The sequence below is a fragment of the Callospermophilus lateralis genome, unplaced genomic scaffold, assembly GCF_048772815.1.
Source record: "Callospermophilus lateralis isolate mCalLat2 unplaced genomic scaffold, mCalLat2.hap1 Scaffold_51, whole genome shotgun sequence".
NCBI lineage: Eukaryota > Metazoa > Chordata > Mammalia > Rodentia > Sciuridae > Callospermophilus > Callospermophilus lateralis.
In genome coordinates, this window is record NW_027514446.1 from 439891 (window position 1) to 511979 (window position 72089).

Consider the following 72089-nt stretch of genomic DNA (forward strand, 5'->3'; position numbering starts at 1 on the left):
GTAAAAGGGGATTGTTATTTTTCCATTTATATAGGTCTGAAGAGGAGAAGGCCAATACTGGTAGGCTTGCATTTTTCCCCTATGGCCATCGTCAATCATTGGTCCTTAGGGATGGAGGGAAGCAACACGGGAGTTCCAGGGTTTTCAATCATTTGCCACTGGTGAGTTCCTTAGCAACTCCAGCTTCCTCCAGGGGAGGAGGGGCTGTGTGTGACGCAGGGGAGTTATCTGGAGGGCCTGGGCTGGCTTAGCTTCCTCCAATTGCGGAGAGGCTGAGTCAGCAGCTGGAGAATCACTTAGAGGGTGTTGGGGTTGTGGGACAAGGGTAGAAGATAAGGAGGGGGGACGAGAGTCCAGTAGAGTCAAATCTTGTGACTCAGGGAGAACAGAGGGTGGAGGAGGAGGAGGAGCAGAGGGGTTGAGAGATCGTGGGGGAAGGAGTAGGAACGGGGACACAGCAAGGAAAGGCTTCACCCACGGAGGAGGAGATTTGCAGAGGTCCTGCCAAGTTAAGGTATATTCCTGTTTATCAGTATGGCTATGTGGCCCTGGCTGTAAGACAATATCTCTGTCTTTTAAATTAGTGGGAAGTAGAAAGATCCTTCTAGGGGCCATCCGAATCCAAAGGTGGGCCATTCTGTGGCACACAGAGTCTGCCAGGTCCAGCGTTTTACTGAAAAAGAAACATTCTGAGCCCTTAAGCGGACTTTGGTCCATAGATCAAGGGTCAGGGACAGAGGCATTGAAGTGATCTGTCCCATAATGAAAGATACACAACAGTAAAAGCAACGACACAGGACACAGACAAGAGAAAACAATAAAGACAGGCAATGGACGTCCAACACTGAGACCAAGACTGAGCAGGTGGCAAACCCGATGGGCTGGCAATACCGAATCTGAAACAAAGTATCACTGAGTCGAGGAGACTATTATTCCTCGATTCCCGAGTCCTCTGTGGCGTCCCCCAGGGACTTGGCTTGTGGCTCTGTGACACGTCTGCCAGCCACCATCAAAGAGAGCTCACACACTTCATCGACAGCCATTTTGCCAAGCCCTAACCTGAAACCTGAAACCAGAAAGAGGTGCCTTACTTACCCTGAGAGTAGCCCATTGGGGTCTCTCGTTCACCACTGCTGGATTTCGGTGGAACCTCCATATATAAATATCGGAAGAGCATTGGGGGAAGAGACCACCAAGAGACTCTCTCATGCAAAAACAAAGGTTTATTGGGGGTCCAGCATGCTGGGGCTCAGAGCTCATTTGAATAGAGCAGAGAACCCTGAGAACAGCTTAAGCAGAGCTTATATACTTTCCTTGAAGAGGGCAGGGAGGAAAGTTTATTGATGGGCCTGGGCGGGTGAGCAGTTTGCGTGCAACTGGGTGAGGGAGTACATTCTGAAGTTTGGCAGTTGGGGACAGCACATTCTGGGAAAAAGATTAGAAATCACTTCTCAAGATTTCAACAGTGTTTTATTAAGCCTACAGAAAAACAGGAAGTGACAAGAATCTATTTTATTAACATTTCACTACCGACTATACTTTGCCAGATTTCCTAAAGTCTCTATTGATATCTGCATTCCTACATATTTTCCCAGTTCATCATTGTGATTAATTCTTCACATGTGCTGACATTTACATTCACTCAATACCCGAAACCCTATAGCTAAAGAACTTTTGGTCCAAATCCTATACTCACTCTCCTTTATAAACATACCGACTATCTTCCTAATACTACTGACTATCCATTTTGACTGGAAGTTCTCTTTGAAAATCAATCATCCAAGTTACAAGGTCCTATGCTTAATACCCAATCAAGGGCCCAATGCCCTTCTGGGCTTCAAATCTTACCTAGATTTTTGTTTTCAGATTCATATATTTTACCTATATATTCTTGAAAATATCGCAGGTTCCCAATACCATTATTCATCCAGCAGAATGATTTATATTCCAAATCAAACCTGTTATTAACCCTAACCATACACTGTTCCCTCAATCTAACTTTAGAGAAGAGCAAGGACAGAGTTGGTCTTAAAATACAGGAATTTAGGGGATCTTTCAACTGCTGAGAAACTCAAAGGTCTATGCGCAAATGATCCCTAGAGAAGTTGTAGGCACCTATGAAGGAACTGAGAGAGCAAAAGTCATCTTTCATTGCAAACAACCTGGTCAGCATGAAGGGATGTGTCTGAATCAGCCTCTCTCTTCTTTATGTAGAGAAGAAGGACCAACCGAGGCCTCTGTGGAGAGCTGTTCCCGGTTACCAATGTTTGATATACCATTCTAACTTGTGAAAGTGTCAAAGGAATTAGGGACAGCCTCCATTTCATGGCACCTTTGGAAGCAAATGTTAGGACAACGTGCTGGCCAAGGCATTGACCTCATTCAGTTCCTGAAGGAAGTGACCTCACCTCACATTCTTGGTGATGGAACTCTCTGAACTTGGGATCCAGGCATCCAGGCACACAAATCTAGTCCCAGACCCAGTCCCAGTGGTCTCACTTCTTTTGATTTACCAAAGACAGAGTCAGTCTTTCTTGGTATCTACTGATGTGAGGATGGCCAAATGCCAGGAAAGCTCTGAAGAGTGGCCTTTCCTGAGTAAGCAGGAAGTGGCTCACCGTTGTCTCCTGACAACTTCACAGAGTTGGCCAAGGAAACCAGATCTGAGATAGAACAGGCCATTTGATGGGAACATAGTACGGCCCACCAGTCAGAGGTCACACCCGATAGTCAGAGACCTACTTTGGGAAAGGAGGTGAATTTGTGGGTATGAGTGTGTGTTTGTGATTTTGTCTCATGTTCTGAGAATAGGTAGGAAAGGCAGTTTGTTTGGTTTGGAGTGGACGATTTCTAACAAGTGATTTGACAAGGCGAGTGTTTTTATGTCTGTGTATCCCACTGTGTCCATGGTTGTAGACATTAGAAAAGAGAATGCATCAAAGGATGTGTCCAGGCTAGTAGAAAGCTTACCAGAATTCTTTCTGCCCAATGTATGAAAGGAATGCGGCTTGCCTTATGGATGGGTAACACCTGCTATCTTCCTAAGTTCCTCTTTTCTTCCTGAATTCTGGCCACTCTCCAGAATAGGCTCATGATTTTGTGACCAAGTTATGTACCACCTCCAAGCTCTGTGACATGGCCATGTACTGGATAGCTGAAGGGAATGGCGAGCATCTCAGAAAATTCAGATATCAGTGTGACCAGGAAAGTGTCAGTGGAGAAACACTGCTTTGGGCCGTTTGCTAACCTAATGTTCTGTTGCCCTGAATGTCAGGAAGGTCTTTGCCTCATGCCACCCCTTTGTGAAGCCTGAAGAAAACAGTTTTCAAATGGAAATGAATGGGCATCACCTGTGGCTCTTTGCTTAATTGCTTTGAAAAGGGATGTGTCTGAATCAGCCTCTTGGCCCTGTGTGAGGTTGTGGCTTAGATACTCAGCACTTGGTGGATGTAAAGAGAGATCCCATGTGTGCATCCAAAACCAAAATGGCCAAAAAGCAGTCCTTGTGGATGAAGTCTGTCGCCTTCCTCTTTAAAGTTCTTGAACTCCATCAAGTGAGAATAGGGATCCTTTGGGTCAAATGGGTTCTTCAAAGACCTGCAGAGGAGCTTGTGTTTTCTCATGACTGCAAATCACATAAAAATATATACCTGACACTCAGTTTTCCACAAATTGGAGAAGCATAGAAGTATTAACGTCTAGCATATTTGATCACTCCTGTTTCACATGAAGGGTGTCCAGACCACCCTGAATTTACGCCAATGAGGGGCAAGGGAGTTATTTTGGACACTCTCTTGGACTCCGCCACTCATGGAAACCTTCAGCCAGAGGTTGTGATTAGTGTCTATATGGAAGAAGATGAGGGCCATATGGGAGGGTTTTGGTTTTAATTTTGGTCATTTGTGTCCGGTTGGAAGACATGACTGGGACCACCTGGGCTTGAACTCTGGTGTAATTCCCCTTAGAGACTGAATTCAGAGAAGTATTGCCATGAATTTTGTTGGGATTTTAGGAGTCCACCCATGAGAATCACCCTTGGAAACTGAGATCTAGGCCCAGGGTGGCTTTCCACAGAGCCCTGGGTATCTCAGCCAGAAGATCACATGATTTAATTCTGAAAGACTTGTCAGCCATTGTTGAGAGTCACAACACCCATGGACGTCACATTGTAGACCTCAATAGGCCTGGCTTCATGTGACATTTTGGCCACTCTTTGGGAAGCCTTGCCTGTGAGAGTTCTACAGAGCATTCATTGAAATGAGCTTCCTCACCATTAAAAGGTTCCTGAATGAATTGAAACCCACAGTGCCTGCAACGTCATCCTTGAAAAATGCCTAGATAAATACCATGAAATTTTTGAAATTCCCATGACCAGGTGGCACTGGAGAAACTTTGGATGTCCTGTTGCTGATCGTAAATATGCAAGACACTGCCTTGATTGAGTGGGTTTCATGAAAATGGTGTAGAACAGAGATGCCAGTATGTTGGAACCTGCTGAGTAGTGGGCCTAGAGCAGTGGTAGGCAGGTGTGTGATAAAATATTTGTGGTGGGGCCATGTGGATCTGCCATTGGATCCCAAATGGCTTGTGACTTACATGGTGCAGCCAGCAGACCCTTCCATGTAAAGGCTTCTGGTTATATGGAGATGTTTCCGGGCAATGTTTAGAATCAGGTTACTATGGACATGGGGCCAAGCTATGTGGGATAGAAGCCTGGTTGGTGCATTCTCCTGCAGACCCTGACCAACCACACATGAAAGAATTGCCTCCAGAACTGTGTCCCAGTTGAACTTCTTTTATTTCATGAAGCAAATGCCAAAGTCCCAGTGCAGCAGCAAAAAACACCACGAAAAGTGGAGGATGACCAAATGGCTTCCCAGTCCACATGGGAATACCCTTAGCCCCCAGTGCCCACAGTTTACTTACAAAGAGAGAATTCAGCACTGCTGCCTCATGTTCATTGGAAAATAAGAAACCATGTCCTCCAGGTCACATAGATGCAGACACAGCTTTCATAGTCTCACTAAAAAGAAGCTAAAGCTCCTGACAACAACATATATTTCAAGTGCCCAAACTCAGAGGCAGTTTCTCAAGAAGTATTTAGGCCAGCAGAGCTCCATGTTTATGGAGTGTTTACCCTGTCCCATACTAGGGAAACTCCTCTACCACTTCCAAGGTTGTAAACTCCTGAGCATATTATTCACAGATTTTATTACTCTTCTCCTCTAATTGTGTCTTACTTTGGGCGAAAAAAATATCAAGGAATTGTTCTGGATGAGAGTGGGAAGATTTTGTTTAGCACATATTTGCATACACATTGGATTCATTTTTCTATTTTACATTTGAAATACTGAATCCCTGACACTAACACATGCCCTGCTAGATTCTGAATACTAATCCTAATATGATGGAGAAAAATAACGGAAACAGAATAGAAATACAAGCAGTTCAGAGGAGGCATGTTGTATACTTGGACTTGCCTTTTGCATTATATACGGTAGGAGTTATAAATCTAGTCAATTTTTTGTTGAAATAGTTTTCCATGTGCTTTTAAAGTTAACAAATATGTGAATTCCTGTCTCCCTTTCTCTGTATTCTATTCAGCACATGTATTTTTATATGCACATATAGAATCCTACCTGGTATCACACGTACATTCTTGTGAGTTACATGACTTGGCAGATACAAAGTGTGAGAAGAGATCACTCCTCTTAAACGCTGTTTGACCTGAAAATTCAACCTATGGGTGAGCTTCCTAGTTGAAAAAAGTTATACATAAATCCATATCCAGTAAAATGAATATTTTTGGATCTGTGGATGATACATATTTCACGGTGTAATTCGATTGGCATATATATTGCTAATTTTTAAAATCTGTGTGTGGAGATATATATATATATATATATATATATATATATATATATATATATATATATATATATATATTCTCTCCAGATATTTCAAAATATTTAATATATGTGTCTTATTATACACTCCCTAAATTCATTCATGATTATGTATGTGGATTTATAATCAACTTTTCACAAGATTATTCTCAGAAATATTCATTCACCTGATATACGTATTTTTTTCCTAGTATTGAAAACTAACTTCAGTGAATGGTGCATATAAATCCTAATATTTCTACAGTAACTGTTCCATTTTCACATCAATGCAAGTAGATTCCTATGGGACATGATAAGTATTTTGAAGTTCATTTTTATTCAAAACTAGTACATTACTATTTCTTCAGTTTATGCACATTATTGGATATATATTTCATCCACAAGTTCACAAATTTATAGGCATTTATTTCACTTTCAATCACTTTCTGCTTCAGAAAACACGTGTTCCGCCATGTTTCAAACTGGTCTTTTCATGAGACTTCTTTCCAAACACATTATTTTTGATTTCCATAATCACTTTTGAAGCAAAACTCACACACTCTTCATGATAAACCATAACACTAGGATTACAATTAGACGTATAACTAGTTGTTATGAATGATTATATATCAATATATGATTTCTTATGTATTTTCAGATATCAATTCAATACATTATTTAAAGTGGAAGCAGTTATATTATTTATTAACTGTATGGTCTATTCATGCATTATCTCTATATTCATAGACACAGGGTACACCTATTTTTACCCTCAATACTAATTTATACGTTTTCAAAATATTCCTCAAAAAATTGTGGAAGAAATACTCATGTCACCTGATCTATATATACATTTTATCACAGTAATATTCTGGACAAAAAAATCAAAGGTCACCCTTAAGGTTGTACCAAAGCCTAAATGGAAAGTGAGCATGGATTACTAAAACCTTCCATGTCCAGGTGGCCTAATGCTCTCAAATGTCAATCTTATTGGTGACTACATTTTTGTTTCTTCCTAAGATTATATATTCAACCTCAAGCCTGTTGAAAATGTCTAATCCTATCACTCACTTTATACTTTGCCTGATTTAGTAATGTCTCTATTTATATCTATTTTCCTACATATTTTCCCCTGTTCATCATTGTGACTGACTCTTCACTTGTGCTGACATTTACATTCACTGTCTACCTGAAACCCTATTGCTTAAGAACTTTTGGTCTAAATCCTATTCTCACTCTTCTTTGTAAACCTACTGACTATCTTTCTAATCCTACCGACAATCCCTTTTTGAGTGGGTGTTCTATTCGACATTCAATCATCCAAGGTACAAGCTCCTATGCCATTGTATATAGATTTATCTGAGACATTTTTGCAGAAAATAATTCAAAGCTAAGTGTACCAATTAAGGGCCCAATGCCCTTCTGGACTTCATATCTTCCCTAGATTTCTGTTTTTATACTTATATTTCACCTATATATTCTTGTAAATATCATAGTTTCCCAATACCATTATTCGTCATGCAGAAGGATTCCTAACCCCAAATTGAACATGTTACTAACCCAAACCATACACTGTTCTCTCAATCGAACTTTCCAGAACACCAGGGACAGGGTTGCTCTTAAAATACAGGAATGTAGGGCATGTTCCACCTGTTGAGAACATCAAAGGTCCATGCAGAAATGATCCCTTGAGAAGATGTAGGCAGCTACGAAAGACCTGAGAGAGAAAAGTCATCTTCTATGGCAAACAACCTTGTCAGCATGAAGGGATGTGTATGAATCAGCCTCTCTCTTCTTAATGTAGAGAAGATGGACCAAACCAGTCCTAGGTGGAGAGCTGTTCCCGGGTGCCCATGGTTTATATACCATTCTAACTTGTGAAAGTGTCACAGGAAGTAGGGGCAGCCTCCATCTCATGGGACTCTTGAAAGCAACTGTTAGGACAAAGTGGTTGTCAAGGCAATGACCTCATTCAGTTCCTGAAGAAGTGATCTACCTCACTTCCTTAGTGATGGAACTCTCTTAACTTGGGATCCAGGAAGCCAGGCACCCGGAGCCAGTCCAGTCCCAGACCCAGTAGGCTCACTTGTTTGAATTTACCAAGGAGAGTGTCAGTCTTTCTTGGTACCTACAGATGTGAGGATGGCCAAATACCAGGAGAGCTCTGCATAGGGGCCTTTCCTGAGAAAGTAGGTAGTGGTTCACCGCAGGCTCCTGACAACTTCACAGAGTTGGCCAAGGAGACCAGATCTGAGATAGGACAGGCCATTTTGGGGGAACATAGTATGGCCCACCACTCAGAGGAAACTCCGGATAGTCACAGAGTTACATGGGGGAAGGAGGTGTCTTTGTGGGGTGGGTGTGATTTTGTGGTTTTGTCTCATGATCTGAGAATAGGTAGGAAAGACGGTTTGTTTGATTTGGAGTGGTCTTCTTCTAGTAAGTCGTTGGACAAGGCAAGTGTTTCTATTTCTGTGTTTCCCACTGTGTCCGTGGTTGTAGACATTAGAAAATAGAATGCAACAATTGATATGTCCTGTATAGTAGAAAGATTCCCGGCATTCATCCTGCCCAATTTATGAATGGACTGCAGCTTGCCTTATCCATGGGCAACACCTGCTACCTTCCTAAGTTCCTGTTTCTTCCAGAATTCTCACCACTCTCCAGAATAGTCTCATTGTTTTGTGTCCAAAATATGTACCACCTCCAAGCTCTGTGACATTGCCATGTCCTGGATAGCTGAAGGGAATGGCGAGCATCTCAGAAAACTCAGATATCAGTGTGACCAAGAAAGTCTCAGTGGAGAAACCATGCTTTCGGCCTTTTGCTTATCAATTGTTCTGTTTCCCTGAATGTCAGGAAGGTCTTTGCCTCAGGCCACCCCTTTGTGAAGCCTGAAGAAAACAGTTTTCAAATGGAAATGAATGGGCATCACCTGTGGCTCTTTGCTTAATTGCTTTGGAAAGGGATGTGTCTGAATCAGCCTCTTGGCCCTGTGTGAGGTTGTGGCTTAGATTCTCAGCACCTGATGGATGTAAAGAGAGATCCCATGTGTGCATCCAAAACCAAAATGGCCAAAAGAGCAATTATTGTGAATGAAGTCTCTCGCATTCATTTGTAAGGTTCCTGACCACCATCAAGTGAGAATACTGATCCTTTGGTTCAAATGAGTTATGCACAGCCCTGCAGAGGCTAACCCATAGGTTTTTGGGTTTTCTCATGGCTCCAAATCATATAAAGAATCTATACCTGACAGTCAGTAGGCCTCAAATTGGAGATGCAGAGTAGTATTAACAGCTGGCCTATCTGATCACTCCTGGTTCACCGGATGGGTGTCCAGGCCACCTTGACTTTAGGCAAATGAGGGGCAAGGGAGCTTATTTTTGACACTGTCTTGGGCTGCACCCCTCATGAAAAACTCCAGCCAGAGGTTATGATAAGTGTCTATATGGAAGAAGATGAGGGCCATCTGGGAGTGTTTGGTTTTAATTGTGGTCATTTGTTTGGCGGTTGGAAGAGATAACTGGATCCACCTGGGCTTGAATTCTGGCATGATTCCTCTTAGAGACTGAGTTCTGGAATTTACCTCAAAGAAGTATTGCCATGAAATGTGTTGGGATTTTAGGAGGCCACGCATGAGATGCGCCCTTGAAAACTGAGATCGAGGGCCAGGGTGTCTTTCCACAGTGCAGTGAGAATCTCAGCCAGGATATCACATGATTTTATTTTGAAAGACTTGGCAGCCATAATTGAGAGTCTAAACACAAATGGAACTCATATTGTAGACCTCAATGATCCTGGCTTCATGTGACCTTTTGGCCACCTTTTGGGAAGCCTTGCCTGTGAGATTTCTCCAGAGATTTCATTTAAATGAGCTTCCTCACCACATAATGGTTCCTGCATTAATTGAAATGCACAGTGACTCCAACTTCATCCTTCAAAAATGGCTAAATAAATACTATCAAATTTCTGAAATTCCCATGACCAGGTGGCACTGGAGAACCTTTGGATATCCTGTTGCTGAACATGAGTGAAATAATTCCCTACGCAATGACACTTCACCGGGAGAATTCCAATTTTATTGCTAAAAGCTGTGTGCTTATATAGAACTAAGGGGGAGATGGTATGGCTTAGATAAATGACAGCAACCCGTTTATTGACAAGTTCTTTCAAATATCAGCTCCAGAGCCCAGGAATTAGTTCTCATTGGGGCTAAGGTTCCCCACAAGCGAGATTTGAAATTGGCGCTGGCGGGAGAGTTCACAAGGGCGGGAACTTTTTGCGCCACTGCAGAAATGAAGAAGGTAGGAAGAAGAAGTCCTTAGGCACCATGTTGGGGTTTTTCTCTGGTGTATGGCTGCCATTTATTCTTTTCCCAACCTTCCACCCTTTTTGATTTCTTAGGAAGTGGGGCGTCGTTTGTCAGATCTGGCTGCTTCCTCCTGTGTGGGGGTGGTGTGGGGCCTAGAAAGAGAAGTGGAGGAATGCTCAGGGTTCAGGTATGGGGATATCATGGCAGCCAGAAATAAAACCCAGTGGCTATAGACAGCTATTTTCATAGGGGTGAAGTCAATGAATGTTCCCTGAAGCCAAAGATGTCGATGGCATGGAACCAGTCCTGGATGGAAGAGATTGTTGGTATCAGCCACTGGTCCTGTAACAGAGACTCAAGGAAATACTGGAAGCGTTGCCTGGACATGGTGTCCCCAGCACCTGAAGAAGATCAGAGCGAATAAAAACAGAATGAAGATAAAAATTAAAGCAAATGTCAATTTTTGGCAGAAGTTCCATGTGGGGGGACTGACATAGAAGAGGCCAAGGGCCATGAGAAAGCTTAGAAGGTGGTAAAGACTATGAATCCAGGATGGCAGATTAAGAGGTTCTCCGAGCTCGTTGTCTCCCGCTGTCTAATACCCGTTGCATTCCATCGTGCCTGGTAGTGAGCTTCATCACTGAGTGAACTGTTCTCTTGGAGATGTTGGGGATTCATCGGTCATCAGAGGCTGGTAGTGACTAAGCAAAAGCTGGTTGAAAGTTTGATTAGGAATTTTATGCAGTTGGGTTTGAAGGCACTTCATTTTGCAGGGCAAGAGAGCACAAAAAAGGAGCATCCAAATAAGAGGCCCCAAGATATGTAGTAAGTACATGGCAAGATAGGATTGGAAGAACCCCGTTATGGGATTGGAGGAGGTAGGTTTGAGCAATTGGGTCGATAATTCCTGCAATTTAACAACATTTTTTTTTATTAGCCCAGATTCATTAACATAATAGCAAAATTCCTCTCTGAGGAATAGGCATGTAACCCCTTTTTCTGCAGTGAGAAGATCAATTGCCCTTTGGTTCTGTAAAGCCACTTGTGCCAATGAAGTAACCTGCCACTACAAGGAACCCAGAGACTCAGCCATGGTATTGAGTGTTTCCTGCAGTTTTTGTTGAAGGTCATTGGATCCCATAGAGCATGACCTATAGCTCCAGCAGTGAGTCCGAGACCCGTCACTGAGGTTGTTAAAATGAGGCCAACCAGAACCGGCAGAAAGACTACCCTACAGGTGCGGGAAGGTAGGGCCAACTGTCAGAATTCGGTGGGAGTATACAAAGATAGCTGAGGAACTACAGTAACCAAGAAACAGGCGCCAGAGACATTGATGGTTGAGGTACTTAAAGACCCCTTACACCAGAGGAAATGTCCAGGTTGCATAAACACAGGGCTCTATGGGGTGCTGTAGCTCAAGGAACAAATGGGTAAAGGATTCATTATTGGCAGGTGGAAACAGATGAAAGAAAATAAAGTATTGGTGGAATAACTTTCCCACAGTGGGATACATGTCACATGTAGGGGTTGTCCTTTTTAGAGAAATTGTAGGGTTTTGCTGGAATATTTCCTGCCGCTAATGGGACTGCTGCTAGAAGTGGACGACTAAGTGAAGCACAGAGAAAGCACTGAGAAGTAGGCACAGAAAGAGGGGTGGAGTTTAATAATCAAAAAGTTTGGTGTAGCAAATTGAGCCATGTGAAAGGGGGACCTGAGAGGGTTGAAGGCTCTGAATTCTCTTTGGATGAGCTATGGATATGATCTCGAAGTTTTGATTCTGAGTCCTTAATGTGTTCGACTACCTGGATGGTTGCCTTAGGTTGCGTTATCAGGGTGCGGCCAATAGTCATCCACCCTGTGGGTCTGACTGAGGTTGTCCGAGCATAGACAGCAAACTCAACATAGCCCCATTGTTTGGCCTTGGGGTCAGGTTTATCTAAAGTATACCATCCATTGTTACTGGATGAAGAGCCTTTATGACACTTTATGTAACTAGAAGTTCACCCTTCAGGGTAACCAAATGAGTGGTAAGAATAGCTACCACGTTCATCATGGAACATGCATGACCAATAGGGGCACCCATTATATATCTCAGGCCACCAATGACAATAGTCTTTTGTTCGATCAAAAAGGAAGCAAATGAAAGGCCAGTTCCAGCTACCAGGGACGAAGGTCCTTGAAGGTGACAATTTTAGGGAAATAGAGGTGCAGTTGTGGATGAAGCAAGTAGTTGCATCCACTGCGCAGACCTTCTGCATGCCATGTTCTGAGTATCGTTCCCGAAAAGTGAATAAATGCATGGTAGGTGAGGAGGGTAAAGACCAGTCCTGACAGAGCACAGAAAATAAGCAGAGCACAAAAAACAAGCAGTTAGAGAAGACTAGGGTGTTGGGAGAGCTCATTGTGCCTTCTTTAAGAGGAATTGGGCTGCAAGGAAAACCGTGTGAGCCACAACTAAAATGGGTGATATGGGTGTGGAGAGCAGGAGTAAAGGGGAGGTTCAGTAGGTGATTCTTGGAGTTCCTCTGGGGTGGCCCTGTCTTCAGCAGGTGGGGCCTCCTGGTGATGTGGCTTCAACCTAGACATGTGAATCCAGGGAGTGAGACAGTTGTCTGGTAAGGAGAGTTTGGCGGCGGTAAGGGTAAAGAGAATGACAGGATAGGGGCCTTCCCATTTTGCGGCAAGAGTCCCTTTCTCCTCTGGGGTATTATAATAGACTAGACTAACAGGTGTTAAGGGAGGAGTGTTTGGAGAGGAGACTGGGTCCGGAAGAAGCCAGTCCTGATATTTGCAGAGTTCCCAGCGGAGATGGAGCAAGAGAGGCAAACACAAATCTCCGGTGAGAAGTCCTTGTGAAATGACCAACCCAGGGGTTATAAGAGGTCTTCCATACATTATCTCAAAAGGAGACAGTAAAGATGGTTTCTTAGGGAGAGCTCTGATTCGAAGCAAAGCCAAGGGAAGGAGTTTGAACCAGTCTATGTTTAATTCCATTGTCAATTTGGTAAGGACTTCCTTTAGAGTACGATTTACCCTTTCCACTTTCCCTGAAGCCTGGGGGAAATATGGACAGTTGAAATGCCACTTGAAGGAGAGGGTTTGAGAGACCTTTTGTGTGATCCTAGAAGTAAACTCAGGGCCATTGTCATATTGTAGGGAAGTGGGCATACCAAACCTGGGGATGATGTCTGTCAGTAAGATTGAAGCTACAGTGGAAGCCTTTTTATTGGAAGTGGGAAATGCCTCAACCCAACCAGAGAAAGTGTCCACAAAGACAAGGAGGTATTTAGTGCGCCGTACTGTGGGCATGTTGGTGAAGTCTACCTGCCAGTCAGCAGCGGGAATGTGTCCCCGGGCTTGGTAGAAAGGGAAAGGTTTGGGCCTTAAAGGAGTATGAGGGTTGGTCCGCTGACAGATCTGACAATTAGAGGCTATATTCTGTAGCATGGCTTGTCAGAGGGGGTGAGGGAAAAAAAACTCTGTAAAAAGAGGGTCAAAGACTGAGAATTGGAAAGGAATAGAGTATGAAGGAACTTGAAAAGATGCTTGTTCTTACTGAAAGACGTAGGGGCTTCAGATGAGCTGTCTAAAGTGGCCATTATATGTCCCCCATGGAGGCCATAATTGAAAGTGGTAGCAGCCATTCGTGCCGCCTGGTCAGCTTTGGCATTGCCCTCAGTGATAAGAAAGCCGTCCTTCTGATGTGACCTACAATGGACAACTCCCAACTGGGTGGGTAAGTGGCCTCTATTAGATTGTTTATAAAAGCTGAATTTGTGATCGCATTACCTTTGGTGGTAAGTAGGCCTCGCTACTTTCAAATATCAGCATGGGATAATAAGATATGGAAGACATATTTTGAATCAGTTTAGAGGGTGAGGGATTTGCCTTGTGCTAGAAGGCAGGCACGAGTGGATGCTATAAGTTCAGCCTACTTGTCTGTAGTTCCTGAAGGCAAAACTTTGGCCTCTATAATCTCAGTGGCTGAAAATACAGCGTATCCAGAGTAATGAGTTCCGTTCTCCCTAAAGGAACTGCTGTCAGTAAACCAGATAAGGTCAGGCTTGCTGAGTGGTCTCTCAGAAATGGAAGAATGACAGGGGAGGAAATCATCTAAGGTTTCCAAGCAATTATGAGTTGGTATGTGAGACATGGGAGTCATTGGGAGCAGTGAGGCAGGGTTCAGTGCAGAGCAGGGGAGGAAAATAATATTAGGGTTTTCCAGAAAGGAAGTGAGGGGCGACAGAAATCTGGATGTAGGGAGAGTTTGAAGGCCCTTTTAAGCTAAAAGATCCTTCAAGTGATGTGGGGAGTGGATAGTTCAAGGGGCCCCAAAAGTCAGCTTAGAGGCTTCTTTGTGTAAAATTTGTCCAGTAGCCAGAGCTCTTAAGCAAGGGGCCCACCCACGGATGGTAGGGTCTAGTTGCTTGGACAAATATGACACAGGTGCAAATGTACACCCATAGTTTTGACCTAAGACCCCAAGTGCTTGCCCCCCTTTTTCATGGACATATAGATGAAATGTTCTTGAAAGATCTGGAAGGTGAAGGGCAGGTGCCTTTAAGAGGAGTTGCTGAAGCCTGCGGAAGTGGTAGATGGGAAAGGAGGCAAGAGATTCACTAGGGGGTCCCTTTGCTAGGTCAAACAGGGGTTTGGAGAGAAGAGAATAATTTGGGATCCAGGCCCTAAAATAACCTGCTAATCCTAGGAATGATAGTATTTTGGCTTTCGTATAGGGCACTGAAAGATCACAGAGGAGTTGCCTCCTATCCAGTGTTATTTCCTTTTTCCCGGGTGTAAGGCAAAAACCAAGATAGGTGACCGAAGACTGGGAAACCTGGGCCTTGTGGGGAGACTCCCTATATCCCTTGTCTTCTAGGAATTTATGAAGCTGAGCGGTGTGGGATTGAGAGTGTTCCCAGAAAGACTACATAGAAGAAGGTCATAGACATATTGAAGTAGAGTAGAGTCAGGACAGGTCAGGTGAAAGGATGTGAGGTCCTGGGCAAGAAATTGGCCAAAGAGATGGGGGCTATCCCTGAATCCCTGTGGGAGGACAGTCCAGGTAAGCTGATGAGAATGGCGGGTGTGAGAGTCAGTCCATGAAAAAGCAAAGATATCCTGAGATTCTGAGAACAAGGGAATAGAAAAGAATGCATCTTTTAAATCTAGGACTGAGAAGTGAGTAATAGTGGCATGGATCTGAGAGAGGAGGGTGTAAGGGTTGGGCACTAGCGGGTGGATGGGGTCCACAGAGGAGTTGACAAGGCGAAGTTCTTGAACCAGCCTGTAGGACACGTTAGGTTTCTTAACTGCCAGAATGGGTGTGTTGAAAGGAGAGTGTGTAGGCCTAAGATACCCCTTTCATAATAAATCCTGGATGATGGGTTCTAATCCAAGGAGGGATGTGGTTGTGAGTGGATATTGTGGTTGACTAACATATCTTGAAGGGTCCCGTAAGACAATATGAATAGGACTGCATTTAGCCATAAAGGGTGTAATTGTGTCCCAAACCTCAGGGTTAAATGGTTTAGATAGTCGTGGGAGAGTGCATGAAGGAGGTGTATCTGCCCCTAGGAATATCATGAGGAAATGAGAGGTAGGAGAGGTGTGGGGTGATAAGTGAATAGTGACTTTTAATAGTGAGAGTATGTCCCTTCCCAGAAAGTTAATGGGGCAATTGCTCATAACAAGAAAGGAGTGAGTGAAGGACAAAAGGGATCGCTGCATATAACATGATTGGGGGGGGGTTGAGGAAAAATCTTTTTACCTCCTACCCTGACAATAGGAGTTTTTGAGGGTGTGGTAGGACCCTAATACTCCCTCAAAATCAAAAAAGCGGCACCAGTATCCAAGAGGAAGTTAATGAAGCGTCCATCCACCAGGAAGGTGACCCTAGGCTCTTGATTCTTGATGGTAATAGTCTGGAGGGAAGGCCCAGGACTCCGTCAATCCTCCTCTGCCAAGCCCAGGTGAGGCTGGGGTTGCTGGGCAGCAGACCAACCTCCCTTCTGGGTTGTTGGGCAGTCTGCCCCCAGTGTCCACTTTGATGGCATTTTGCGCAGGGGTTGTAGGGTGTCCTCGGCTAAGAACAATTCCTGGTCCAATGTCCCTCCTTACCTCATTTGAAGCAAGCTCCAGGGGGGGTCATATTGGGACAGCATGGTGATGGCCTTCTCTGAATGAGCTGGGCCAACATTTGGAATTTGGCATTTTCAGCCCTCTGCCTACGGAATTCACTTTCATCCTCTCTACCATGAAAAACCTTGAAAGTGACAGCGAGGATTTTGGTCTGAGGAGTAGCAGGGCCCTGTTCAAACTTTGTAAGCTTGGCTTTAATTGAAGGGCAGCTTTGGGCCAGAATATATGTCATTAAGACATGACAGCCATCAGGGGTTTCTGGGTCGAGGTTTGTGTACTGCTGAAGGGACTTGGTAAGTCTATCCAGGAATTCTGAAGGTGTTTCCTCCTTCCTTTGAATGACCTCCTGCATCTTTTGAAAGTTAACAGCCTTGCGGGTGGCCTTTTTCAGTCCTGCCAAGAGGCAGGATGTAAAAAGGTCACTAGACTGTAAGCCCATAGGGGATCCTGCTCTGGGACAGAATGAGGGCCTGTGGGTGGTTATGATTGGTCCTATGATTTTCATCAGCATGGGCTTGGGCTAGCTCCCAGAACCATGGCCTTTCCTTGGGGAGAAGTTTATTGGCCAAGAGCATGTAGATGTCATGATGAGTGAGGCTATATGCTTGCAGTACCCATTGAAACTCCCAAATGTAAGTGGTGGGGTCAGTGGTGAAAGAGCCTAACTTCCTCTCTAGCTGAGTAATGTCCGACATGGAGAAGGGCACGTGGACTCTGATGACACCCTTGGGACCAGCTACCTCACGAAGAGGTGTGATTGTCTTGGGGGTGGGAAGGAGTCCCTTAGACCTGGTAACAGGAGGACTGAAAGAGGCAGGCGGTGGACAGGAAGGAGAGGGAGGGGAATGGAATGTCTCTGTGGAAGAGGAGGAGGTGGAGCAGGCAGAAGAGTGGGGAAGGGAGGGGGATGAAATGGAAGGTTGAGGATCCGTGGAATCAGGCAGAGGAAGAGGAGGATTTTGCGCGAGAGAAGGGTCAGTTGGGGCTGGGGGATAAGGTGGGGGTTGATCTGCTGGGTCGAATGAGGAAGAATCTGCGAAGTCAGGAGTAGAACTAGGGGAAGAGAGGGGTTTGCAAGCAAGAAGGACCTGAGAGGGAGGGCAGGAGGAGCAGAGACAGGGTGCTGTGCGAGAAGGCTAAAACATTCAATACAGGGAATCTCACTCCACTTTTTCAGATGCTGGCAGTAATTAAAAAGGTCCAAGAGGAGGTTTGGATCTAAGGAGCCTTCTGGAGGCCAATGATTGCCATTATCCAGTGGATATGTAGGCCAATCTTGGGTACAGAATTTGATTAGAAGTTTGGGCTTGATGTCTGGTGTGAGGGAGAGTGTGGCCAGATTTTTTATTAAACTTTTGAGAGGTGAGGTTTCAGGTACAGATAAAGAGGTGCCCACAGTCACAGGGAGAGATGGAAGAGAGAGAGAGAGAGAGAGAGAGAGAGAGAATGAATAAGTGTAAGCAAGAGAGACAAAGAGAAAACCCGGCCTGAAACGGACTCCGGGAAGCGCTCAGGGCAAATGGGGGTCAGGTGGGCATCCCCAAAATGACCAGCCGTCATGAGGAAATACAGAGGGCACTACCTGATCGTCACCAGTGAAGTGCGATCTGTGAGACCCAATGGGTTCGGAGCCACGGGCAACCTGACATCAGGAAAGTTTTCGAACGCAGCAGAAGAAGTAAGTAATGAAAACAGAACTCCGGCTCCAGCAGAATGCAGTTCCAGGATGGGAGTTCAGTTTTCCCCGAGCAGAGAGGCAGCTTCAGCCAGACACAGCAGGCCCGCAGGAAACAGCAACTCTAGCCTGCAGCGGCAACAGCAGCAGAGGAGGAAAAACCACAGAGCCTCTCATGTAAACTCAGAAGCCTCACACCCCAAAGGGAAACGGATCACCAGAGGGTCCACTGCAACCAGTAAAGGTCTTAGTGGGAGGAATTCCCTCCCCCCTACCAGGCGTCTAGAGTGTGACAGAGGATCATGGTCACAAAGCCAGCGGTAGCCCGAAGGGAGTTGGCGAGCCGGGGTCAGGGGAGGCTTACATACAACAAATCAGTGGTGAGTGCAGGAAGCCTGCGTCTGAAAAGAGCAGACCAGGGCAGAGTGCCACGGTGGAGCAGTGGACGGGGCTCTTGTTGGAAAGAGCTCACCCATATCCTCACACGGGGCACCAGAATGAAAGAACTCCCCACGCAAAGGCACTTCACCTGGAGAATTCCAATTTTATTGCAAAAAGCTGTGTGCTTATATAGAACTAAGGAGGAGATGGGAGGGCTTAGATAAATGGCAGGCAATCCGTTTATTGGCAAGTTCTTTCAGATATCAGCTCCGGAGCCCAGGAATTAGTTCTTATTGGGGCTAAGATTCCCGGCCAGCAAGATTTGAAATTGGCGCCAGCAGAAGAGTTCACACGGGCAGGAACATTTCGCACCACTGCAGAAAAGAAGAATGTAGGAAGAAGAAGTGCTTAGGCGCCATGTTGGGTTTTTTTTTCTGGGGTATGGCTGCCGTTTATACTTTTCCCAACAATGAGTATACCAGACAGTGCCTTGATTGACTGGTTTTTATGAAAATGGTGTTTAACAGAGATGCCAGAAAGTTGGATCGTGCTGATTAGTGGGCCAAGAGCAATGGTGGGCATGTGTGTGATAAAACATCAGTGGTGGGACCATGTGGATCTGCCATTGGCTTCCAAATGGCTTGTGACTGACATAGTGAAGCCAGCAGACCCTTATATGTAAAGGCATCTTGTTACAAGGAGAGGATTCAGGACATTGTTCAGAATCAGGTTGCTATGTTCAAGAGGGCAAGCTATGTGGAATAGAAGCCTGGTTCTTGTATTCTCCTACAGACCCTGACCCACCACATGTGACAGAAATCCCTCACGCACTGTGTCCCCGTTGAACTCCTTGTATTTCATGAAGCAAATACCAAACTTCCAGTGCAGCACCAAGAAACACCACGAAAATAGAGGATGACCATATGGCTTCATAGTCCACACTAGAGACATTTAGCCCCAAGGGGCCACAGTTTACCTTCAAAGGGAGAATTCAGCACTGGTGTCTCATGTTCATTGGAAAATAAGAAACCATGTCCTCCAGGTCACATAGATGCAGACCCAGGTTTATTGTTTCACTAGAAAGGAAGCTAAAGCACTTGACAACAACATATATTTCAAGTGCCCAACCTCACAGGCAGTATCTCAAGAAGTCTCTAGGACAACAGACTTCCATGTTTTTGAAGTGTTTACCCTGTCCCTTACTTTTGGAAACTCCTCTAACACTTCCAAGGTTGTGAACTCCTGATCGCATTCCATTCCAGATATGTATTCATGGATTTTCTAACTCTTCTCCTCTAATTGTGTCTTACATGGGGTGAAGGTGTTGTCAAGGTATTGTTCTGGATGAGAGTGGGAAGATTTTTGTGTAGCACATATTTACATACACATTGGATTCATTTTCCAATTTTCCATTCGAAATACTGAATCCCTGTCAGTAACCCATACCCTAATAGACTCTGACTTCTAATCCTAATATGATGGAGACAAATAACCCAAACATAATATTAATACAAGCAGTTCAGAGGAGGCATGGTGTATAGTTGGTCTTGCCTTTTGCATGATATAGTGTAGGAGTTATAAATCTTGTCAATTGTTTGTTGAAATAGTACTCCATGTGTTTTTAAAGTTAACACATATGTGAATTTCTGTCTCCTTTTTTCTGTAGCCAATTCAGCACATGTATTTTTATATGCACATAAAAAATCCTACCTGGTATCACACGTACATTTTTGTGAGGTGGCTAACTTAGCAGAAACAAAGTATGAGAAGAGATCACCCCTCCTAAACGCTTTTGGAACTGAAAATTCAAACTATGAGTGAGATTTTTAGATGAACAACATTATACATAAATCCATGTTCAGTAAAATTAATATTTTTGGATCGGTGGATGATATATATTTCACGATGAATTTTGATTGGCATATATATTGCTACTTTCTAATGTTTCTCTGTGATATATATATATATATATATTCTCTAGATTTTTCCAAATATAAAATATATGTGTCCTATTATACACTCCCTAAATAATTCAATCATGCTCATGTATGTGGTTTTATAATCAAATTTTCATACGATTATTTTCAGAAATATTCATCCACCTGAAATACATATTTGTTTTCTAGTACTGAAAACTCACTTCACTGAATGGTGCAAACAAATCCTTATATTTCTACTGTAACTGACCCAATTTAACATCAATGCAAGTAGATTCCAAAGGGGCATGATGTGTATTTTGACGTTCATTTTTATTTAACACTGGTACATTACTATTTCTTCAGTTTTTGTATATCATAGTATATACATTTCATCCACAAGTTCACAAATTTAAAGACATTTGAAACACATTCAATCACTTCCTGCTTCAGTACACATGTATTCCTCCTTGCTTTTGACTGGTTATTTACTGAGACTTCTTTCCAAACACATTATTTTCGATTTCCATAATCAATGTTGAAGCAAAACTCACACACACTTTATGATAAACCACAACCCTAATATTACCATTAGATGTATAACTGGTTGGAATGAATGTATGTATGTCAATATAACATTTCCTGTGTATTTTCAGATATCAATTTATTCCAATTTCTAAAGTTGGAATCAGTTATATTATATATTCACACATGGTACACCTATTTGTGCCCCCAATACTAATTTATATCTCTTCTAAATATTGCTCCCAGAAATGGTGCAAGAAAGACTCATGTCACCTGATCTACATATATATTCTGTCAACAAAATGCAAAGTCACACTTACAATTGTACCAAAGCCTAAATGGAATGTGAGTATGGATTATGAAAATCACCCATGTCCAGGTTGCCTAATGCTCTCAAATGTCAATCCTATTGGTGACTACATATTTGTTTCTTCCAAAGATTATGTATTCAACCTCAAGCCTGTTGAAAATGTCTAATCCTATCAATCACTTCATCATTTGCCTGATTTCCTAATGTCTCTAATGATATCTGCTTTCCTACATATTTTCCCCAGTTCATCATTGTGACCGACTCTTCATATGTGCTGACATTTACATTTTCTGTCTACCTGAAACCCTATTGCTAAAGAACTTTTTGTCCAAATCCTATACTCACTCTTTTTTTCTAATCCTACCAACTATCTTCCTAATCCTACCAAGTATCCTTTTTTGACTGGATGTTCTCTTCGACATTCAATTATCCAAGGTACAAGGTCCTATGCCATTATGTATAGATTTATCTGAGACACATGTGCACAACATAATTCCGAGTGAAGTATCCCAATCAAGGATCCAATGCCCTTTTGGGCTTCAAATCTTACCTAGATTTGTGTTTTCATACATATATTTCACCTCTATATATACTTATAAATATTGCAGGTTCCCAATACCATTATTCATGCAGCAGAATGATTCCTAACCCAAATCAAACATGTTATTAACCCTAACCATACTTTGTTTCCTCAATCTAACTTTACAGAAAAGCAAGGACAGAGTTGGTCTTATATAGAAATGTAAGAGATCTTCCACCTGCTGAGAACCTCAAAGGTCCATGCAAAAGTGAACCCTGGGGAAGATATAGAAAGCTATGAAGGACCTGAGAGAGCAAAAGTCATCTTTCATGACAAAAAAAAAAACAGGTCAGGATGAAGGGGTGTGTCTGAAGCAGTCTATCTCTTCTTAATGTAGAGAAGATGGACCAAACCAGGCCTGTGTGGAGAGCTGTTCACGGGTGCCTATGTTTGATATACCATTCTTACTTGTGAAAGTGTCACAGGAAGTAGGGGCAGCCTCCATCTATTGGGACACTTGGAAGCAACTGTTAGGACAAAGAGGTTGCCAAGGCAGTGACCTCATTCAGTTCCTGAAGGAAGTGACCTATATCATTTTCTTGGTGATGGAACTCTCTGAACTTGGGATCCAGGATGCCAGGCACCCAGAGGCATTCCCAGTCACAGTCCCAGTGGCCACACATGTTTGGATTTACCAAGGACAGAATCAGTCTTTCTTGGTAACTACTGATGTGAGGATGGCCAAATTCCAGGAGAGCTCTGAAGAGGGGTCTTTCCTGAGAAAGCAGGTAGTGTCTCACTACTGAACTGAAACCCACAGTGCCTCCAACTTCATCCATGAAAAACGGCTAGATAAATACAATAAAATTTTTTAAATTCCCTTAACCAGGTGGCACTGGAGAACCTTTGGATGTCTTTTTCCTGGTCGTGAGTGTGCAAGAGAATGCCATGATTGACGGTATTTCATTAAAATGGTGTAGAACAAAGATGCCAGTAAGTTGGACCCTGCTGAGTAGTGGGCCTTTTGCAGTGGTGGGCAGGTGTGTGATAATACAGCTGTGGTGTGGCCATGAGGATTTTCCATTGCCTTCAAAATGGCTTGTGACTGATATGGTGCAGCCAGCACACCCTTCTTGTTATATGGAGAGGTTTCCGGGCAAAGTTCAGAGTCAGATTTCTATGGACAAAGGGGCAAGCTTTGTGAGATAGAAGCCTGGTTGTTGCATTCTCCTGCAGACCCTGACCCACCACAAGTGACAGAACTCCCTCTAATACTGGGTCCCAGTTGAACTCATTGTATTTCATGAAGCAAATACCAAACTCCCAGTGCAGCAGCAAGAAACACCGCGAAAAGTGGAGGATGACCAAATGGCTTCACAGTTCACACGGGGAGACACTTAGCACCAAGTGGCCACAGTTTACCTACAAATAGAATATTCAGCACTGCTGCCTCATGTTCATTAGAATACAAGAAACCATGTCTTCCAGGTCACGTAGATGCAGACCCAGCTTTTATGGTGTCACTAGAAAGGAAGCTAAATCTCCTTGCAACAACATATATTTCAAGTGCCCAAACTCAGAGGAAGTTTCTCAAGAAGTCTTTAGGCCGGCAGAGCTCCATGTTTTTGGAGTGTTTACCTGTTAGACCAGGACGCTAGAAAAGACCACTGACTCAAATTAAAATCAAATAAAATTAAGCTTATTATTTCCACCGGCCATGCTGCCTCTCCCTCCCAAAACGAAGGGAACAAGACAGCAACCCCAGCTTTCCTAGAGCCCAGCTTTATAGCCAAGAAATTTACACAAAAGGGGGGTTACAGATAACAGAACTCTGATAAACATCACACTAAAGGTAGTTTACAATTTTTTTGCTATCCCTACATGAGAATTCATGAGGACCATTAGAGCCTCAGAGAGGGTTGTTGTCTTGCCAGAGAAGGCAAATATTTATGATGTGTCACTAAAGTTTCTGAGAGGGCTGCTATCTGGTCAGAGAGCCAGGCATGTGTGAGTTCAAGGCGCTGGCAGGCTTTCCACGCAGGTTCAGAATTTGAAGTAATTAATGGTAAAGCCAAAATTATCTTTTCATGGCTTTGTGGCATGATGGCTCCCAATTTTAATAAAAGATCAGGTTGGGTCTACAATTCCCCCCTTTTCTCTGTGTCCCTTTCAAATCTTTGATAGATTATGGGAAGAGCACTGAGGAAATTTTAATCCCTCAGGTAAGAGTCTCCAAATTTTTAGAACTCACCCAAAACCGATCTCGCTGATTTTACCCTTCTTAATTACTTATATTGATAGTCTATTTATCTTTCTCTCCATTGTTGTAAGAAGAGTGGCATCACTATTTTTTTCTTCTTCTGTCCTGAGACAGGGTGACGTGAGTGGGCTCGGCGTGAGGGACATGAGTTGCCTATTAGAAGTCAGTTGAGAGACATGAGTTGCCTTTTAGAAGTCAGTTCTGTTTGAAGTCAGGTTGGGGAAGAACAGGTTGTAAAGTCATCTGTGAATGGGTTCTTCTATGAGTGAAACAAAAACCATGAGTACTGGATAAATGTTGCAGCAGCTAGAACATGTCACTGTATAGAAATTTCCTCACCAGTCTTTAATATCCCCAGTTATCAGGACTGTCAACTTAATATTTAACTTTAAGTGTTACAGTTGGCCCTCCCAATAAGACACAGTTTAATAATTTAATGTCATCTGATCTTGTAAAATCCTTTTACTAGTATGACCTCTGCGTCTAATAGAGAAACCTTTAATTCTGTTACTCAGGGCTGGATAATCGTACTAGCAAACACCAAGCCTACCTTTGTAGGTTAGGAATATCTGTAGGTCTTAAACTGAAAACTTCTGCCTGTGGCAGCTCTTCTTGATAGTCTCTTTTTATAAGTATTAGGCATTCCTGTGTGAGAATTTTTCTTTGTAGCCTGCAGTCTTACTTGTTTTGGGAGGATAAGATAAAGTGCATACCTTAAAATTTTATTATTATTATTATTATTATTATTATTATTATTATTATTATTATTATTTAATATGCCCAGGAGTGGCTGTATTTTGGTCCTAACTGTCTTTGCTAAGTGTTTAAGATGAAGCAGTCAAACTGACTTTTGTTTCTATCTATTGTTAACAGTCAGCTGAGATTTTGTGGGAATCAATTCTGGGGAAACTTGAGAGGAGATTCTCAGTTCTGCTAGTGCCATTTGCGCTAGGTGGGTCCAGGTCTTGCTTGACCATTTGGCTTCCCTCAGAAGCATCAGGGATGTCTCCTTTCTCTGATGACTCTCCTCTTTGTAACAAATGCACTGATTGGCTTTCTGTTCTCCAGTGGTCTCATTAATCTCCCTGATCAGGAGGTTATGTGGCTCAGAGTTGCAAAGCTCTTTAGAGAAGTCCCAAGTTCCCTGGATTCAGACTGACTCAGAGGGCAAGAGCCAAATATTGGTTTTCTTGGCCCTTTTCATTTAACATTAATTTTAAATCCTAATCTTAAAAATCCAGCAAATAAATTTTAACAGCCTTATATTAAGAGTACTGGGCTTTAATGTCTATAACTTTATAATTACCTTTTTATTAATTGGGATATGTATTATTCTGTCTGTATTGTAGTTGATGATTTATTATCTTGAATAAACCCATGTTGTGTTCTTAAAGCAACGCATTTGTAAAACAGTAACAGGGAATCTTTAGATCACTTATAAGAAAATTTCAAATTAAAATTAACAAAAGTAAAAATACATAGTTCGTGGAATATCTTCCCTGAATTTTTTGGCTGAGTTATACATTATATCCCCTGTTTGAGATCCTAGGAATATTGACAATAAAAAAAAACTTTTTAACATAACTTTAAAGAAATATTATCTGACCTACATGTTTCATGGTCATTCTCACATGTAGTAAGATGGGACACACAGCCTTATCTCAGGTAAGGCAGGGCTCTTTATAAATCTTAAGTATTTTAATTCTAAAGCTGATCTTTATTTTTAAATATCTTTTGACAAAGTTTACATAAATTGTTTGAGGTCACATGAACATTAGCTAACACCATATGATATCACATTTAAAACATGAATTAAAGAAATGCTGAAAGTTTTTAACCTTTACAAAGATTAGGCTCTAATTAACTTAAAAATACATTTAAATTGTTCCCCAATGTAAAAAGTAACATAAAAATTTACATATCTTATTGATAACAGGTAAATAAATCCACAATATATTTTTTACCACACAACTTCAGAGCACCAGCTTGATATAATGCTCTTTTAAGGTTTCTACCTTACAGACTTGCATACCTGTAAGATATGAAAACATTAATAGCATAACAATTACATTTATGTTTCTACATTAATCAAGTTTGGCTTTTTAAGAAATGGCAGTAGAGTGCTCTAAAATAACAGTTCTTATTTAATCAGTTGTTTAATTTTTATGGTTGCTTGCTCTAGAAAACATAAATCTTAATAAACTCAATGTTATGGGTAAACTTATGTTTTAAGAAATTTTTGCCTCATTAACACATGACTGATTTTTACAATCTTATACAGAGTTTACTAAAAAAATACAGATCTTAGTAAATCAATCAGATATCTAACTAAAGTACTCATGAATGAGTAATCCCATATCAAATTTACTTCACTTATTTATCAAAAAGTTAGAGAAACGTATTGAACAGTGTAAACCATTTTTATGTTGAAGGAAAGGTACTAGAGCCAAGGCATATTAGACATTTTGTAGATGTTAATATTTTGTTAGATGTTTGAACACCTAGAAAACTTTGTAAGCTTAAATTTAAAGACATTTGTTTTTATCTCTTTATCCAATTGAAATTGAAACATTTAAATCACGTGAATTAAAGATCTTTGGATCCACTTTTTAAAATTTGTTTTTATGAGCACTTTTTTTTATGAGCGCTCCTTATATATGTTAATTTATGTATCATATATATGATATACGGACATATGTATATATAGACATACAACACATAACAAAATTGTGCACACATAATAATAGTAAAGGCCTCGTAGCATTTCGCAGGTGAAATCTTTATTGCAATGTTTCAAGAAGTCCACAGTTTGTCAAAGATAGAACTGATCAGAAAAACATTAACCTAGATCTGTATGCTCAAAATCATGAGGTCAAAAAACATAAAGTATCTCAGAAAAAAAATAAGAGTCCTAGAAAAAATGACTTGCCAGTAATTAGAAAATACCATACAATTTACCTTTTTTTCCCTTAGATCTCAAATCAGTCTCCTACAAAGCTTGCAGGCTTCTTTCATTTGCATTTCAACATAAGTCATGGCTGAGGTCTGGAAGGAGCAGGAAAAAAACTGCTATTGTGAACAGACATCTCAGGACTAAGGCATTTTAACCATAATTTTCAGGTTCGGATGTTGAAAATTATGATACAAGTTTAAGATACAATTCACAAAATTTTATATCTTTACATCTTGTTTGGTCAACAGACACCATACTATGATTTACTATCCATGTCCAAATTAATGCACTGGTACACACAGTAACATTTTCCCAGGCTACCCAATTCAAAATTGGTGAAAAAAAAGACTGTATGATTGGGAAGTTTCTTGCCAACTTGGAATGAGAGTTCTTCAGTTATCCATCCTAAGTATTTAAGTTCTCTGGCATGAATTATCTGAAATCATAAACTAAACAATTACCTAAACCCGACTTTTAACTGCAAGATTGTGCAATGCTTCAAAAACCCATTCAGATACCAGATTGTTAAAATAAAACATCATCATTTCAACACACATTCAGCTAAGATCATTCCAAAAAACAATTTATAATATCAACACATTATTGCACATGCCTTAAAGGGCCAGAAACAAAGACACAATACAGACCGAAAGGAGGTCCAGACTATGGCTGTCAGAGAGAACCCTTTAAACCAGAGCAGATAAGAGAAAAATCTCGTACACCAGTGGGACCACAGCTGTCCCCACAAGGGGACCAGATGTTTTCACAGAGGGGCAACCTGAAATGTAAAATAAAGTGTCTCCATGGTGATTTTACTGCATTTAGTGTCCCCTTTTTCTTTTTCTCTTTTTTTAACAAGACAGAGGTGGCATAATCCTTACAGTGCAGGGAAGGAAGGAGGTAATTCCCTGAATCAACAGGGCTTTGGCAGCTGCTGGGAGTCCCTCAGTTTCTCCTTTTACATACAGGATTAGCTCCTCTGATTCAGTTCCACAGCAAGCACGCTCTATCTCCTAACATTTCAGTAGATAGGTCTCACAAAGTTCCCGGGCGGAGGGGGGGTACAAGATTTGTAACTTAAAGTTTGGTTCCTGACCTTGAAGCCAATTAATACCAATTTAATAATGAGGACTGGGTTTTGAGAAAAAGAAAAAAGGAGGTTTATTGCTTGGCTAACAAAGGAGAAACACAGGGGACTCTGCCAAAGTTGTGACTCTCTTTATCTGCAGGGACAAGGGGTTTTAAAGGAGTTTCACTTGTTAACCTGGGAGATACTCTGTTCTTAGGTCCCCAGCAGGCATTTCCCTCTGCAATGGGTGTGCTCCAGGCAGCCAGCTAGGGGCTTCTATCATCCTGCTTTGCAAAGGGGGATAAAGTTAATTGCAGTTCCTTAAAACACAGTCCAAAGGGGTGTCAGGCTTACTCTCTTTATTTCTGATTTTCATGTCCAATATACTTAAGTTTTTACCACCAAAATCACACAACAAAATGAACAAAAACAAACAAACAAAAAAACAAAAAATAGAACACAGAACACAAATAAACAGAAACCCGGTGGCTAAACACAGAAACAGGGGAACAGTGCAACATCTTGCTAAAGCTCCAGGGTAGGAGCGCGTGCATGCTCATCGGCACCTCTCTACAGTTCCAGAGGAATTCCCTACAGAACAGAACAGAGGACAGAAAGATTCTCGTTACTGTTCTGCACAGAAGTATATGTGAGCCTCCCCGTGCCACATCTCTGTCGTCAGAAGAGATCTCCCTTAACTGGATATCAGATGTTATAAAGGAGCCACTTACCTATGGAGGCCTCCTCCATCAGGTGCTTGCTAATAGTTTTAGTGCAGAGGTTCACTGTAGTGCTCCCTGGACTAAAGGCTCTTTTCCAAATATAAAGAAGATGGACCAAATCAGGCCTTCGTGGAGAGCGGTTCCTTGGTGCCTATGGTTGATATACCATTCTAATTTGTGAAAGTGCCACAGAAAATAGGGTAAGCCTCCTTCTCATGGTACGCTTGAAAGCAACTGTTTGGATAAAGTGGTTGCCAAGGCAGAGACCTAATTCAGTTCCTGAAGGATGTGACCTCACCTCAATCCCTTGGTAATGGAACTCTCTGAACTTGGGATCCAGGAAGCCAGGCACACAGAGTCAGTCTCAGTCCCAGTCCCAGTGTCTCACTTGCTTCAATTTAGCAAGGACAGAGTCAGTCTTTCTTGGTACCTACTGATGTGAGGATGGCCAAATGCCAGGAGTTCTCTGAAGAGAGGCCTTTCCTGAAAAAGCAGGTAGTGGCTCACAGCTGGCTCCTGAACACTTCACAAAGTTGGACAAGGAGACCAGATCTGAGACAGGACACGCCATATTGGGGGAACATAGTATGGCCCAGCAGTCAGAGGATACTCTGGAGAGTGAGAAACCTACTTGGGGAAGGAGGTGCCTTTGTGGGTGTAGATGTGTGTTTGTGGTTTTGTCTCATGTTCTGAGAATAGGCAGGAAAGTCGGTTTGTTTGGTTTGGAGTGAACTGTTTCTAGTAAGTTGTTTCACAAGGCGAGTGTTTCTATGTCTGTGTATCCCACAGTGTCCGTGCTTGTAGACATTACAAAAGAGAATGCATCAATGGATGTTTCCTGTCAAGTAGAAAGCTTCCCAGCATTCATCCTGCCCAATTAATGAATGCACTAGGGCTTGCCTTATCGATGGGCAACACCTGCTATTTTCCTAAGTTCCTGTTTTCTTCCTGAAATCTAGCCACTCTCCAGAATAGGTTCATGCATTTGCATCCAGGATATGTACCACCTCCAACCAGTGTGACATGGACATGTACTGGATAGCTGAAGAGAATGGCAAGCATCTCAGAAAAGTCAGATATCAGTGTGACCCGGAAAGTCTCAGTAGAGAAACCCTGCAAAGGGCCTTTTGATTACCTATTGTTCTGTTGCCCTGAATGTCAGGAAGTTCTTTGCCTCAGGCCACGCTTTTGTGAAGCCTGAAGAAAACAGTTTTCAAATGGAAATGAATGGGCATCACCTGTGGCTCTTTGCTTAAGTGCGTTGTAAAGGGATGTGTCTGAATCAGCCTCTTGGCCCTGTGTGAGCCTGTGGCTTAGATTATCAGCACCTGATGGGTCTAAAGAAAGATCCCATGTGTGGATCCATAATCAAAATGGCCAAAAAATCAGTCATTGTTGATGAAGTCTCTCGCATTCCTCTGTAAGGTTTCTGACCTCCATCAAGTGAGAAAAGGGATCCATTGGGACAATTGAGTTCTTCAAAGCCCTGCAGATGCTAGCCCATAGGTTCTTGGGTTTTCTTATGAATCCAATTCAAATAAAGACTCTAAACCCCACAGACAGTAGGCCTCAAATTGAAGAACAGAGCTGTATTAATGGCAGGCATATTTGATCACTCCTGGTTCACAGGAAGGGTGTCCAGGCCACTCTGACTTTTGGCAAATGAGGGGAAAGGGAGATTATTTGGGACACTGTCTTGTGCTGCGCCTCTCATGGAATCCTCCTGCCAGAAGTTATGATGAGTGTCTATTTGGAAGAAGATGAGTGCCATTTGGGAGTGTTTTGGTTTTAATTGTGGGCATTTGTATGGCGGTTGGTAGAGATAATTGGGTCCACCTTGTCTTGAATTTTGGTGTGATTCCCCTTAGAGACTGTGTTTTGGAACTGACCTCTGAGAAGGTACAAGGTCCTGTGTAATTGTATATCCATAATTCTAGGACATCTCTACGGAATGTAATTCAAAGCTAAGTATACCAATCAAGGACCAAATGAACTTCTGGGCTTCAAATCTTACCTAGATTTCTGTTTTCATACTTATATTGAAAGGTTAATAAAATAGGTACTTGTCACGTCCTGTTTTTCTGTATGCTTAATAAAACACTGTTGAAATCTTGAGAACTGTTTGCTCTTCTTGTTCCCAGAATGTGCTGCCCCCAACTGCCAAACTGCAGAATGTACTCCATCAACCATTTGCACGCAAACCGCCCACTCGCCCTTAACCATCAATAAACTTCCCTCCCTGCCCTCTCCAAGGAAAATATATAAGCACTTCTTAAGCTGTTCTCAGGGCTCTCTGCTCTATTCAACTGATCTCTGAGCCCTTGCATGCCGGACTCCCAATAAACCCTTTGAGGTTGCATTAGACAATCTCTTGGTGGTCTCTACCACCGACGCTCACCCGACCTTTACTTCTGGTGGCCCCAGCGAGATCCGGCAGCTGCAGATGAAAGACCCCCAATGGGCTTTTCTGGGGGTAAATAAGGCCCCTCTTTCTGGTTTCAGGATTCAGGTTAGGGTTTGACAAAATGGCTATTGGTAAAGAGCGTGAGCTCTCTCCCACGGTGGCTGACACACATGTCACAGAGCCACAGGCCATGTTCCTGTGGGATGGACTCGGGAAATCGAGGAACCATAGTCTCCTCGACTCAGTGATATTTTCTTTCAGATTTGGAATTGGCAGCCCATCAGGATTTGCCCGCTACTCAGTCCTGGTCTCAGTATTGGACATCCATTGTCTGTCTTTATTGTCTTGTCTTGTCTGTGTCATGTGTCTTTGCTTTCACTGTCTGTGTATATTTCATTATGGGACAGAGCACTTCAATGCCTCTGTCCCTGACCCTTAATCACTGGACCAAAGTCTGCTTAAGGGCTCAGATTCTTTCTTTTTCATTAAAACACCAGACCTGGCAGATTCTGTGTCTCAGAATAACCCACATTTGTAGTCAGATGGCCCCTAGAAAGATGTTTCTACTTCGCACTAATTTGAAAAGTCTGAGATATTGTCTTTCAGCAGGGGCCACATAGCCATCCAGATCAATAGCCATATATCTTAACTTGTCAGGACCTCTGCAAATCTCCTCCTCCATGGGTGAAGCCTTTCCTTGTCCCTGCACCCACTCCTACTCCTTCCCCTACGATTCTATCTCTCAAACTCTCTGCTCCTCAACCTCCACCCTCTGTTCTCCCTGAGTCTCAAGACTCTACTCGTCCTTATCTTCTGCCCTTGTCCCCCAACCCCCAAAACCCTGTAAGTAATTCCCCTGCTGCTTACTCAGCCTCTCCACCATTCGAGGAAGCCAGGATGGCCCAGCACCCTCCAGATGACTGTCCAATGGCACACACAGCCCCTCCTTCCCTAGAGGAAGCTGGCCCGGCTAAAAAAACTCAGAGAACTCGCCAACGTTTTCACACCTGCCTACTTGGGATGACTGCCAACAACTCCTAGGGACTCTCTTCACGACAGAGGAATGAGAGGAAAAACCTCCTGGAAGCTAGAAAAAAATATCCTCGGACTTGATGGGCGACCAACACAATTTCCCAACATAATCAAAGCCGGCTTCCCCTTAAACCAACCCAACGGAGACCCCAACACCTTTGAAGATAGGGAGCATATGTCCAATTATTGCCAGGCTCTAATAGCGGGTATCCAAGGGGCCGCTAGGTGACCAACTAATTTGGCCATGGTAAGAGAAATTATTAAAAGGCCTGATGAATCTACCTCTATGTTTCTAGAGAGAATTATGGAGGCATATAAGAGATATACTCCTTTCGATTCTCAGGCAGCAGATCAAAAGGCATCTGTCATGATGGCCTTAATTGGGGAAGCTGCCATGGATATTAAAAAAAAAAAAAAGTTAAAAGAAAGATTTAGTCAGAGAAGCCAAAAAAATATACTATAAAAGAGAAACAGGGAAAAAGAAAGGGAGCAAAGGGAGGATGAGAGAAGCAAAAGAAAGACTAAGGCATTGACTTAGATCCTGGTCACAACAAGAAAGAGGCCAGAAATTAAGACATAAGGTGACAGGAAGGGATACCTGGGCCCGTGCCAGAGGCCACCCCTGGCCTCAGATCAATGTGCCTACCGTAAAAAAAAGGACACTGGGCCAAAGAGTGCCCTATAAAGAGACAGACACGCCAGCCAGCCATTCTGACTCTGGAGGATGACTAAGAAAGTTGGGGCTCAGATTCCTTCCCCTAGCTCAGGGTAACTTTTGAAGAGTAGGGTACTTCAGTAGACTTTGAAGTGAATACAGGAGCAGTATACTCAGCCCTTAGGGCCCCATTGGGCCGTCTATCAAATAAAAGGTCTGTAGTTCAAAGGGCTAATGGCAGTAAATATCGGGCTTAGACTACTAAGAGGACCATGGACCTGGGGAAAGGAAAAATCCATCACTCCTTTCTAGTAATCCCAGAATGCCCGCACCCATTGATGGGCAGAGATCTGCTCACCAAGCTCTGGGCCAAAATAACTTTTAACCCTGAAAGCCCCCAAAAGAAATTTCTAAATCCTTCAGTAAAAACTCCTATAGTCACGGCTGTAACTATATTAGTAGAAGATAAACATCCACTCTTCACACCCCCCAAGACTGATCAAACAGGCAAGTTACCGCAGAAATGGATAACAGATTACCCAGATGCCTGGGCAAAAAATGCTGTGTTAGGCCTGGCCGTGAAACAACCTCCAATAACAGTGGAGTTAAAAACTTCAGCCTCCCCAATCAATGTCAAATAATATCTTCTAAGCATAAAAAGCTAAAGATGGGATAAGGCCCTATATTCAGAAATATCTGGCCTTAGGTGTCCTAAGGCCCTGTCAATTGGCCTGGAACACTCCCCTGTTATTAGAAGAAAAAGCCAGGAACCGGGGACTATCAACCTGTTAAAGACCAAAGAGAGATCAACAACAGAGTGCAGGACATTCACCCCACAGTACCTAATCTATTCAAACTGCTTAGCACTCTGAACCCTGAGCAGAAATGGTATACTGTTCTGGACTTAAAACAAGCTTTCTTTTGCTTGCCTCTGCATAAAGATAGTCAGTTGCTGTTTGCTTTTGGGTGGGTAGACCCAAAAACCGGAAAGTATAGTCAACTAACTTGGACTAGACTCCCAGAGGGGTTCAAAAACTCCCCCACTCTCTTTGATGAAGCCCTCCACAGAGATCTCAACAATTTCAGAACTACACACCCCGAAGTCACCCAGCTTCAATACGTGGATCACCTGCTACTGGCATCCAACACCAAGGAAAACTGAACTGGGACCCAAGCACTATTATCGGAGCTTGCTCAACTCGGGTATAGAGCTTCGGCCAAAATTGCCCAATTTGCCAGCAAGAAGTAATCTTCCATGACTATTTCCTCAGGGGCGGTAAACGATGGCTCACTGAGCCCAGAAAACAAACCGTTGAGCAGATACCAACCCCATCTTACAGCAGACAACTAAGAGAGTTTCTTGGGATTGCTGGGTTTTGCAGGTTATGGATAAATGGGTTCGCGTCCTTAGCTGCTCCTTTATACCCGCTGTTAAAGGGAGATGCCCAATTCCAATGGACCTCTGAGTAACAGGAAGTTTTAGATAACATCTAAGGACATTGACACTGAACACCTCAACTTTACTGAGCTCAGCCTGCAATTACAGAAAGCCCTACACTAAGTTAAAAATGTACGTCAACTCACTCACCTTGGTTCAAAGAAACTGCAGGCACTCCTATAGGATTAAGAACAGAGTTTTCCACTAACCAACTCACAGTGAAAGAAAAAAACTGAACCGGTAACAAAAGCCTGTTGGGTCAGTCAATTGTTTAATGCTTACCCTTCCAAGTTTCTTAGAGGAAAGCACCTATGAGGAACCAGACCAGGACAATTCTGGGAAGTGGACATTACTGAAATTAAGCCAGCAAGGTATGGACTTAAATATCTCCTAGTCTTTGTAGATACATTTTCAGGATGGATTGAAGCCTTACACACACACACACACACACACACACACACACACACACACACACAGAAAAAAAAAAAAAACGGCCCAAATGGTTCTCAAGAAGATCCTGGAAGATATTTTTCCAAGATATGGTCTGTTTAAGGTAATAGGGTCTGATAATGGACTTGTGTTCATGGCCCAGGTAAGTCACGTGTGGATTAATTTAAGTTACATTATGCTTATATACCCCAGAGCTCAGGAGAGGTAGAAAAAATAAATAGAACCATTAAAAAGACCTTAACAAAATTAAGCTCAGAGACTGGCATAAAGATTGGACTATGCTCCTGCCTTATGCACTGTTTCATGCGAGAAATACTCCCTCAGTTTCTTTGTGTAACCTCACCCCCTATGAAATTCTCTATGATGCCCATCATCCAGTAAGGGACCTAATCCCCAACACTAAGGCCTAACAATCCCTTCCACACCCCTTGCTTGACAGACTTAAAGCCATTGAAAGAACTCAGTGATAACTGTGGAAACAGCTGGCCACTGCCTACCAACCTGGGGACGAGGGGATTCCACATCAATATCAAGTAAGAGACTTCGTCTACATAAGACAACATCAGGTGTCATTCCTAGAACCCCGCTGGAAAGGAACATACCAGGTGCTACTTATAACACCTACAGCGGTAAAAGTAGACAGAATCACTTTTTGGATCCATGCCTCTCATCTAAAGCCTTCGCTGTGTCCAGACTCTGGTTGGAAACTGGAAAAGACTGGTAACCATTTCAAATTTCGTATTCGCTATGTGGACAAGACTGTAGACTCTCCCCTTGGCCACCAGTACTCCTAACCCTCATCAGCCTGTTCAGCAGTGAAGGCTGATCTCAAATCCTACTAGACAAGAAGTATGGTATATCTCGCATACAGCCCCCTTAGGGACCTGGTGGCTATCTCTCCACCCAGACATTTTTCAGCTTGGCATACGTCTTTCCTATTGAGATAACCCTGATGAAGAGGATCCCACTAAAGTTTCATTAAATCCCTTCCGTTCCATAGATAATTGAAACAAACATTATGGATGCACAGAAACGCGAGCCAGATTCAGGTTGGCTAGCCTAGATTACGATGTATGCCCAGCGGACTATCAAAGCCACAAACAGCCATGGCTGTGTGGGGGAAAAGCCAACTTCTTGTGTAACTCATGGGGATGTGAGCATACAGGGGCTGCCTGGTGGAACCCAAACTCCTCATCACATTCAGTACACAGCATTGGCCATATTACCAATTAGACAACCAAAAGCTATGGCCCCCAGAGGGTTCTTTAGATCCTCAAATTCTGCGTGACATTTTTAACTTCGGCAAGTGCTCAAAAGGGGAAAATTCCCCTATGCGGAATCCTTTTCCCTCCTTCACTCACATCCTGTACTATGCTTCTCCAATAGTTCCTCACCCTCAGTCTTCTGCTCTAGAGTCTCTGCTGTCACTCCCACCTCAGCAACGTGATTTCTCACCTCCAATTACTAGATCAAAAACCCAAACCTCTGCCAGTTCTCAGACCATTGCCCCCTTGCTGAGGTAGCAGTACCGAGGTACCCCTCCACTCACTCACTCCTCTCTTTTTCTGTCTGTGCCTGCACTAGGTCCCACAAAGTCCTCTAAGAAGCTAAACCAAAGCTCAAACCAGCTGAGAAGAGCCCTCAGACCCCTATCCAAGATGTAATAAAAATGGCCTTTAAAGTTGCTTTGTCATCACTGAAAACAGGTTTCTAAAAATTTAAAGTCCCTCAGGGGTTTTTGGAATACTCACTCCCATCTTCACTTCTGCTCTACCTGTTCTACTGCTCAAGTTTTGTTCTAGGAAAATCCCAAACCCCTTTTCCATTATTCTTTTACATCTCATCTTCCTCATTCTCAGATCCACGGAGCTGCTCTCAGCCTCGCCTTCCCAGTCTTCCCCCTCTGTACCAGGTCCATAGATATGTCTTAAATAACCTTCTCCAGAAGTCTTCACCGAGGCTTACATTAGGTCTTTCAGCAAAAGAGTCCCTCTGAAAGAGTTCAATGTAGATAAACTTCCACTTTTCATGTTGCCCTGTTCTACTTGGCCACTGGCTGGAAAAATCACCACCCCTAAGCTTGACACCGCCTTACTAGGTTTTCACAAAATATGTGAACAAAGCCTCTGGCCTTGAGCTGGGGCTTCACAGAGATGACTACATTTCTAAGATAAAAAAGTTACCAACTGGGCTTCATGGTGACAGCTGGCAGGGAGAAAAAAAAGAGACAAAAAGCTCTCCCTTTCCAAGGTGTCCTTGAAAAGTTAACTTGCCCAGAACAGAGGAACAAAAACAGAAACAAAAACTGATTTTTGTGAATTTCTACAGACTGTGAACTTCTGATCCACTTCCCTTACATATTGGGTACAAATTCTAAAACTACCAAAACTTGGGGTTCAGGGGATTAATTGATTACAACAGAAGCAATGCCCTCTAAATCCGGATGCAACCAAATAAGGCTGTTTTCCTGTGTTTGGTGCTATCTTAGGTCCCTTTCATTGTCCATCCCTACAACAGTATAATTCTATACACTTTAACATTATTTATGTTTTCATAAAATGGTCAATATATGTGATTAATTATGTAATGATGCAGATGTTTTCCAGAGTTCTCTATCATGACGTAGGTTCATTTAAAGATCAAATAGGGGGGCATACAACCCGGTTCCAGCGGGAACCTGTATCCCTCACTTTAGCCATCCTATTAGAAATAATAGTTGCTTTAGGGGTGGGCTAGTCCATGAGACACAACAAAGACACAATTAGAAGCAGAAATAGGCCAAACCTTAAAGACATTAAAAACCGACATCACAGCTTTACAGGAATTTTAACCTCTCTCTTTCTGAAGTTGTTTTACAAAGCAGGCGAGTGTTGGACCTCCTCTTCATGAGAGAAAGGTGCCTTTTTGCTTGCATTGAGGGAAGAATGTTGTTTTTGTGCCGACAATACTGGAGTTGTAAAAGAATCTATGAATAAATTAAGAAAACGACTTGAAGAGCGTCAAAGAGAGACAGAGGCCCCAAAAGGGAGGTTTGAGTCTTGGTTCACATAGTGACCTGATTAACTGCGCTTTTATCTGCCATGGCCGGTTCATTAAAATTCCTCATATTATTGCTAACTGTAGGACCCTGTTTGCTCAACCGTGTAGTTTTATTTCTAAACCAAATCGAACCTGTTATTAATCCTAACCATACACTGTTCTCTCAATCTAATTTTACAGAAGAGCAGGGACAGAATTGGTATTAAAATACAGGAAAATAGAGGATCTTCCACCTGCTGAAAACCTCAAAGGTCCACGTAGAAATGATCCCTGGAGAAGATGTAGGCAAGTATGAAGGACCTGAGAGAGCAAAAGTCTTCCATGGCAAACAACCTGCTCAGGATGAAGCGATGTGTCTGAATCAGCCACTCTCTTCTTAATGTAGAGAAGATGGACCAAAGCAGGCATGTGTTGAGAGCTGCTCCTGCATGCCTATGGTTGACATACCTCTCTGACCTGTGAAAGTGTCACAGGAAGTAGGAGCAGCCTCCCTCTCATGGGAACCTTGGAAGCAACTGTTAGGACAAAGTTGTTGCCAAGGCAGTGACCTCATTCAGTTCCAAAAGGAAGTGACTTCACCTAACTTCCTTGGTGATGGAACTCTCTGAACTTGGAATCCAGGAAGCCAGGCACCCAGAGCCAGTCCCAGTCCCAGTCCCAGTGGTCAAACTTATTTTGATTTACCAAGGACAGACTCAGTCTTTCTTGGGACCTACTGATGTAAGGATGGCCAAATGCAAGGAAAGCTATGAAGAGGGGCCTTTCCTGAGAAAGCAGGCAGTGGCTCACCGCTGGCTCCTGACAACTTCACAGAGTTGGCCAAAAAGACCAGATTTGAGACAGAACAGGCTATTTCCAGGGAACATAATAAGGCCCACCAGACAGAGGACACTCCAGATAGTCACAGACCTACTTGGGGGAAGGAGGTGCCTTTGTGGTGTGGGTGTGGGTTTGTGGTTTTGTCTCATGTTCTGAGAATAGGTATGAAAGGCGGTTTGTTTTGTTTGGAGTGAACTGTTTCTAGTAAGTCGTTTGACAAGGCGAGAATTTCTATGTCTGTGTATCCCACTGTGTCCGTGGTTGTAGACATTAGAAAACAGAATGCATCAATTAATATGTCCTGTCTAGTAGAAAGCTTCACAGCATTCATCCTGCCCTATTTATGAATGGACTGCAGCTATCCTTATTGATGTGCAACACCTGCTATCTTCCTTAGTTTCTGTTTTATTCCTGAATTCTGGCCACTCTCCAGAATAGGTTCATGGTTTTCTGTTTAAGATATGTACAACCTCGAAGCTCTGTGACATGACCATGTACTGTATAGCTGAAGGGAATGGTGAGCATCTCAGAAAACTCAGATATCAGTGTGACCAGGAAAGTCTTAGTGGAGAAACCCTGCTTGGGGCCTTTTGTTTACCTACTCTTCTGTTGCCCTGAATGTCAGGAAGGTCTTTTCCTCAGTCCACCACTTTGTGAAGCCTGAAGAAAACAGTTTTCAAATGGAAATGAATGGGCATTACCTGTGGCTCTTTGCTTAATTGCTTTGGAAAGGATGTGTCTGAATCAGCTTATTTACCCTGTGTGAGGCTGTGGCTTAGATTCTCAGGTCCTGATGGATCTAAAGAAAGATCCCATGTGTACATCCAAAACCAAAATGGCCAAAAGAGCAGTCCTTGTGGATGAAGTCTCTCGCCTTCCTCTGTAACTTTCCTGACCTCCATCAAGTCAGATTAGGGATCCTTTGGGTCAAATGAGTTCTTCAAAGCCTTGCAGAGTCTAGCCCATAGTTGCTTGGGTTTTCTCAAGACTCCAATTCACATAAAGAATCCAAACCCCACAGTCATTTGGCCTCAAATTGAAGAAGCGGAGCAGTATTAACGGGAGGCCTATTTAATCTCTACTGATTCACAAGAAGGGTGTCCAGGCCACCCTGAATTTAGGCAAATTAGGTGCAAAAGAGCTTATTTTGGATACGGTCTTGGGCTATGCCCCTCATGGAAAACTCCAGCCATAGTGGAGTTTATTGTGAGTGTCTATATGGAAGAAGATGGGCGCCACGTTGGAGTGTTTTGGTTTAAATTGTGGTCATTTGGGTGGCGGTTGGAAGAGATGACTTGGTCCACATGTTCTTGAACTCTGGTGTGATTCCCTTAGAGTCTGAGTTCTTCAACTGACCTCAGAGAAGTATTGCCATGAATAGTGTTGAGATTTTTGGAAGCCAGGCATGAGCATCACCCTTGGAAACTGAGTTCTAGGCCCAGGGTGGCTTTCCACAGAGCACTGAGCCTCTCAGCCAGGATACCACAAATTTTATTCTGAAAGACTTGGCACCCATAGTTGAGAGTCAAAACTCATATGGACCTCACATTGTAGACCTAAATGGGCATAGCATCATATGATCTTTTGGCCACTCTTTGGGAAGCCTTACCTGTGAGTGTTCTCCAGAGATTTCATTGAAATGAGCTTCCTAACCATTTAATGGTTCCTGAAAAAATTGAAACTCACAGTGTCTCCAACTTCATCCTTAAAAAATGGCTAGATAAATACCATGAAATTTTTGAATTTCCCATCACCAGGTGGCACTGGAAAACCTTTTGATGTCCTGTTGCTGATCATGAATATACCAGACAGTGCCTTGATTGACTGGGTTTCATGTAAATGGTGGAGAACAGAGATGCCAGTAAGTTGGACTTTGTTGAGTAGTAGGTTAGAGCAGTGGTGGGCAGGTATGTGATAAAACATCTGTGGTGGGGCCATGTGGATCTTCCATTGGCTTCCAAATGGCTTGTGACTGACATGGTGCAGCCAGCAGAAACTTCCATGTAAAGGCAAGTTGTTATATGGAGAGGTTTCAGGACATTGTTCAGAATCAGGTTGCTATGGTCAAGGGGGCAAGATATGTGGGATAGAATCCTGGTTCTTGTATCCTCCTGCAAAACCTGACCCACCATACATGACAGAACTTCCTCTTGCATTGTGACCCAGTTGAACTCCTTGTATTTTGTGAAGCAAATACCAAACTCTCAGTGCAGCAGGAAGAAACACCACGAAAATGGAAGATGACCATATGCCTTCACAGTGCACACCAGCACACATTTAGCCCCCAGTGGCCACAGTTTATCTAAAAAGAGAATTCAGCACTGCTGCCTCATGTACATTGGGAAATAAGAAACCATGTCCTCCAGGTCTCATAGATGCAGACCAAGCTTTTATGGTCTCCCTAGAAAGGAAGCTAAAGCTCTTGACAGCAACATATTTTTCAAGTGCCCAACCTCACAGGCAGTTTCTCAAGAAGTCTCTAGGCCAGCAGACCTCCATGTTTGTGGAGTTTTTACCCTGTCCCATACTTTTGGAAACTACTCTACCACTTCCAAGGTTGTGAGCTCCTGAGCATATTGCATTCCACATATTTATTCACAGATTTTCTAAATCTTCTCCTCTAATTGTGTCTTACTTGGGGTGAAGGGATTGTCAAGGCATTGTTCTGGTTGAGAGAGGGAATAATTTTGTGCAGCACATATTTACATACACATTGGATTCATTGCTCAATTTTCCATTCGAAATACTGAATCCTTGACACTAACCCATACCCTACTAGACTCTGACTATTAATTCTAATATGATGGAGAAAAATAACCGAAACAGAATAGAAATACTAGCACTTCAGAAGAGGCATTGTGTATAGTTGGTCTTGCCTTTTGCATGATATAGGGTAGGAGTTATAAATCTTGTCAATTTTTTGTTGAAATAGTTCTGCATGTGTTTTTAAAGTTAACACATCTGTGAATTCCTGTCTCCATTTTTCTGTAGCCTATTCAGCACATGTATTTTTATATGCACATATAGAATCCTACCTGGTATCACACGTATATTCTTGAGAGGTGGCTAACTTGGCAGATACAAAGTGTGAGAAGAGATAACTCCTCATTAATACTTTTGGAACTGAAAATTCAGACTATGAGTGAGCTTCTTAGTTCAAGAACATTATACATAAATCCATGTTCAGTAAAATTAATATTTTTGGATCTGTGGATGATATATATTTCACAATGAATTTTAATTGGCATATATATTGCTACTTTTTAATGTCTCTGTGTGTGTTTTGTGTGTGTGTGTGTGTGTGTGTGTGTGTGTATATACTCTCTAGATTTTTCAAAATATAAAATATATGTGTCCTATTATACACTCCCTAAATTCATTCTTGTTCATATATGTGGTTTTATATTAAACTTTTCATAAGATTATTTTAAAAATATTCATCCACCTGAAATACATATTTGTTTTCTAGTACTAAAAAGTTACTTCACTGAATGGTGCAAACAAATCCTTATATTTTTACAGTAGCTGACCCACTTTAACATCAATGCAAGTAGATTCCTATGGGACATGATGTGTATTTTGACGTTCATTTTTATTAAACACTGGTACATTACTATTTCTGCAGTTTTTGTACATCATAGAATATACATTTCATCCACAAGTTCACAAATTTAAAGAAATTTGTAACACATTCAATCACTTCCTGCTTCAGAACATATGTATTCCTCCTTGTTTTTGACTGGTCATTTCATGAGACTTCTTTCCAAACACATTATTTTCGATTTCCATAATCAATTTTGAAGCAAAATTCACACACTCTTTATGATAAACCACAACCGTAATATTACCATTAGATGTATTACTGGTTGGAATGAATGTATATATATCAATATATGATTCCTGTGTATTTTCAGATATCAATTCAATCCATTATTTAAAGTTGGAACAAGTTATATTATTTATTCGCAGTATGGTCTATTCATGCATTATCTCTATATTCATACATACGTGGTACACCTATATGTACCTCCAATACTAATTTATACCCCTTCAAAATATTGCTCCAAGAAATGGTGCAAGAAAGACTCATGTCACCTGATCTACATATACGTTTTATCACAGTAATATTCTGGCCACAAAATGCAAAGTCACACTTACGATTGTACCAAAGCCTAAATGGAATGTGAGTATGGGTTATGAAAATCACCCATGTCCACGTTGCCTAATGCTCTCAAATGTCAATCCTATTGGTGACTACATATTTGTTACTTCCTAAGATTATATATTCAATCTCAAGCCCATTGAAAGTGTCTATTGCTATCACTCACTTTATACTTTGCCTGATTTCCTAATGTCTCTATTGATATCTGCTTTCCTACATATTTTCCCCATTTCATCACTGTGACTGACTCTTCACATGTGCTGACATTTACATTTTCTGTCTACCTGAAAACCTATTGCTAAAGAACTATTTGTCCAAATGCTATACTCACACTTTTTTCTAATCCTACCAACTATCTTCCTAATCCTACCGACTCTCCCTCTTTGAATGGTTGTTCTCCTCAACATTCAATCATCCAAGGTATCAGGTCCTATGCCATTGTGTATAGATTTATCTGAGACATCTGTGCAGAACATAATTAAATGCTAAGTATCCCAATCAAGGACCTAATGCCCTTCTGGGCTTCAAATGTTACCGAGATTTCTGTTTTCATTCATATATTTCACCTATATAATCTTATATATATATCGCAGGTTCCCAATACCATTATTCATCCAGCAGAATGATCCTAACCCAAATCAAACATGTTATTAACCGTAACCATACACTGTTCCCTCAATCTAACTTTACAGAATAGCAGGGACAGAGTTGGTCTTACAATACAGGAATGTAGGAGATCTTCAACCTGCAGAGAACCTCAAAGGTCCATGCAGAAATGATCCCTAAAGAAGATGTAGGCAGCTATGAAGGACCTGAGAGTGCGAAAGTCATCTTTCATGACAAAAAAAAAAAAAAAAAACAGGTCAGGATGAAGGGATGTGTCTGAAGCAGTCTCTCTCTTCTTAATGTAGAGAAGATAGACCAAACCAGGCTTGTGTGGAGAGCTGTATCCGGGTGCCTGTGGTTGATATTCCATTCTAGCTTGTGAAAGTGTCATAGGAAGTAGGGGCAGGATCCATCTCAGGGACCCTTGGAAGCAACTGTTAAGATAAAGTGGTTGCCAAGGCAGTGACCTCATTCAGTTCTAGACGAAGTGACCTATGTCACTTTCTTGTTGATGGAACACTCTGAACTTGGGATCCAGGAAGCCAGGCACCCTGAGGCAGTCCCAGTCCAAGTCCCAGTGGTCTCAAATGTTTGGATTTAAGAAGGACAGAGTCAGTCTTTCTTGGCAACTAAATTGAAGATGGACAAATGCCAGGAAAGCTCTGAAGAGGGGCTTTACCTGAGAAAACAGGCAGTGGCTCACCCCTGGCTCCTGATAACATCACAGTTTTGGCCAAGGAGACCAGATCTGACATAGCACAGCCCGTTTCGGGGGAACATAGTATGGCCCACCAGTCAGAGGACGCTCTGGATAGTCAAAGACCTATTTGGGGAAAGAAGGTGCCTTTGTGGGTGTGGGTGTGTGTGTGTGTTTGATTTTGTCTCATGTTTTGAGAATATGTAGGAAAGTCGGTTTGTTTGGTTTGGAGTGGACTGTTTCTAGTAAGTCCTTTGAGAAGGCGAGTGTTTCTATGTCTGGATATCCCACTGTGTCCGTGGTTGTAGACAATAGAAAAGAGAATGCATCAATAGATGTGTCCTGTCTAGTAGAAATCTTCGCAGAATTCATCCTGTCCAATTTATGAATGGACTGCAGGTTACCTTATGGATGGGCAACACCTACTACCTTCCTACATTCGTGATTTCTTCCTGAATTCTGGCAACTCTCCCATAGGCTCATGGTTTTGTGTTCAAGATATGTATCTCCTCCACAATCTGGGACATGGCCATGTACTGGATAGCTGAAGAGAATGGTGAATATCTCAGAAAACTCAGATATCAGTGTGACCAGGAAAGTCTCAGTGGAGAAAATCTGCTTTGGGATTTTGCTTACCTATTGTTCTGTTGCCCTGAATGTAAGGAAGGTCTTTGACTAAGGCCCCACATTTCCAATGCCTGAAAAAAACAGTTTTCAAATGGAAATAAATGGGCATCACCTGTGGCTCCTGGCTTAATTGCTTTGCAAAGGCATATGTCTGATTCAGCCTCTTAGTGCAGTTTGAGATTATCGCTTAGATTCTCAGCACCTGATGGATCTAAAGAAAGATCCCATGTGTGCATCCAAATCCAAAATGGCCAAAAGAGAAGTCATTGTGATGAAGTCTCTTGCCTTCCTCTGTAAGGTTCCTCATCTCCATCAAGTGATAACAGGTATCTTTGGGTCAACTGAGTTCTTCAAGCCCTGCAGAGGCTAGCCCATAGGTGCTTGGGTTTTCTTATGACTGCAAATCACATAAAGAAACTATACCCGACAGTCAGTATGCCTCAAATTGGAAAAGCGGAACAGTATTAATGGCATGCCTCTTTGATCAGTCCTGGTTCACAGGAACGTTGTCCAGGAAACACTGACTTTAGACAAATGAAGGGCAAGGGAGCTTATTTTGACATTGTCTTGGGCTGTGTGCCTCATAAAAACTTCCAGCCAAGGTTATGATGAGTGACTATATGGAAGAAAATGAGGGCCATGTGGGAGTGTTTTGGTTTTAATTCTGGTCATTGGTGTGGCGGTTGGAAGAGATGACTGGGTCAACTGGGCTTGAACTCTGGTGTGTTTCCACGTAGAGACTGAGTTTTGAAACTGATCTCAGAGAAGTATTGCCATGAATCGTTTTGGGATTTTAGGAGGCCACGCATGAGAGTCGCCCTTGGAACCTGAGATCTAGGACCAGGGTGGCTTTCCACAAAGAACTGGGAATCTCAGCCTGGATATCACATGATTTTATTCTGAAAGACTTGGCAGCCATAGTTGAGAGTCAAAAGACATAGGACCTCACATTGTAGACCTCAATGGTCCTGGCTTCAAGTGACCTTTGTCCACTCTTTGGAAAGCCTTGCCTGTGAGAGTTCTCTAGAATTTTCTTTGAAATGAACTTTCTCAACATTTAATGGTTCCTGAATAATTGAAATCCACAGTGCATCCAACGTCATCCTTGAAAAATGGCTAGATAAATAACACGAAATTTTTAAAATTTCCATGACCAGGTGGAACTGCAGAAACTTTCGATGTCCTGTTGCTTACCATGAGTGTACCAGACAGTGCCTTGATTGACAGGGTTTCATGAAATTTGTTTAGAACAGAGAAGCCAGTATTTTGGAGCCTGCTGAGTAGTGGGCCCAGAGCAGTGGTGGAGAGGTGTGTGATAAAACATCATGGTGGGGCCATTTGGATCTGCCATTGGCTTCCAAATGGCTTGTAACTGACAGAATGCAGACATCAGACCCTTATATGTAAAAGCATCTTGTTATATGGCATAGTTTCAGGGCAATGTTCAGAATCAGGTTGCTATGGACAAGCGGGCAATCTTTGAGAGATAGAAGCCTGGTTGGTGAATTTTCTTGCAGACCCTGACCCACCACACGTGACAGAACTACCTCAAGCACTGTTTCCCAGTTGAACTCCTTGTATTTCGTGAAGCATGAACCAAACTCCAAGTGCAGCAGCAAGAAACATCACGAAAAGTGGAGGATGACCAAATGGTTTCACAGTCCACACGGGGAGACAATAAGCCCCCAGTGCCCACAGTTTACCTACAAAGAGAGAATTCAGCACTGCTGCCTGGTGTTCATTGGAAAATATGAAATGTTGTCCTCCAGGTCTCATAGATGCAGACCCAGCTTTGAGGGTCTCACTACAAAGGAAGCTTAACTCCTGACAACAACCTATATTTCAGTGCCCAATTTCACTGGCAGTTTCTCAAGAAGTTTTAGGCAAGCAGAGCTTCATGTTTGTGGAGTGTGTACCCTTTCCTTACTTTTGGAAACTCCTATTCCACCTCCAAGTTTGTGCACTCCTGAGCATTTTCTATTCCAGAAATGTAATCACAGATTTTGTAACTCTTCTACTCTAATTGTGTCTCCCTTGGGGCGAAAGTAATGACAAGGCATTGTTCTGGATGAGAGTCAGAAGATTAATTTTTCTATTTCCATTTGAAATTCTGAATCCCTGACACTAACCCATATTCTACTAGACTCTGACTACTAATCCAAATATGATGGAAGAAAATAACCCAAACAGTACATAAATACTTGCAGTTCAGAGTTGGACTTGCCTTTTGCATGATAAAGGGTAGGTGTTATAAATCTATTCAATATTTAATTGAAATAGTTCTACATGTGTTTTTAAAGTTAACAAATATGTGAATTACTGTCTCCCATTCTCTGGAGCTTATTCAGCACATGTATTTTTATATGCACCAATAGAATCCTACAAGGTATCACACGTACATCCTTGTGAGGTATATGACTTAGCAGATACAAAGTGTGAGAAGTGATCACTCCTCCTAAACGCTGTTGGAACTGAAAATTCAACCTATGGGTGAGCTTCAAAGTGGAACAGCATTATACATAAAACCATGTTCACTAAAATGAATGTTTTTGCATCTTTATGATATATATTTCATGATGAATTTCGATTGGCATATATATTGCTACTTTTTAATGTCTGTGTTTGTGTGTGTGTGTGTGTGTGTGTGTGTGTGTGTGTATATATATATATATATATATATATATATATATATATATATACTCTCCATATTTTTAAAAATATGAAATATATGTGTCTTATATACACTCCCTAAATTCATTCATGTTCATGTATGTGGATTAATAATCAACTTTTCACAAGATTATTCTTAGAAATATTCATCCACCTGAAATACATATTTGTTTCCTAGTACTGAAAACTAACTTCAGTAAAAGGTGCATACAAATCCTAATATATCTACTTTAACTGACCCAGTTTAACATCAATGCATGTATGTTCCTATGGGACATGATGTGTATTTTGACATTAATTTTTATTCCACACTGGTACATTACTATTTCTTCAGTTTATGCACATCTCAGTATATATATTTTATTCACTAGTTAGCAAATTTATAGGCATTTGTTTCACTTTCAATCACTTCATGCTCCAGAACACATGTATTCCTCTATGTTTCTTGACTGGTCTTTTCATGAGACTTTTTTCCAAATATATTATTTTCGATTTCCATAATCAATTTTGAACCAAAACTCACACACCCTTCATGATAAACCATAACCCTAAGATTATCGTTAGATATATAACTGGTTGGAATGAATGATTGCATATCAATATAAAATTTCTTATAAATTTTCAGATATTTATTCAATCCATTATTTAAAGTGGATCCAGTTATATTATTTATTCACAGTATGGTCTATTCATGCATTATGTCTATATTCATTGAAACAGGGTACACCTATTTGTACCCCCATACTAATTTGTAAGTCTTCAAAATATTGCTCGCAGAATTGGTGGAAGAAATACTCTTTTCACCTGATCTACATACACATTTTATTACAGAAATATTCTGGACACAAAAAGCAAAGGTCACACTTACAATTGTACCAAAGCGTAAATGGAAAGTGAGCATGGATTACTAAAAACATCCATGTCCAGGTTGCCTAATGCTCTCAAATATCAATTCTATTTTTGACTACATATTTGTTTCTTCTTAAGATTATGTATTCAACTTCAAACCTGTTGAAAATGTCTAACCCTATCACACAATTTATACTTTGCTTGATTTCCTAATGTCTCTAATGATATCTGCTTTCCTATATTTTTCCCCAGTTCATCATTGTGACTGACTCTTCACATGTGCTTACATTTACATACCCTCTCTACCCGAAATCTTATTGCGAAAGAACTTTTGGTCCAAATCCTATACTCACTCTTCTTTCTAAACCTACCAACTACCTTCCTAATCCTACCGACTATCAGTTTTTGACTGGATGTTCTCTTCAACATTCAATATCCAAGGTACAAGGTACGATGCCAGTGTATATTGATTTATCTGAGACATCTGTGCTGCACATTACTCAAAGCTAAGTATCCCACTCAAGTCCCCAATGCCCTTCTGGGCTTCAAATCTTACCTAGATTTCTGCTTTCATACTTATGTTTCACATATGTACTCTTGTAAATATCACATTTTGCCAATACCATTATTCATCCCGCAGAATGATTTGTAACCCAAATTGAACAAGTTATTAACCCTAACCATACACTGTTCCCTCAGTATAACTTACTTAAGAGCAGGGACAGTGTGGGTCTTACAATATAGGAATGTAGATGATCTTCCACCTGCTGAGAACATCAAAGATCCATGGAGAAATGATCCTTGCAGAATATATAGGCAGCTATGTAGGACCTGAGAGAGCAATAGTCATCTTCCATGGCAAAGAACCTGGTCAGGATTAATTGATAGTCTGAATCAGCCTCTCTCTTCTTAATGAAGAGAAGATGGACTGAACCAGGCCTCTGTGGAGAGCTGTTCCCTGGTGCCTATGGTTGATATACCATTCTAACTTCTGAATGTGTCACAGGATGTTGGGGCAGCCTCCATCTCATGGGAACCCTGGATGCAACTGTTAGCACAAAGTGGTTACCAAGGTAGTGACCATATTCAGTTCCTGAAAGAAGTGACCTCACTTCACTTCCTTGGTGATGGAATTCTTTGAACCTGGGATCCAGGAAGGAAGGCACCCAGAGCCAGTCCCACACCCAGTTCCAGTGGGCTAACTTGTTTGCTTTTCCCAAAGACATAGTCAGTCTTTCTTGGTACCTACTGATGTGAGGATGGCCAAATGCCAGCAGAGCTCTGATGAGGGGCCTTTCCTGAGAAAGCAGGTAGTCGCTCACCTTTGGCTCCTGAACAACTTCACAGAGTTGGACAAGGAGACCAGATCTGAAACAGGACAGGCCATTTTGGGGTAACATAATATGGCCCACCAGTCAGAAGACACTCCGGATAGTCACAGACCTATTTGGGGAAAGTAAGTGCCTTTGCCGTTGTAGGTGTGAGTTTGTGGTTTTTTCTCATGTTCTGAGAATAGGTAGGAAAGGTGGTTTGTTTGGTTTGGAGTGGACTGTTTCTAGAAAGTCGTTTGACATGGTGAGTGTTTCTAGGTCTGTGTATCCCACTGTATCCGTGGTTGTAGACATTAGAAAAGAGAATGCATCAATGGATGTGTTGTCTCTAGTTGAAAGCTTCCCCGCATTCATACTGCCCAATTAATGAATGGACTGCAGCTTGCCTTATGGATGGGCAACATCTACTATCTTCTAAAGTTCCTGTTTTCTTCGTGAATTCAGGCCACTCTCCAGAATAGGCTCATGGTTTTGTTTCCCAAATATGTAACACCACAAGATTCTGTGACATGGCCATGTACTGGATTGCTGAAGGGAATGGAGGCATCTAAGAAAACTCAGATTTCAGTGTGACCAGTAAAGTCTCAGTGGAGAAACCCTTCTTTGGGCCATTTGCTTACTTCTATTTCTATTACCCTGAATGTCAGGAAGGTCTTTGCCTCAGGCCACCCCTTTGTGTAGCCTGAAGAAAACTGTTTTCATATGGAAATGTATGGACATCACCTGTGGCTCTTTGCTTAATTGATTTGGAATGAGATGTGTCTGAATCAGCCTCTTGTCCTTGTATGAGGTTGTGGCTTTGATTCTCAGCACCTGATGGATCTAAAGAAAGATCCCATGTGCTTCCAAAACTAAAATGGCCAAAAGAGCAGTCATTGTTGATGAATATTTTTGCCTTCTTGTTTTAGGTTCCTGACCTCCATAAAGTGAGAATAGGGATCCTTTGGGTCAAATGAGTTCTTGAAATCCCTGCAGAGGCTAGCCCATATTTGCTTGGGTTTTCTCATGACTCCAAATCACATAAAGAATCTATACCCTACAGCCAGTAGGCCTCAAATTGGAGAAGTCGAACACTTTAACAGCAGGAATATTTGATCATTCCTGGTTCACAGGAAGAGTGTCCAGGTCATCATGATTTTAGGCAAATGAGGGGCAAGTGAGCTTATTTGGGCTCATAGAAACCTCCAGCTGGAGGTTATGATGAGTGTCTACATGGAAGAAGATGATGGCCCTGTGGGAGTGTTTTGATTTTAATTGTGGTCATTTTTTGGCGGATGGAAGGGATGACTGGGTCCACCTGGGCTTGAACTCTGGTGTGATTCCCCTTAGAGACTGAGTTCTGAAACTGACCTCAGAGAAGTATTGCCATGAATTGTGTTGGGATTTTAGGAGGCCACGCATGAGACTCACTCTTGGAAACTGAGATCTAGGCCCAGGGTGGTTTCCACAGAGGCCTGAGAATCTCAGCCAGGATATCACATGATTTTATTCTGAAAGACTTAGCACCCATATTTGAGAGTCAAAACACACATGGACCTCACATTGTAGATGTCAGTTGGCCTGGCTTTAGGAGACCTTTTGGCAACTGTTTGAGAAGCATTGACTGTGAGAGTTCTCCAGAGCTTTCATTGTAATGAACTTTCTCAACACTTAATGGTTCCTGAATGAATTGAAACCCACAGTGCCTCTAACTTCATCCTTGAAAAATTTCTAGATAAATACCATGAAATTTTTGAAATTCCCATGACCAGGTGGCACTGCAGAAACTTTTGATGTCCTGTTGCTGATCATGTGTATACCAGACAGTGCCTTGTTTTTGACTGGGTTTCATGAAAATGGTGTAGAACAAGAGAAGCCAGTAATTTGGAGCCTGCTGAGCTGGGGGCCTAGAGCAGTGGTGGGCAGGTGTGTGATAAAACATCATGGTGGGGCCATGTGAATCTGCCATTGGCTTCCAAATTTTTTGTGACTGATATAGTGCAGACATCAGACCCTTATATGTAAAGGCATCTTGTTAAATGGAGAGTTTTCAGGGCAATATTCAGAATCAGGTTGCTATGGTTATTGGGGTAAGCTATGTGGGATACAAGCCTGGTTGGTGCATTCTCCTGCAGACCCTGACCCACCACACGTGACAGAACTCCCTCCAGCACTGTATCTCAGATGAACTTTTTATGTTTTGTGAAGCAAATACCAAATTCCCAGTGCAGCAGCAAGAAATACCACGAAAAGTGGAGGATGACCAAATGTCTTCACAGTCCCCACTGGGAGACACTTAGCTTCCAATGGACACAGTTTAGCTACAAAGAGAGAATTGAGCACTGCTGCCTCATGTTCATTGGAATATAAGAAACCATGTCTTTCGGTTACATAGATGCAGACCCAGCTATGATGGTCTCACTACAAAGAAAGCTAAAGCTCATGACCACAACATATATTTCAAGTGCCCAACCTCAGAAGCCGTTTCCCAAGAATTCTTAGGCCAGCAGAGCTCCTTTTTGTGGAGTGTTTACCCTGTCCTTTACTTTTGGAAACTCCTCTACCACCTCCAAGGTTGTGAACTCCCGAGCATATTCCATTCCATATATGTATTCATAGATTTTCACACTTTTCTACTCTAATTGTGTTTTACTTGGGGCGTAGGTAATGTCAAGGCATTGTTCTGGATGTGAGTGGGAAGATTTTTGTGTAGCACATATTTACATACACATTGGATTCATTTTTCAATTTTCCATTTGAAATACTGAATCCCTGACACTAACCCATACCCTACTAGTCTCTGACTAATAATCCTAATATGATGGTGAAAAATAAGCCAAAAAGAGAAGAAACACAAGCAGTTCAGAGGACGCATTGTGTATAGTTGGAATTGCCTTTTGCATTATATAATGTAGGAGTTATAAGTCTAGTCAATTTTTTTCTTGAAATAGTGCTAAATGTGTTTTTTAAATTAGCAAATATGTGAATCCCTGTCTCCCTTTCTCTGTAGCCTATTCAGCACATGTATTTTTATATGCACATATAGAATTCTACCTGATATCACTCGTATACACTTGTGAGGTGGCTGAATTGGCAGATGCAAATTGAGAGAAGAGTTCACTCCTCCTAAACGCTGTTGGAACTGAAAATTCAACATATGGGTGAGCTTCCTAGTTGAAAAACATTATACATGAATCCATGTTCAGTAAAATGAACATTTTTCGATCTGTGGATTATATACATTACATGATGAATTTCTATTGGCATATATGTTGCTACTTTTTTTTCTTTTATTGGGTGCTCAAAACATTACAAAGCTCTTGAATATCATATTTCATACATTAGATTCAAGTGGGTTATGAACTCCCATTTTTACTCCAAATACAGATTGCAGAATCACATTAGTTACACATCCATATTTTTACATAATGCCCTATTAGTTACTGTTGTATTCTGCTACCTTTCCTATACTCTACTATCCCCACTCCCCTCTCTTCCCATCTTCTCTCTCTACCATACCTACTGTAATTCATTTCTCTCCTTGTTTATTTTCCCACAACCTCTTATATGTAATTTTGTGTAACAATAAGTGTCTCTCTCCATTACCATGCAATTTCCCTCTTCTCTCCCTTTCCCTCCCACGTCATGTTTCTGCTTAATGTTAATCTTTTCTTCATGCTCTTCCTCCCTGCTCTGTTCTTAGTTGCTCTCATTATATCAAAGAAGACATTTGGTAATTGTTTTTTAGGGATTGGCTAGATTCACTAAGCATAATCTGCTCAGTGCCATGCATTTCCCTGCAAATTCCATGATTTTGTCATTTTTTAGTGCTGCATAATTCTCGATAGCATATAAAAGTCACATTTTTTTATCCATTCATCTATTGAAGGGCATCTGGGTTGGTTCCACAGTGTAGCAATTGTGAATTGTGCTGCTATGAAAATCCATGTGGCAGTATCCCTGTAGTACGCTCTTTTAAGGTCTTCAGGGAATAGTCCGAGAAGGGCAATAGCTGGATCAAATTGTGCTTCCATTCCCAGATTTCCCAGGAATCTCCATACTGCTTTCCAAATTGGCCGCACCAGTTTCAGTCCCACCAGCAATGTACAAGAGTACCCTTTTCCCCACATCCTCGCAAGCACTTGTTGTTGTTTGACTTCATAATGGCTGCCAATCTCACTGGATTGAGATGGTATTTTAGGGTGGTTTTTATTTGCATTTCTCTTACTGCTAGAAATGGAGAGCATTTTTTTCATGTACTTGTTAATTGATTCTATGTCCTCCTCTGAGAAGTTTCTGTTCAGGTCCTTGGCCCATTGGGTTATTGGTTATCTTATTGTCTAATTTTCTAAGTTCTTTGTATACTTTGTATACTCTGGATATTAGGGCTCCATGTGAAGGGTGAGGACTAAAAATTTGTTCCCATGATGTAAGCTCCATATTTACCTCTCTTATTGTTTCTCTTTCTGAGAAAAAATAATTCAGTTTAAGTAAGTCCCATTTGTTGATTCTTATTATTAACTCTTGTTCTATGGGTGTCCTATTAAGGAATTTGGAGCCTGACCACACAATATGTAGATCGGAGCCAACTTTTTATTCTATCAGACGCAGAGACTCTGATTTGAATCTAGCTCCTTGATCCACATTGAGTTAACTTTGGTGCATGGCGAGAGGAGGGGACTCAGTTTCATTTTGTTGCATATGGATTTCCAGTTTACCCAACACCATTTGATGAAGATGCTATCCTTCCTCCATTGCAGGCCATTAGCTCCTTTATCAAATATAAGATAGTTGTAGCTTTTTCGATTAGTTTCTGTGTCCTCCATTCTGTACCATTGGTCCACCCGCCTGTTTTGGTACCAGTACCATGCTGTTTTTATTATGATTTCTCTGTAATATAGTTTGAAATCTGGTATCGCTATACTGCCTGATTCACACTTCCTGCTTAGAATTGCTTTTGCTATTCTGGGTCTTTTATTTTTCCATTTGAATTTTATGATTGCTTTATCTATTTCTACAAAAAGTTTCTATGGGATTTTGATTGGCATTGCATTAAACCTATAGAGAACTTTTGGTAATATCACCATTTTGATGATGTTAGTTCTGCCTATCCATGAACACGGTATATTTTTCCATCTTCTAAGATCTTATTCAATTTCTCTTTTTAGGGTTCTGTAGTTTGCATTATATAAATCTTTCACCTCTTTTGTTAGGTTTATTCCCAAGTATTTAATTATTTGAGGAAATTGGGAATGCAGTGTTTTGACTCATTTTTGTTTCAGAAGTTTTGTCGCTGATATACAGAAATGCCTTTGATTTATTCATGTTGATTTTGTATCCTGCCACATTGCTGCATTCATTTATGAGTTCTAGTAGTTTTTTTCTGTAGACCCTTTAGGGTCTTCTATGTATAGTATCATGTCATCTACAAATAGTGATAATTTAAGTTCTCCTTTTCCTATTTTTATGCCTTTAATGTCTTTCATCTCTCTAATTGCTCTGGCCAGTTTTTCGAGAACTATATTGAATAGAAGTGGTGATAGAGGACATCCCTGTCTTGTTCCAGATTTTAGAGGGAATGCCTTCAATTTTTCTCCATTCAGAATGATGCTAGCCTGAGGATTAACATAGATAGCTTTTACAATGTCGAGGTAAGTTCCTGTTATCCCTAGTTTTTAAAATGTTTAGAACATAAAGAAATGCTCTACTTTGTTGAATGGTTTTTCTGCATCTATCGAGATGATCATATGGTTCTTATCTTTAAGTCTATTGATGTTGTGAATAACATTTATTGATTTCCATATATTGAACCCTCCTTGCATCCCAGGGATGAATCCAAGTTGATCATGGTGCACGATTTTTTTGATGTGCCTTTCAATCCAATTCGCCAGAATTTTAATGAGGATTTTTGCATCTAGGTTCATCAGAGATATTGGTCTGTAGTTTTCTTTCTTTGAGGTGTCTTTGTCTGGTTTCAGAATCAGGGTGATGTTGGCCTCATAGAATGAATTCGGCAGAGCTCCCAGTTTTTCTATTTCCTGAATAACTTGAGAAGTATTGGTATTAATTCTTCTTTAAAGGTTTTGTAAAACTCTGCTGTATACCCATCCGGTCCTGGGCTTTTCTTGGTTGGTAGTCTTTTGATTGCTTCTTCTACTTCATCCATTGATATTGGTCTGTTTAAATTGTGTGTTTCCTCCTGACTCAGTCTGGGCAAATCATATGACTTAAGAAATTTATCGATGTATTCACTATTTTCTATTTTATTGGAATACAGGTTTTCAAAATAATTTCTAATTTTCTTCTGTATTTATGTAGCATCTGTTGTAATATTGCCTTTTTCATCCCGTATGTTAGTAATTTGATTTCTCTCTCTTCTTCTCCTCGTTAGCATGGCTAAGTGTCTATCTTATTTATCTTTTTGAAGAACCACCTTTTAGTTTTGTTAATTTTTTCAATAGTTTCTTTTGTTTCAATTTCGCTATGATTTTAATTATTTCTTGCCTTCTGCTACATTTGCTGTTGTTTTGCTCTTCCTTTTCTAAGGCTTTGAGATGAAGTGTGAGCTCATTTTTTTGTTTTTCTTTTCTATTTTGAGGAATGACCTCTAGGCGATGAATTTACCCCTTAAAACTTCTTTTCATTGTACCCCATAGAATCTGATATGTTGTGTCTGTATTTTCATTTATCTCTAAGAATTTTTTGATTTCCTCCTTTATGTCTTCTGTAACCCATTGATCATTCAGTAACATATTCTTCATTTTGGATGTGATGTATGATTTTTTCTTCCTTCTTTTATCATTGGTTTCCAGTTTCATTCCATTATGATCACAAAAAATTCATGGTATTATCTCCACCCCTTTATATTTACTGAGGGTTGCCCTATGGCATAACATATGGTCTATTTTTGAGAAGGATCCATGTGCTGCTGAGAAAAAAGTATATCCACTTGATGATGGTTGATATATTCTATATATGTCAGTTAAGTCTAGGGTATTGATTGTGATATTGAGTTCTATAGTTTCTTTTTTCAACTTTTGTTTGGAGGATCTGTCCAATGGTGAGAGAGGTGAGTTGAAGTCACCCATAATTATTGTATTGTGGTCTATTTGATTCTTGAACTTGAGGAGAATTTGTTTTATGAACATCGCAGCACCATTATTTGCTGCGTGAATATTGATAATTGTTATGTCTTGTCGGTGAATGGTTCATTTTAGCAGTATATAATGTCCTTCTTTATCCCTTTTGATTAAATTAGTCTTGAGGTCGATTTTATTCGATAGGAGGATGGCCACCCCTGCTTGCTTACGAGGACCGTGTGCATGGTATAAATTTCCCAATCTTTCACCTTCAGCCTGTGTATGTCTTTTCCACTCAGATGTGTCCCCTGGAGGCAATATATTGTTGGATTTTTTTTTTTTGATTTCAAGTTACAAGCCTATGTCACTTTATTCGAGAGTTTAAGCCATTTACTTTTAGAGTTACTATTGATATATGGTTTGTACTGCAACCCATGTTTACTTATATCTTTTTTTTAAATTAGTTTGTTTCTCCATGATTAGCTTTTCCCCCGCCCTCTGTCATTACTGAGGCACTTCTCACTCATGGTTTTCGTTGTTGATTTTCATTTCTTCCTCGTGTAGTGTTTTGCTCAAGATGCTTTGCAATGCTGGTTATCTGGCTGCAAATTCTTTTAGGTTTTGTTTATCATGAAATATTTTTATCTCGTTGTCTTACCTTAAGCTTAATTTTGCTGGATACATAATTCTTGGTTGGAATCCATTGTCTTTCAGTGTTTGAAGTACGTTGTTCCAGGATCTTCTCACTTCCAGCATCTATGATGAAAAATCCATTGTTAACCATTTTGGTTTACCCCTGATTGTAATGATTGTAATCTGCCTCCTTTCTCTGGTAGCTTTTAATATTTTCTCTTTGTTCTGTATATTGGATATCTTCATAACAATGTGTCTTGGCATTGGTCTACTGTGATTTTGTGTGCTCGATGTCCTGTAAGCATCTACAATTTGTTTATCCGTTTCCATTTTTATTTCTGGAAAGTTTTCTGTAATTATTTCATTCAGCAGGTTTCTCATTCCCTTGGTTTGAATCTCTGTACCTTCCTCTATCCATATGACTCATTAGTTTTTTTTTTTTTATGTTATCCCATATCTCTTGAATGTTTTCTCATAATTTTTTACACCATTTCTTTGTTGGCTAGACTTTTTTCAAGATGATATATTTTGTCTTCATTCTGTCTTCTATTTGCTCTACACTGTTAGTGATACTCTCAATTGAATTTTTAATTTGGTTTATCATTTCCTTGATTTCTAGAATTATTGTTTGATTTTTCTAATAATATCTATCTCCTGATAAAGATGCTTAATTTCTTATTTTATCTGTTTATGTAATTTATTTTCAATGCGTTCTATCACTGTTTGTTTTTGCTGTCTCGTATCCTCTTTAAGGTTCCATTCCATCTGTCTAAGGTATTCCTTGAGTTCTTTATATGACCATTTTTCTGATGACTCTAGGTGCTCTTGAATATTTAGGCTGTCCTTCATTGTTCGTACTCCTTTTCTTCCTTGCTTTTTTATGCTTCTCATGTTACTTCTCGTTCTGTTTGACTACTGAGTTACTGCTTACTCTTATAAATTTATTTGATGCTTGGGAGAAAAGATATTAGAAGAAAAGGGAGAAGTCACTAAAGAGAATGAGAGTAGGCAGGTAGAATTCAAGTAAGGAGGTATAAAAAAATTGAAATGAAATGAAAAGACAAAAAAAAATAGAAAATAAAGAAAGAAAATTTTAAGTAATAATGATGATTAAAAAATTGAAAATTAAAATTTAAAATAATCATATTAATAATAATAATAATAAAATAAAAGAAATTAAAAAAATAAAAACATTTAAAAAAGTTAAAGAAAAACAACAACAAAAATGAAAATGAAAGAAAAAGAAAAAAATACAAATAAAAAAATAGTAATAATACATGCAGTCCTAGAGTTCAATTAACTTCTCTTCCAGTAGGTGGAGCTGTGCGCACTGGGCCAAGCTTCTCCTCTCAATAAGTGGGAACCAATCACTGTGCAGCAGCTCTTCCTCCCAGAGTGGGCGGGTCTCCAACCCTGAGTGCCTAGGGCCTTCTCTTGTGCTTCCTCAAGCCAGGCCCCACTCACCTGTGACGCTCACCACAATACTGGTTACAAGCCAGGCCTCTGCTCCTGGTAGCCCTGTTTCCATGAACGCCTGGGCACACTCTCCTTGATTGCCTCCCTCAGACCCTAAGTTTGTAGAGCTTGGGGCTGAGAAACCCCAGCGAATTTGCTTGCCCTTCGGGAGCCATGGCCCCGGTAGGTGGTGTAAGAGACCTCAATTGTCAGCACTGGTGGGAGCGGTAGCCGGCAATTACACGCCCCGAGTCCCGAGCCAATCCTGATTCCCTAGGTCTGGGTATCGCGCTCCTTGGAGAGCTGGGAGGGGCCATTACGGCAGAGGTGGGAAGGGCCCTTGAGGTTTCCCTGCGGTGTTGAGAGAGATGGCAATGGGATAACACACTTGTCGCACTGGTTTCAATGAAGTTATCTCCTCCGACTGTGACGTCAGTTCGCTGCCATGGTGGTATCCCATTTAAATAATGACCGTTCGTTCCCTTTGCTGGGTGACCAATGCAACAGGTGGGTCCTGACTATCTCTCCCAAGCCCCATTTCAATCCTGTGGCCACTGCCTATGAAGGCTCAGTTGCCTTTTAACTCTGTCAATTCCGAAAGCCCGACCAATTATTTCAGCGGGAATGTTAGTGCTGAGTCACAAAAACCAGATGAATCTAAGCTTGAATGCAGCCAATCCGGGCTTTGTGTGTGTTCTGAGGGGCCCAGACTGTTCGCCCAAGATTCACAACAGGTCAATATTGCCTAGTGATTCTGAGCAAACAGCATTTAGACAGTTTACGACTCCCTATGCCCGCGCAGCTGAAGAGATCAGAGACTTGAATTCTCCATGCCTGCCTTCATAATGGATCTCCTGTATTGCTACTTTTTAATATCTGTGCATTTGCGTGTGTGTGTGTGTATATATATATATATATATATATATATATATATATATACTCTTTAGATTTTTCAAAATATGAAATATATGTGTCTTATTATGCACTCCCTAAATACATTCATATTCATATCTGTGGATTTATAATCAACTTTCAACAAGATTATTTTCAGAAATAATCATCCACCTGAAATACATATTGTTTCCTAGTACTGAAAACTAAATTCAGTGAATGGTGCATACAAACCCTAATATTTCTACAGTTACTTAGCCAGTTTAAAATGAATGCAAGTAGATTCCTAGGGGACATGATGTGTATTTTGACTTTCATTTTTATTCAACACTTGTACCTTACTATGTCTTCAGTTCATGCACATGATGGGATATATATTTCAGTCACAAATTAGAAAATTTATAGGCATTTGTTTCACGATCAATCACTTCCTGATTCAGAACACATGTATTCCTCCATGTTTCTTGACTGGTCTTTTCATGAGACTTCTTTCCAAACATATTATTTTTGTTTAACATCATCACGTGTAAAGCAAAACTCAAACACCATTCATCATAAACCATAATCCTAATATTACCATTAGATATATAACTGGTTGGAATGAATGATTGTATATCAATATAAGATTTCTTATATATTTTCACATATCAATTCAATCCATTATTTAAAGTGGAATCAGTTATGTTATTTATTCATAGTATGGTCTATTCATGCATTATCTCTATATTAATAGACACAGGGTACACCTCTTTGTACCCCTAATACTAATGTATACGTCTTCAAAATATTGCTCCCAGAAATGGTGAAAGAAATACTCATGCCACCTGATCTACATATACATTTTATCACAGTAATATTCTGAACAAAAAAAAAACCATAAAAATGTCACACTTATGATTGTACCAAAGCCTAAAAGGAAAGTGAACGTGGATAACTAATAACATCCATGTCCAGGTTGCCTAATGCTCTCAAATGTCATTCCCATTCGTGACGACATATTTGTTTTTTCCTATGATTATGTATTCAAACTCAACCCTGTTGAAAATGTCTAATCCTATCACTCACTTTATACTTTGCCTGATTTCGTAATGTCTCTATTGACACCTGCTTTCCTACATATTTTCCCCAGTTCATCATTGTGACTGACTCTTCACATGTGCTGACATTTCCATTCACTCTCTAAACGAAACCCTATTGCTAAAGAAGCTTTTTATTCCAAATCATATACTCACTCTTCTTCCTAAACCTACTGACTATCTTCCTAATCCTACTGACTATCCCTTTTTGACTGGATGTTCTCTTCTACATTCAATCATCCAAGGTACAAGGTCCTATGCCACTGTATTTCGATTTAACTGAGACAACTGTACAGAACATAATTCAACACTAAGTATCCAAATAAAGGGCCCAATGCCCTTCTGGGCTTCAAATCTTTCTTAGATTCCCGTTTTCATACATATATTTCACGTATATATTCTTATAAATATCGCAGGTTCCCAATCTCATTATTCTTCCTGCAGAATGATTCCTAACCCAAATCGAACATATTATTAACCCTAACCATACACTAACTTTGCAGGAGAGCAATAACAGTGTGGCTATTAATCTACAGGAATCTAGGGGATCTTCACCTGCTGAGAAACTCAAATGTTCATGCAGAAATGATCCCTGGTGAAGATGAAGGCAGCTATGAAGTACCTCAGAAAGCAAAAGTCATCTTCCATGGCAATCATCCTGGTCAGGATGGAGGGTTGTGTCTGAATCAGTCTCTCTCTTCTTAATGTATAGAACATGGACCAAACCAGTCCTGTGTGGAAGCTGTTCCCGGGTGCTTATGGTTGATATAACATTCTAACTAGAGAAAGTGTCCCATGAAAATCAGGACAGCCTCCACCTCATGATAATTTTGGAAGCAACTGTTAGGACAAAGTGGTTGCCAAGGCAGTGACATCATTCATATCCTGAAGGAAGTGATCTCACCTCACTTCCTTGGTGATGGAACTCTCTGAACTTGAAATCCAGGAAGCCAGGCACCAAGAGACACTCCCTGTCCTAGTCCCAGTGGTCTGACATGTTTGGATTTACCAAGGACAGAGTCAGTTCTTCTTGGTACCTACAGATGTGAGGATGGCCAAATGCCAGGAAACCTCTGAAGAGGGGCTTTTCCTAAGAAAGCAGGTAGTGTCTCACCGCTGGCTCTTGAGAACTTCACAGAGTTGGCCAAGCAGACATGATCTGAGACAGGAGAGGTCATTTTGGAAGAACATAGAATGGCCCACCAGTCAGAGGACACTCCAGGGAGTCACAGACCTACTAGGGGGAAGGAGGTGCCTTTTTGGGTGTGGGTGTGAGTTTGTGGTTTTGTCTCATGTTCTGAGAATAGGTAGGAAAGGCGGTTTGTTTAGTATGGAGTGGAATATTTCTATTAAGTCCTTTGACAAGGCGAGTGTTTCTATGTGTGTGTATCCCACTGAGTCCATTGTTGTAGACAATAGAAAAGACAATGCATCAATGCATGTGTCCTGTCTAGTAGAAAGCTTCCCAGCATTCATCCTGCCCAATTCATGAGTGGACTCTGGCTTGCCTTATGGATGGGCAACACCTACAAGCTTCCTAATTTCCTGTTTTCTTTCTCAATTCTGGCCACTCTCCAGAATAGTATTGTGGTTTTGTGTCCAAGATTTGTACCTCCAAGATCTGTGACATGGCTATATACTGGATAGCTGAAAGAAATGGCTAGCATCTCAGAAATCTCAAATATCTGTTGACCAGGAAAGTCTCAGTGGAGAAACCCCTCTTTGTTCCTTTTGCTTACCTATTGTTCTGTTGAATGTCAGGAAGTTTTTTGCCTCAAGCCACCACTTTGTGAACCCTGAAGAAAACAGTTTTCAAATGGAAATGAATGGGAATCACCTGTGACTCTGCTTAATTGCTTAGGATTGGGATATGTCTGAATCAGCCTGTTGGCCCTGTGTGAGGCTCTGGCTTAGATTCTCAGCACCTGATGGATCTAAAGATAGATCCCATGCGTGCATCCAAAACCAAAATGGCAAAAAGATCAGATATTGTTGATGAACTCTCTTGCCTTCCTCTGGTAGGTTCCTGATATCCATCAAGTGAGAATAGGGATCCTTTGGGTCAAATGAGTTCTTCAAAGCCCTGCATAGGCTAGGCCATAGGTGTTTGATTTTCATGACTCCAATTCACTTAAAGAATGTAAACCCCAAAGCTAGAAGGCCTCAAGTTGGAGAAGCCAAGCAATATTAAAGGCAGGCCTATTTGATCACTACTGGTTCACAGGAAGAGAGTCCAGGCCACCCTGACTTTAGGCAAATGAGGGGCAGGGAGCTTATTTTGGACACTGTCATGGGCTGCGTCCCTTATGGAAACCTCCAGCCAGAGGATATAATGAGTGTCTATATGGAAGAAGATGAGGGCCATGTGAGAGTGTTTGGCTTTAATTGTGGATATTTGTCTGGCGGTTGGAAGAGATCTCTGGGTCCACCTAGGCTTGCACTTTGGTGTGATTCCCCTTAGAGACTGAGTTCTTTTACTGATCTCAGAGAATTATTGCCAGGAATTGTGTTGGAATTTTAGATGGCCATGCATGAGAGTTGTCCTTGGAAAGTGACATCTAGGCCCAAGTTGACTTTCCACAGAGCACAGGGAATCTCAGCCAGGATATCACATGATATTATTCTTAAAGACTTGGCAGCCATATTTGAGAGTCGAAACACACATGGACCATACATTGTAGACCTCAACGGGCCTGGCTTAATCTGACTTTTCGCCACTTTTGGAAGCCTTGCCTGTAAGAATTCTTCAGAGTTTTCATTGAAATGAGCTTCCTCACCATTTAATGGTTTCTGAGTGAATTAAAATTCACAGTGCCTCCAACTTCATCCTTGAAAATTGGCTATATCAATACCATGAAATTTTTGAAATTCCCATGACCGGGTAGCACTGGAGAATATTTGGATGTCCTGTTGCTGATCATGAGTATACATGACAGTGCCTTGATTGACTGGGTTTTATGAAAATGGTGTTGAACAGAGATGCCAGTAAGTTGGATCCTGCTGAGTAGTTGTACTAGAGTAGTGGTTGGCAGGTGTGTAATAAAACATCTGTGGTGGGGGCATTTGGATCTGCCATTGGCTTCCAAATGGATTGTGACTGACATTTTGCAGCCAGTAGACCCTTATATGTAAAAGCATATTGTTATATGGAGAGGTTTTAGGGCAATGTTCAGAATCAGGTTGCTATGGTCAATGGGGCAAGCTATGTGGGATAGAAGCCTGGTTGGTGCATTCTCCTGACGAACCTGACCCACCACACTTGACAGAACTTACTTCAGCACTGTGTCCCATTTGAAATCCTTGTATTTCATGAAGCAAATACCAATCTCCCAGTGCAGCAGCAAGAAATACCACGAATAGTGGAGGATGACCAAATGGAATTACAGTCCACAAGGGGAGACACTTAGACCCCAGTGGCCACAGGTTACCTACAAATAGAAAATTCAGCACTGCTGCCTCATGTTCATTGGAAAATAAGAATCCATGTCATCCAGATCACATAGATGAAGACTCAGCTATGATGGTCTCACAACAAATGAAGCTAATGCTCCTGACAACAGCATATATTTCATTGCCCAACCTCAGAGGCAGTTTCTCCAGATGTTAGGCTGGCAGAACTTCATGTTTGTGGAGTTTTTACCCTGTCCCTTACTTTTGGAAACTCCTCTACCACCTGCAAATTTGTGAACTCCTGAGCATTTTTTATTACACATATGTATTCACAGATTTTCCAACTCTTCTCCTCTAATTGTGTCTTATGTGGGGCGAAGGTAATGTCAAGGCATTGTGCTGAATGAGGGTGGGAAGATTTTTGTGTAGCACATATTTGCATACACATTGGATACATTTTCCAATTTTCCATTCGAAATACTGAATCCCTGACACTAACACATACCCTACTAGACTTTGACTTTTAATCCTAATATGGTGGAGAAAAATAACCCAAACAGAATAGAAATACAAGAGGTTCACAGGAGGCATGGTGTATAGTTGGACTTGCCTTTCGTATGATAAATGGTAGGTGTTATAAATCTAGCGAATTTTAATTGAAATAGTTCTCCATGTGTTTTAAAAGTTAACAAACATGTGAATAACTGTCTCCCTTTCTCTGTAGCCTATTCATCACATGTATTTTTATATGCACATATAGAATTCTACCTGGTATCACTCGTACATTTTGTGAGGTGGCTGGCTTGGCAGATGCAAATTGTGAGAAGAGATCACTCCTACTAAATGCTGTTGGAACTGAAAATTCAACATATGAGTGAGCTTCTTATTTGAACAACATAAATCCATGTTCATTAAAATGAATATTTTTGGATCTGTGGATGATATATTACTTCGTGGTGAATTTCGATTGGCATACATAATGCTACTTTTTAATGTCTGTGTGTGTATGTGTATATATATATATACATACATATATATACATATATATATATATATATATATATATATATATATATATATACACACATATTCACTCTCCAGAGTTTTCAAAATATGAAGTATATTTTTCTTATTATACACTCCCTAAATTCACTCATATTCATGTATTTGGATTAATAATCAAGTTTTCACAAGAATATTCTCAGAATTATTCATCCACCAGAAATACATATTTGTTTCTTAGTACTGAAAACTAACTTTGGGGGCTCATATGATGGTGGTGAATTGAGTGCATCACCCCCATGTACCGCGTCACTGTGCGGGAGAATGACGAGTTATAATGGCTAAAACCTATCTTGTTAGAAATTTCCAGCAAAATTGGGGTGCTCCAAAACCTAGTGGACATATTTCCATCTCACGAGGATCAGCTACGCGGGCTCAAACACGAGTGATTTGTCCGCATAGAGGGTCATGCTGCTTATTCAGGAAATCGGTCTGCGGCTAGAGTCTGCGGCGTGCACTGCGAAACGAAGAGATAGCAATGCAAATATACAGCGGTGTGGATTCTGTGGGCTCCTGACAGGTATGCAATCACTGTGCTAAGTGCTGAATTCTGGGTTTGAGACGGGAAAGGATGCGGTCCAATTCGGTTCTCCACACCGGTCAGACCACAGAGGAAGCCAGCGGCCACCATCTTGGAGAGCTGATGTCACCATCCCTGTTTTCGACTGATCGAAGCTCATTCAGCTATAGAACAGGTAATTTCAGGATGCCATTCACCTTTGTGTCGCAGACAAATTACTCAGGCTCAGTGCCAAAGAACCTGCAGAAACTCCGTCTTGGAGCCTGCTCCTATTAGAACATACACCAAGCCCAGAGCCGCCGAATTCCGCCTCTCGGAACTGATCTGGCCCAGGGCTAAAGAACCCGCGGAAACTGCTTCTCGTTCCGGGTCTTGCTGAATACTGTGGAGGTAAATATCAACCGAGCCTTCATAGGCAGTGGCAACAGGATTGAGACGCGGCTTGTGAGGGCCGGTCAGGACTCACCCATTGCTTTGGTCACCCAGAAAAGGGAATGAAATGCTGCCTTTCACATGGGATACCAACATGACAAATTTCTGATGTCATCAGAAAGCAGCGGAGGAGATAACTTCATTGATACCAGCAGTGACAGAAACAGTTGGTCTCCTGGTGAAGAAAGTGTGTCACAAACACCCGGGTCTCTCTCACTTTGTCATCAAGCCAGAGGGGCAGAGCAGAGCAGCTGCCCGCACCTGGAACAGACCCAGTGACACACCTGCATGGTAGTCACGTCAACCCAATTGGAGTAGAGGCAGAACAGAGCCGCTGCCCGGGCCCAGAACAGGCCCAGCGACCCACAGGTGTTTTAGTCACGTCACCCCAATTGGAGTAGTTGCAGAGCAGAGCCTTCTCCCGTGCCTAGTACAATCCCAGTGGGTCACCGGCATGGTAGTCACATTACCCCAATAGGAGTAGGGGCAGAGCAGAGCCTTCGCCCATGCCCAGAACAGGCCCAGCAACCTGCAGGCATGGTAGTCACGACACACCAATTGGAGTAGGGGCAGAGCAGAGCCACCACCCGCGCCCGCAAGGTAGCAGACCTGCACCTGACCAGAAGAAGAGGCCCAGCGGCCTGCTGGCGCAGCAGACACTTTACCCCATTTGGAGTAGGGGCAGAACAGATCTGTAGCCCGTGCTCACAAGGTATCCTGACCTGCGACCAACCGGCAGACCAGGCCCAGCGGCCCACCGGCGTGGTAGTCACGTCTCCCCAATTGGGGTAGGGGTAGAGCAGTAGAGCAGAGCCGCCACCCACGCAAGCAAGGTAGGCAGACCTGCGACCGATCGGCAGAACACTGCAGGGGTCCACGGGCGTGGTAGACACGTCACACCAATTGGAGGAGGGGCAGAGGAAAGCAGCCTCCTGCGCCTGCATGGTAAGCAGACCTGCGACCAATCAGAATAACAGGCCTAGCGGCCCATCAGCGTGGTAGATATATCACCCCAATTGGTGGAACAGCACAGCCACCCCTGCCCCTGCAATGAAGACTTTTCAAATATACAAGAGCAATATAAATATATAGGGGGAAAATTTCAAAATCACAACAGTTTCACCAAGCAGAAAGAAACGCGAGCAGTATGAAAAGAAAAGGAAAAAAGAACCACAAGTAATGCAGGTCAACACAACTTTAGAAGAGGTAATAGCTGCAGCAAATGGAATGTCAGATAAAGAACTCAGGATATACATTCTTCAGATGATCTGAAGTCTCAAGGAAGACATTAGACAGCAAAATCAGACAATGAAAGATCACTTCAACAATGAATTACATAAACAAAACCAAGAAGCAAAAGATCAACTATACAGGGAGATAGAGGTTGTAAAAAATAACAAACAGAAATCCTAGAAATGCAGGAAGCAATAAACCATCTTAAAAACTCAATTGAGAATACTACCATCAGAGTAGAACACTTAGAAGATAGAACATCAGACAATGAAGACAAAGTATTTCAACTTGAAAAGAACATAGACAGCTCAGCCAAACTGTTAAGAAACCATGAACAGAACATCCAAGAAATATGGGATAAAATAAAGAGACCAAACTTAAGAGTCATTGGGATACAGGAAGGTATAGAGGTCCAAACCAAAGGAATGAGCAATCTATTCAATGAAATAATATGAGAAAACTTCCCAGACTTGAAGAATGAGACAGACTCCCAAGTTCTAAAAGCCTACAGGACGCCGAATGTGAAAAATCATAAGAGTTCCACACCTAGACACATTATAATGAAGATGCCCAACATACAGAATAAGGAGAGAATTTTAAAATCTACAAGAGAAAGGAAGCAGATTACATTTAGGGGTAAACCAATCAGGATAACAGCAGATCTTTCAACAAAGACTCTTAAAGCTAGAAGATCCTGGATGACATTTTTCAATCACAGAAAGAAAATGGGTTCCAACCATGTACTGTGTATCCAGCAAAATTAAGCTTCAGGATGGAAGATGAAATTAAAACTTTCCATGATAAACAAAAGTTAAAAGAATTTGTAGCTAGAAAACCATCTCTTCAAAACATCCTTGGCAAAATATTACAGGAAGAGTAATTGGAAAATAATGAAAACCAACAGTGGGAGGTAGGACATTAAAGGGGGGAAATAATCAAAGAGGAAAACAATCCATGTTTAATAACATAAATAAACAAATATGGCTGGAAGAACAACCCTTATGTCAATAATAACCGTAAATGTTAATGGCTTAAACTCACCAATTAACAGACACAGGCCAGTAGAATGGATCACAAAACAAGACCCAATAATAAGCTGCCTACCGGAGACGCATTTGATAAGAAAAAGACATACATACACTGAAGGTGAAAGTTTGGAAAAAATCATATCACTCATATGGACTTCGGAAAAAAGCAGGAGTGTCCATACTCATATCAAATAAAATAGATTTCAAGCCAAAATTAATCAAAAGGAATAAAGAGGGACACTACATACTGTTCAAGAGAACCATACACCAGCAAGACATAACAATCATAAATATGTATGCCCCAAACAATGGTGCAGCTATGTTCATCAAACAAACTTTTCTCAAGTTCAAGAGTCTAATAGACCACCATACAATAATCATGGGAGACTTCAACACAGCTCTCTCACCACTGGACAGGTCTTTCAAACAAAAGTTGAAATAGGAAACTATAGAACTCAATAACACAATTAATAACCTAGACTTAATTGACATATATAGAATATACCACCCAAAATCAAGTAGTTACATTTTTCCTCAGCAGCACATCGATCCTTCTCAAAAATAGATCATATATTATGTCACAGGGCAACTCTTAGACAAATTAAAGGAGTAGAGATAATACCATGCATCTTATCTTATCATAATGGAATGAAACTAAAAATCAATGATAAAAGAAGGAAGGAAAAATCATGCATCATTTGGAGAATGAACAATAGGTTTCTGAATGATCAATGGGTTATAGAAGACATCAAGGAGGAAAATAAAAAATTCTTAGAGAAAAATGAAAACACAGACACAATATATCGGAATCAATGGGACACATTGAAAGCAGTTCTAAGAGGAAAATTTATTCCTTGGAGTTCATTCCTTAGAAAAAGAAAAAAACAACAAATAAATAATCTCATACTTCATCTCAAAATCTTAGAAAAACAAGAGCAAACAACAGCAAAAGAAGTAGAAGGAAAGAAATAATTAAAATCAGAGCAGAAATCAATGAAATCGAAACAAAAGAAACAATTGAAAAAATTGAAAAAACTAAAAGTTGGTTCGTTGAAAAAATAAATAAAATGGACAGACCCCTAGCCATGCTAATGAAGAGGAGAGAGAACTGAAATTACTATCATATGGGATGAAAAAGGCAATATCACAACAGATATTTCAGAAATACAGAAGATAATCAGAAATTACTTTGAATCCTTATACTCCAAAATAATAGAAGATAGTGAAGGCATCGAAATATTTCTTAAGTCATATGATCTGACCAGAGTGAGTTAGGAGGATATAGACAACCTAAACATACCAATATCAATTGAGGAAATAAAAGAAACCATCCAAAGACTACCAACTAAGAAAATCCCAGGACCGTATGGGTATACAGCAGACTTTTACAAAACCTTTAATATGAACTAATACCAATACTTTTCAAGCTATTTCAGAAAATTGAAAAAGAGGGAGATCTTCCAAATTCATTCTACGAGGCCAATATCACTCTGATTCCTTCACCAGATAGACACTTCAAAGAAAGAAGACTAAAGACCGATATCTCTAATGAACCTAAATGCAAAAATCTTAAATTAAATTCTGGCGAATCAGATACAAAAACATATCAAAAAAATGTGGACCATGATCAAGTAGGATTCATCCCTGGGATGCAAGGAGGATTCAATATACGAAAATCAATAAGTGTTATTCACCACATCAATAGACTTAAAAATAAAAACCATATTATCATCTAGATAGATGCAGAAAAAGCATTCGACAAAGTACAGCATCCCTTTATGTTCAAAACTCTCGAAAAACTAGGAATAACAGGAACATTCCTCAATATTGTAAAAACAATCTATGCTAAACCGCAGGCTAGCGTCATTCTTAATGGAGAAAAATTGAAGACATTCCCTCCAAAATCTGGAACAAGACAGGGATGCCCGCTCTCACCACTTCTGTTCAATATAGTTCTCAAAATACTGGCCAGAGCAATTAGACAGATGAAAGAAATTAAAGGCATATAAATAGGAAAAGAATAACTTAAATTATCACTATTGCAGATGACATGATTCTATACCTAGCAGACCCAAAAGTGTCTACAAAGAAACTAATAGAGCTAATAAATGAATTCAGCAAAGTGGCAGGATATAAAATCAACACGCATAAATCAAATGCATTCCTGTATATCAGCGACAAATCCTCTGAAATGGAAATGAGGACAACCACTCCATTCACAATATCCTAAAAAAAAAAAAATGGGAATCAACATAACAAAGGAGGTGAAAGTCTTATACAATGAAAACTACAGAACCCTAAAGAGAGAAATAGAAGAAGATCTTAGAAGATGTAAAAATATACCCTGTTCATGGATAGGCAGAACTAACATCATCAAAATGGCGATATTACCAAAAGTTCTCTATAGGGTTAATCCAATGCCAATCAAAATCCCAAAGGCATTTCTTGTAGAAATAGAGAAAGCAATCATGAAATTCATATGAAAAAATAAAAGACCCAGAATTGCAAAACAATGCTAAGCAGGAAGTGTGAATCAGGTGGTATAGCGATACCAGACTTCAAACTATACTACAGAGCAATAGTAAAAAAATAGCATGGTACTGGTACCGAAAAAGGCAGGTGGACCAATGGTACAGAATAGAGGACACAGAAACCAATCCACAAAACTACAACTATCTTATATTTGATAAAGGGGCTAAAAGCATGCAATGGAGGAAGGATAGCATCTTCAACAAATGGTGTTGGGAAAACTGAAAATCCATATGTAACAAAATGAAACTGAATCCCTTTCTCTCGCCATGCACAAAAGTTAACTCAAAATGGATCAAGGAGCTTGATATCAAATCAGAGACACACTGTCTGATAGAAGAAAAATTTGGTTACGATGTACATACTGTGGGGTCGGGATACAGATTCCTCAATAGGACACCCATAGTACAAGAGTTAATAACTAGAATCAACAAATGGGACTTACTCAACTAAAAAAGTTTTTTTCTCAGCAAAAGAAACAATAAGAGAGGTAAATATGGAGCCTACATCCTGGGAAGAAATCTTTACTACTCACACTTCAGATAGAGCCCTAATATCCAGAGTATACAAAGAACTCAAAAAATTAGACAATTAGATAACAAATAACCCAATCAACAAATGGTCCAAGGACCTCAACAGACACTTCTCAGATAAGGACATACAATCAATCAACAAATACATGAAAAAATGCTCACCATCTCCAGCAGTCAGAGAAATGCAAATCAAAACCACCCTAAGATACCATCTCACTCCAGTAAGATTGGCAGCCATTATAAAGTCAAACAACAAGAAGTGCTGGCAAGGATGTGGGAAAAGAGGTACACTTGTACATTGCTGGTGGGACTGCAAATTGGTGCAGCCAATTGGGAAAGCAGTATGGAGATTTCTTGGAAAGCTGGGAATGGAAGCACCATTTGACCCAGCTATTCCCCTTCTTGGTCTATTCACTAAAGACCTAAAAAGAGCATGCTACAGGGACACTGCTACACCGATGTTCATAGCAGCACAATTCACAACAGCAAGACTGTGGAACCAACTTAGATGCCCTTCAATAGAATAATGGATAAAAAAATGTGGCATTAATACACAATGGATTATTACTCTGCATTGAAAAATGAAAAAATCATAGAATTTGCAGGAAAATGGATGGCATTAGACTGGATTATGCTAAGTGAAGCTACACAATTCCTGTAAAACAAATACCAAATGTCATCTTTGATATAAGGAGAGTAACTAAGATCAGATAGGGACAAAGAGCATGACAAGATGATTAACATTAAACAGGGATGAGAGGTGGAAGGGAGGTAGAAGGGAAATTGCATGGAATTGGAAGG